General features: G+C 45.4%; 1 long non-coding RNA gene across 2 annotated transcripts; it reads left to right on the top strand.

The window, feature by feature from the left end:
• The first annotated feature begins 33,064 nt into the window (after positions 1 to 33,064).
• On the top strand, positions 33,065 to 67,822 carry LOC137637339 (uncharacterized). 2 transcript variants are annotated; one of them, XR_011043570.1, is made up of 5 exons: positions 33,065 to 33,204; positions 51,440 to 51,650; positions 55,118 to 55,241; positions 57,376 to 57,481; positions 66,979 to 67,822. It is a non-coding gene; the product is annotated as an uncharacterized lncRNA (long non-coding RNA). The 2 variants fall into 2 exon arrangements; XR_011043572.1 differs by lacking the exon at positions 57,376 to 57,481.
• Positions 67,823 to 72,089: the final 4,267 nt, after the last annotated feature.

The following is a 72,089-nucleotide window of genomic DNA, read 5'->3' as shown; positions in this document are numbered from 1 at the left end:
TTGTAACTCTGTATATGGCTTTTGCTGAAATAAAGATTATTATTATTATTATTATTATTATATGCTCAAGGGCTCCAATAGGGAAAAATATCCCGGTGAGGAAATAAGGAAATAAGCGATGAGGAAAAATTAACAATAAATTATTCTAAAAACAGTAACATCAAAACAGATATGTGATATATAAACTATAAAAAGACTCATGTCAGCCTGGTCAACATAAAAACATTTGCTCCAACTTTGAACCTTCGAAATTCTGATTCAACTACCCGATTAGGAAGATCATTCCACAACTTGGTCACAGCTGGAATAAAACTTCTAGAATACTGTGTAGTACTGAGCCTCATGATGGAAAAGGCCAGACTATTAGAATTAACTGCCTGCCTAGTATTACGAACAGGATGGAACTGTCCGGGAGATCTGAATGTAAAGGATGGTCAGAATTATGAAAAATCTTATGCAACATGCATAATGAACTAATTGAACAACAGTGCCAAAAATTAACATCTAGATCAGGAATATGACAAATTTGTAGATATTTTGTATTTTTCCTAACTATACAAACCTTAGCTTTTTAATAGGGGTATTACTTTCAGCATAGCTGAAATGTCGAGCCATTAAAATTTAACGAGGGTTTACTACCCCCACCGCTAGTTAGCGGGGGTAGAGGAGGGTAGCTTGCTACCCCACCCCCCTCACACACACCTGTGCTTGAGCTCACTTTGCTTGGAGGTAGGACTTCAAGGGGGATAGGGCTGGCGGGCAAGTTTGATTAAATAGCAAAGGTTTGTATAGTTAGGAAAAATACAAATTATCTACGAATTTGTCATTTGTTCCGTAACTGACATACAAAACACGCTATTTAATATGGGTGACTCACCCGTTAGGAAGGGTGGAAAGTCCCAACCAGTACTGGCTTTTGGCTTTGCCCAGGGACTCAGTATCTGAGTGTGTCAGCACTGAAGAATAAGGAGTCCCTGCACCTTGCTACAAAAGGCCTGCAGCCTACATAAGCTGTGTGTAAAGGTATGAAGTGTGACTCGTTCTAGGAAGTTGACCTGTAGTCCTTTAGATGGAAACTTTAGGCTAGGACTCTCCCAATACCACCTCGTAAGGGTATGGGAACGTGACAGTATTAGCTTAATACTAGGAACACAAGGAAACATGGTTTACCTGAAGTGGTTTGAGGTCAGCTATGCAGAGAACCCAGGATGCTGCTTTCCCCAAGAGAAGGGATGATGAAGAAAAGAATAAGGGCCAGTCAAACCTTTTCATTTATGCAGACTAAAACCGGGTTACAATGCCCTTAACCTTCTGCTACTTGTCCAATAAGGAGCTTGAGGTTTTAAACCAGCTGTTGTGCAGCCACCACAGGACCGATAGAGAACATATCGAACCTCTTGTGGGTCACGTCTTGCAGGTAGTGGGATGTGAAAGTTGTCTGACGCTTCCACACCCCAGCTTGAAGAACCTGCGTCACTGAAAATTTTCTTTTGAAGGCCAGGGATATAGCTATGCCCCTGACATCATGTGCTCTAGGGCAACGTGACGGAGGAGGATCTGGATTCAAAGCCAGATGTATCACCCTACGAATCCATGCCGAGATGGTGTTCTTGGTGACTCCTCTTAGTCCTCCCTGTGCTGAAGAATAATGCTGGCACAGGAGGATGGACTGCAGCTGTTCTTTCAAGATATAGCCTCAAACTCCTTACTGGGCATAGTAAGAGATGGTCTGGGTCATCTGTTACAGAACGGAGACTAGAAATCCGGAAAGAGTCGAATCGAGGAACCGCTACTCCAGGATTCTGAGTCTTAGCAATAAACGCAGGGACGAAGCTGAACGTTACCTCCTCCCATCCCCTTGAATGGGCGATGTCATACGAGAGACCATGAAGTTCGCTAACACGCTTGGCAGAAGCCAAAGCTAGTAGGAACACCGTCTTCCAGGTTAGGTGGCGATCTGATGCCTGGCAAAATGGTTCATAGGGAGGTCTCTTAGAGACCTGAGAACTCGAACCACGTTCCATGGAGGAGGTCTCACTTTCAACTGAGGGCAGGTAAGTTCATAACTACGTATGAGTAGAGAAAGTTCCAGCGATGAAGAAATGTCCATTCCTTTCAGCCTAAAGGCTAGAATTAAGGCTGAGCGATAGCCTTTTCACTGCCGAGACTGAAAGGCACATTTCTTCTCGCAAATACACGAGGAACTCCGCTATTGTTAGAATAGTGGCATCAAGTGGAGAGATACCCCTTCCACGACACCAACCACAGAAGACTTCCCACTTTGCCTGGTAAACTGCTGCGGAAGACTTTCGCAGATGTCCGGACATCCTCTCTCAACGAGGAGATGCTGGATAATCTCCAGGCATGAAGTCGTAGCGGAGCTACGGCTTTGTGGAAGATGTTGGCATGTGGTTGTCTGAGCAGGTCTTGCCGTGGAGGGAGTTCTCTTGATAGTTCCGTTAGGAGTTGCAGAAGGTCCAGAAACCATTCCGCGTGATGCCATAGCAGAGCTATGAGGGTCATTGAGAGATTGACCGATGTTCTGGTCTTGTTGAGTACCCTCCTCATCAGACAGAACGGGGGGAAAGGCGTAAACGTCGATGTTGTCCCCCCGTTGTTGGAAAGCATCTTGCCAGAGAGCCTTAGGGTCTGGGACTGGGCTGCAGTACAGCGGAAGTTTGAAGTTCAGGGCTGTTGCGAACAGATCCACAGTCGGAGAACCCCACAAAGTCAGGACTTTGTTGGCTACTAAATGATCCAAAGACCACTCGGTACTCACTATCTGCGAGCACATTCCTTTTGTCTGGAATGAAGCGTGCAGATAGTGGAATCGAGTGGGCTTCGGCCCATCTCAGTATCTCTACTGCAAGATGGGATAGCTGCTTCGAAAAGGTACCTCCTTGTTTGTTGATGTAAGCCATTACTGTGGTATTGCCGCTCATCACCACCACAGAGTGACCCGCCAGGAATTGTTGGAACTGTTGAAGGGCCAGGAAGACGGCCTTCATCTCTGGGAGATTTATATGGAGGTACTTTTCTGATTCTGAGCACAGGCCTGAGGTCGTGTGGTGCAGTACGTGGGCTCCCCACCCTTTCTTTGAAGCGTCCAAAAACAGCATCAAATCTGGGGAAGGGACGAGAAGATCCACTCCTCCTCGTAGGTTCTCGTCTGTCGCCCACCACTGGAGGTCCGTCCGTTCCGCAGGTCCCATAGGGATCAGGACGTCCGGGGAATCGTAACCTAGATTCCACCGGGACTTGAGTCGCCACTGGAGGGATCTCATTCTGAGGCGACCGTTGGGAACTAGACGAGCCAATGATGAAAGGTGACCGAGGAGACGTAACCACAATTGGACTGGAAGTTCTTCTCGTCTGAGAAAAGGGCTTGCGACCTTCCTGAGCCTTGCTATCCAGTCGTCTGATGGGAAGGCTTTGTGGAGATTGGTGCCTATAATCATGCCTAGATATACCAGTCTTTTGAGTGGGAAGCAGAGTGGACTTTTCGAGATTTACCATGATCCCCAGATCTTGGCAAAGTCTCAGAAGTTTGTCCCGGTGTTGAAGAAGGGTTGACATCGAGTCTGCTAGGATCAACCAGTCGTCCAGATAACGAACGAGACGGATGCCGATCCTGTGTGCCCACGAAGAGATCAGGGTGAACAATCTGGTGAAAACCTGTGGTGCTGTGGAGAGACCGAAGCTCAGCACCTTGAACTGGTACTCTTTGTTGTCTAGGCTGAATCTTAAGTACTCCCTTGAAGACGGATGGACTGGGATCTGGAAGTAGGCGTCCTTTAGATCCAGTGTACACATGAAGTCTTGTGGTCTCACTACTAGTCTGACCATGTCTGCCATCTCCATGCTGAACGGAGTTTGTTTGAAAAACTTGTTCAGGGCTGAGAGGTCGATGACTGGTCTCCAGCCTCCTTCTTTACAAGAAAGAGTCGACTGAAGAAGCCTGGAGACCCATCGAGGACCTCTTGGAGAGCGCCCTTCTTCAACAGGGTCTGGACTTCTGCCCGAAGGGCTTGCCCCCTTGCCGCTCCCATGGCAAATGGAGCTCAATGACACTGGATTCGTCGTCAGGGGAGGTAGATATGTTGTGAACGGGTTGCGATATCCCTGACTGATTACGGAAATTGTCCAGGAATCCTCGAGTTGCTGCCATCTGTCTGCGCAACTTTGTAGGCATCCCCCCACTGGTGGACATGCAGGGGGACTGCCAATCCTAGCGTTTGCGGCCTCGGCTGCTCCCTCTGGAGGACTTTTTGCCTTTTGTATCCTTGACAGGAAAGGGCTTAGACACCACTGTCTTCGCTGCTGCCGTTGGTTTCGTGGTCTTGGTCGGACGGGACTGCTGGGGTGCTGGAGGCTTATAGGGCTTCGATGTCAAAGCCCTATGAAGGAGGGAGTTTTGGTGGGACTTCCTCCATATCTCAGTGGCCTGTTCCACATCCTTAGGCTCAAACAGGTTTGTTCCTTCTAAGGAAGAATGTCTGAGCCTATTGATCTCGGTGCTAGGGACCTTCTGATGGAACCTATCAGCCACCGCGTCCCGACGTTTCAGGATGGTGTTTGCCCACAAGTTCGAGACTTGGTGGGCCAGAAACTCGATCGTGCGAGTGCCTGAGAGGAGGAACGTCTCCATAACTTTCCTGGTACGTTCTTTGGAGAAATCCTCTGAGCGTATCAGGATACCTAAGGTCCCTAACTAGATGTCCAGCCACGAAGTGGCTTGCATAGCACACTTCGCAACCTTCTCCTGAGAACAAGACCTGCTGGTTGGAGTCTCTCTCAAGAGGGACTCCCCTGGTAAGCTCTTCCAACGAATGGTGCAGAGGAAGAGCTAAACAAGGCTCCTCCAATATCTCATCCTCCTCTGCTGTACGCGAGGAGGTGGGAGAAGCTTGTTGCCAGCACTGGAACGGTTGGAGGAGGACAACTCGGAGAGCTGTACAGCGATCTTGTCCCTGGTACTCTTAACCCCCGGAGACCAGGGCAGAGCCGCACTGGCCTTGGAAGGTTTTTGAGTGCCAAATACGCGGTCCAAGACCATGTCCTTGCCCTCTCAAGGAAGGATCTCTGGGTCGGCAAACCCATTGAAAGCCCTCAGAGTCAGAACTTGCCAAAACGCATGCTCTGACTCTTGTAGTTCTCCTCCTGACGATGGGCTTGCAGCAAAGTGTCCTGTCCCCAAAGGCTCTTCTTGGGGAGATTCGCAGACGTCCTCCGAGTGGCTAGTTGGCTCAGTCTTAGGTCTTGTAGAGGACTTTGGTACCGTCTTCGAGTCGACTCCTTCCTGGGAAGGATGATGGACTCCAACATAGACGGTGGGAAGTTCTTTCCAGCCCCTACTCGGGAAGACTTCTCAGCGCGAGGTGGGGTTTCCTCCATGGGTGCGATGGGGGAACGTCTCACCTCACGTGATTCCCCTGAGGACGGGAAGTACTCGTCTGACAGGGAAGGAGAAAAAGTCTGAGGGGGTGAAGGAACCTGCCTCGAAGGCCTGCGTGGAGTCAACTTAGCTCTCGGAGAAGCTACCGCGTCCGGAACTCCTCTTTTTCTCTTCAGAGGAGTAGAGGATCTGTGACATAATTCAGAGAGAACAGGCTTGAAAGCCTGCGTAACCGCTGTGATTAGTGCACCGAACCATGGTTGTTGACTGAGTCGCCCTTTCAGACACTCCCTCTGGAGGGACAGGGATCGACGGATCCCTGGGAGGAGTTCCCAAAGGTGGGTTTGCCTGAAAAGAAAGAGGGATCCTGGACCTTTCTGGATGTTTCCCTTCCGCCGCAATGCGCGCTGTTATGCGTTTGTAGGGAAGGGAATGCAGCAATGGCGACCTTGCCGTGCGTTGTCCAGCAGCCTCGCGCGCACGAGGGTATTGACGCTCGTGTGGGGGCGCGTAATGGTGCTCGCGCCATGGAGAATACCCGGGGGAGATTGCTGATGCGCGTGTGATTGCAAGGGCGCGCAGGAGAATGATGGCGCGTAGGAGCGAGTGCGGGTGACTGTGGGTGCACAGGAGAGTGCACAGGAGACTGATGGCGAGCGTGGGCGAATGTTCCGCACAGGATCAGGGCGTTGAACACTCGGGCGAGAGTTCGCGCACCCCAGCAGATGTCGTAGGGCGCGCACACGCAGGAGAGATATCCCTGGTGCACGGTTGAAGCTTGTGCGTGCATCTTGTGGACGCGCGTCAGCATGGTGGCTGTCAACTACAAGAGAAAATGGGCGCGTGCACGTATCCTCCTGGGCGCCAGAAGGAGACTGCGCGTTGGCGCGCTGGAGACAGCTGTTGGCGCATAGGAGAAGTCACCTTCGACTTCCCAACAACACCCAGATCCGAAGATCATGGGCGCGCAGGAGAAAAGATCGCTGTGCGTGGGTGCTGGCGAGCGGGAGAGCGCTGGCACGCAGGAGATTGCTGTCGTATAGGAGAGCGCTGGCGCGCTGGAGAGCGCTGATGCGCTGGCGTGCAGGAGAGCGCTGGCGCGCTGGAGAGCGCTGATGCGCTGGCGTGCAGGAGGTTGATGGCGCGCAGGTGAGCACTGGCGCGCTAGCTTAGGCAAAGCCTGGCGCGCATGCCCATCATCAGCATGGCGCGTGAGGAACGTATGCGCGCAATGGCGCATACGCCCTTGATGCCCCGTATTAGAGTTCGATGCCTGACGAGCATGTAAGTCAGGTTTCGTAGGCGCGTAGCGCGCATCAGCCCTCAGGAACGGCGACGGCAGGTCAGCAGGTCTGTCGGGTGGAAGGTCGACGTGTCCTTTGAAAGGACGACCTTCCACCGAAGGGGATCGCGAACGATCCGCTGAGAGGTCCAGGACCAGAGCAGGAACAGTCGGTGATCGCTGACGAGGCTCCTCTGCGGCGGACTGTAGCGAAGATGATGAACCAAATAGGCGCCTCCTCACCGCAGGTGAAGGAAGGCCTCTCTGGCGAAGGGAAAGGTGAGCCTTGCGACGAATACGCCCTCTGGGGGCCGTTGGATCAGCAAGCTGACCTTCTGCAGTCCTCCGAAGAGGAGTCTCTGTAAGTGAACTCCCCCGAGAGAGAGAAACACTAGCAGGAGAGACTGTTGGACTTAGTTTCTCCCTCGTTGGTTGAGCAGGAACGGGAGAAACTAAGCCTTCAGCTACTGCGGGATGTGAAGAGGCAGAGGTATTAGGAGATACCGCATTGGATACCTCTGACACCACAACGTCGACAATCGACAGAGGATCAACCTCTGCCAGAGTCGGCGATTGCTTGACAGCGGCACCCAATCGGATGTAGTCAAGTACTATAATGCTTCCTTGGAGGGCGAACCCTCGAGCCCCAAGGAAGACCAAAGCTGCAAAAGATTTGTTAGTGCCACATCCTCCCCCGGGGGGGGAGAGGTGGAGCTGCCTCGCTAGGGGAGGCAACGCCATCTCTCGAACCCCGAGCTTGGAAAACAGTACCATGGTCTACGCTACCACTCGACGGTCTCTCGAAAGAGACCGAACGAGTGGGAGCTTCGGAGGAGGTTTGGGCATCTGAAGAAGAGTCCTTGGGTTTTTCTTTTTTCAAAAAAACCTTCGAAGGAGAAATATCCCGCCTGGACTTCTTCTTACGTCGCTGCGAAAACCTCTCCCACTGGGAGGTAGACCACGCCCTACACTCACCACACTTATTATCGCAGAGGCCAACTTCACACACAAACCTGTCACGAAGAGAAAGCAAAAAAAGCATTAAAGGCTGCCAATGAGCGGCAAGAATGAGAGCAGACACGTCCAACTACCATCCGAGCCGAGAGCAAAGTGAGCTCAAGCACAGGTGTGTGTGGGTGTGGGGGGGGGGTGTTAGCAAGCTACCCTCCCCTACCCACGCTAACTAGCGGTGGGGTAGTAAACCCTCGTTAAATTTTAATGGCTCGTCATTTCAGCTACGCCGAAAGTAATACCCCTATTAAATAGCGTGGTTTGTATTTCAGTTACGGAACAAAAGAAATTTAATAGATCGTAAGTTTCTGTCCAACAAGTTAAGATGAGAATCGGCAGCAGAAGACCAGACAGAAGAAAAATACTTGAAACAAGGTAGAATGAAAGAATTAAAAAACATTTTTTAGAATAGATTGATCACCGAAAAGACACAGACCTAGTGTGTTTCTCAAAAGTAAATTTGCTGTCAAGAATCACACCTAAAATCTTAAAAGTCATTCAAAGTTAAAGAAACTTTATCAATACTGAAATCTGGATGTTGAGGAGCCACCGTCCTTGACCTACTTACAATCATACTTTGAGCTTTGTTAGGATTCAACTTCATTCCCCATAATTTACACCATGCAATAATTTTAGCTAGATCTCTATTAAGGGATTCCACCCACCCAGATCTACATTCAGGAAATAGAATTGATGCAAAGAGAGTAGCATCATCTGCATATGCAACAAGCTTGTTTTCTAGGCCAAACCACATGTCATGTATATATAGTATGAAAAGCAATGGGCCAAGAGCACTACCCTGTGGAACACCATATATCACATTCCTATACTTACTATGGTGCCCATCAATAATAACTCCTTAACCCTTTAACCCCCAAGCTATTTGGAAATTTCCAACCCTTAACCCCCAGGGTTTCTTTTCAAGCACATTTTGCAATATATATTTTTTAAATTGCTCTAACGGCCTAAATTTTCCTCATAGAGAGGTCAGGTTGGTCTCTTTCTCTTGGAAAATGTCTGAAGTTTCTCAAAAAATTATCAAAAATATGCAAAAAAAAAAAATGTAAACAGCAGTTTTTTGCAAGGACGTACAGGTACGTCCATGGGGGTAAAGGGATGAGTTTTGTGAAATGTACCAGTACGTCCTTTGGGGGTAAAAGGATTAATACAATACAAGGGATCTATGGTCGTGGTTCAATCACGCCCCAGTTTTCTATACCGACACTCAAAGAGTGAGCGAGCTCTTCTCATCTTGTGACAATATATCATTAAGGTTTTTTTCTCTTCTTTCATCCTACATCCTTCATGGACTTCATGACATCGTACACGCCGTCTGTCTCATATGTCTTGAGCCGCGGTGAAAACCATGTGGGCCAAGTGTGTGTGCGTGGCCGTTGCAAAGCCACGACCACCCAAAACAATATACCCAGCTACTGGCATTCTGTCGTTTCCGCCACCCTTCTTCATCTCTTTCTCAGGAGGCTGATGGCTAACGACAGAACCCAATACTCGGACACGAGTGGGCGCCGACGACGACGACGACACGCCGGGAACCTGAAATGAAGCTGTGAATTAGAACCGATACAATTTTGTAAGCTTTAAACTACTTAAACCAAATTATTAAATAAGAACCTCAAAAAGAAAAAATATACAAATATCACTATTAGTCAATCTTTTTTAGCGAGGCAGATTTGCACCGACTCGCAGCGCTGCCTCTTTAGCTCGGAAAAGTTTCCTGATCGCTGATTGGTTGGATAAGATCATTCTAACCAATCACCGATCGAGAAACTTTTCCGAGCTAAAAGGGCACCGCTGCGAGTCGGTGCAAATCTGCCTCGCTTAAAAAAAATTGACTATAGATATTTCTACCCTAATGCAATGCTCACGGAATTCTAATCATAATCATCCATATTTCTTATACTAATATCATCATTATAGATATTAATACATACATACACACATACATATACCAAGGCGCTTCCCCCAATTTTGAGGGTAGCTGACATCAACAAATGAAACAAAACAAAAAGGGGACCTCTACTCTCTACGTTCCTCCCAGACTGACAAGGGACTCAACTGAGTTCAGCTGGTACTGCTAGGGTGCCACAGCCCACCCTCCCACATTATCCACCACAGATGAAGCTTCATAACGATGAATCCCCTACTGCTGCTACCTCCGCGTCATCCAAGGTCCTTCCTATTTCTAGCATGCTCTCTTGCCTCTCTCACATCTATCCTATCACCCAAAGCTTTCTTCACTCCATCCATCCAACCAAACCTTGGCCTTTCTCTTGTACTTCTCCCATCAACTTTTGCATTCATCACCTTCTTTAGCAGACAGCCATTTTCCATTCTCTCAACATGGCCAAACCACCTCAACACATCCACTCTAGCTGCTAACTCATTTCTTACACCCGTTCTCACCCTCACCACTTCGTTCCCAACCCTATCTACTCGAGATACACCAGCCATACTCCTTAGACACTTCATCTCAAACACATTCAATTTCAGTCTCTCCATCACTTTCATTCCCCACAACTCCGATCCATACATCACAGTTGGTACAATCACTTTCTCATATAGAACTCTCTTTACATTCATCCCCAACCCTCTATTTTTTACTACTCCCTTAACTGCCCCCAACACTTTGCAACCTTCATTCACTCTCTGACGTACATCTGCTTCCACTCCACCATTTGCTGCAACAATAGACCCCAAGTACTTAAACTGATCCACCTCCTCAAGTAACTCTCCATTCAACATGACATTCAACCTTTTACCACCTTCCCTTCTCGTACATCTCATAACCTTACTCTTACCCACATTAACTCTCAACTTCCTTCTCTCACACACACTTCCAAATTCTGTTACTAATTGGCAAAGCTTCTCTTCTGTGTCTGCAACCAGTACAGTATCATCCGCAAACAAAGTTATTAATAATGTCATTATTATTATCAATAAACAATATGATCGTCAAATATTTCCACAATGGACATTAGGCATTCCAGAGGCCAGTCCTAAGGGATCCAAGCAATATCAAAAGAAGATGAAAAGCTTATTGGAAAGTAACCAAAATAGCAAAGGGACGGAAAGCCGTGCAGCTTGAGAAAAGTCACCATGAAAAAACCCCACTCGAGTGACATCTACATTTGTAAACGGCAGTAACCTATCACCCGAACTCGTTTGAGTCACTCGTCTTCTGGGAGGAACGTAGAGAGGAAATGTCCCCCTTTTTTTTCATTTGTTTGATGTCGGCTACACCCCAAAATTGGGGAAGTGCCTTGGTATATGTATGTATGTACTTCCAGCCGAACAGACATGCAAGAAACGCTATCAATTTGTCTTCGATGGAAATGCAATTTTAATCCAAGATTATGAAAAAATGCTTTTTTCATAAAAACTAAACAGAGTTTGAGCCACTAAAAGACATATGTATAAAACTCAACACACACGGAACCAAGGATTTTCAGTGTCTAGCATAACACCAACTCTATCCTTTCAGTCTTTGTTTTTTTCCCCTCACTCATTTCTTCCTGTCCTGACTTTTTTCAAACATATTTGTACCTTTCTTAACTCAATGATAATAGAAGCAACTAAATAATGCTATGAACTTTAGTGTAAAACAGGATATAAAGGATCTTTTACACAGATTTAAGATCAGCAAAATGATTACATGGTAGTAATAAATGTAGTATACAATCATTCAAATTATATTAAAAAATAAAAGATTCTCAAATGGAACCTCATTTTTACTACTTTATAATAATCATTGCCATCATCTCCTACGCCTATTGACGTAAAGGGCCTCGGTTAGATTTCGCCAGTCGTCTCTATCTTGAGCTTTTGAATCAACATTTCTCCATTCTTTGCAATCTATAACTTAAAAATCTAATAGTGATGCTAAGAATAGATCCACTTACTTCTCAGTCAACTCATAATAAAGAAAGTGTCTCTTGTGGATTAGTGTACAGCAGACAATTGATTTACAAAATTTTCTCAGCCTTTCTTAATGAACTTTTACCCCTTACTTTTGTATTCCATCACTGGAAGGGCCAATTCCTATTGTGTCGTCATCATAGACAACAGGTTTTCTTGCTTGCTATAATTGAAACTGCCGGGATTTTGCTGAAGCCTCTTGGGGGACTGCTTTGCCGATTCATTTTGCTGGCAATTCTTATAGTTGAAACCTGAAATGAAAGAAAAATCTCAAGTCACATGCCACTCCATAACTAATTTTCATGTTGGGTCAGGATTCATGATTGAAACAAATTTACATGCTTATTGAATATACTAGATTACTGAAGAAGATCGGTACTATGTAGTTTCTAATAGAACTAGGTTTTTTCGGTGCTCTTCCAAAATGAGATCAGCCAATCTATGACACTCATCTGCTATTTATGGCAAAAGCAATTTGAGGAACATAATAAACATAATATAAATTATAGGTAATTAAGATAATTTAATACTGATCCATGCGACTGGCGAGCGCAACACATTCACATACCACAGTGAGTATACGTTTATTTGCGAGAGAAGCAAGCCACGGCCAAGGAAAAAATATTAGAATGACGGCAAATAATGATGTTTATGATTGGATCATGTTAAATGAGTAGACAATAAAACTGGGAGTGTTAACAAGCTCATTTCTCAAGTATAATGATTAAAAAATGACAATTTGGAAAAATGTTATTTTTATTAGTAAAATAAATTTTTGAATATACTTACCCGATAATCATGTAGCTGTCAACTCCGTTGCCCGACAGAATTCTATGGAGGGATACGCCAGCTATCACAATACTAGAAGGGGGTGTACTTACAGCGCCACCTGTGGCCAGGTACTATAGTACTTCTTGTTGCCACCTCCTCAATTTTTCCTCGGTCCACTGGTTCTCTATGGGGAGGAAGGGAGGGTCAATTAAATCATGATTATCGGGTAAGTATATTCAAAAATTTATTTTACTAATAAAAATAACATTTTTCAATATTAAACTTACCCGATAATCATGTAGCTGATTCACACCCAGGGGGGTGGGTGAAAACCAGTGTACAAGATTAAAGGATAGCTAAGTATCCCATATTTCATATAACAGTTATCTCAAATAACAATGAAATAATAAGTACCTGGTAAGGAAGTCGAATTGAACCGTTACTCTGCCTCTTTTTTAAGTTCGTCTTCCTTACTGAGCGCAGCGTTCCTCTTGGAGGCTGAATCAACTCAAAGGTGCTAAAGTATATAGGGCTGCAACCCCTACTAAAGGACCTCTACACAACCTCTAACCCAGGCGCTTCTCAAGAATGAATTGACCACCCGCCAAATCAAAAAGGATGCGGAAGGCTTCTTAGCCTACCGTAACAACCATAAAAACAACAATAAAAGCATTCAAGAGAAAGGTTAAAAAAGGTTATGGGATTAAGGGAATGTAGTGGCTGAGCCCTCACCTACTACTGCACTCGCTGCTACGAATGGTCCCAGGGTGTAGCAGTTCTCGTAAAGAGACTGGACATCTTTAAGATAAAATGATGCAAACACTGACTTGCTCCTCCAATAGGTTGCATCCATTATGCTCTGCAGAGAACGGTTTTTATTAAAGGCCATCGAAGTAGCTACGGCTCTTACTTCGTGGGTCCTTACCTTCAGCAACGCAAGGTCTTCCTCCTTTAAGTGAGAATGGGCTTCTCTAATCAGAAGCCTTATATAATACGAAACCCCGTTTTTGGACATGGGCCTCGAAGGTTTCTTGATGGCACACCATAAGGCTTCTGACTGTCCTCGAATAGGTTTAGACCTATTAAGATAATACTTGAGAGCTCTGACAGGGCAAAGAACTCTCTCTAGCTCGTTACCTACCATGTTGGAGAGGCTAGGTATTTCGAACGATCTAGGCCAAGGACGTGAAGGAAGTTCATTCTTAGCTAAGAATCCGAGCTGAAAAGAACATGTTGCAGATTCGGTCGTGAAACCAATGTTCTTGCTGAAGGCGTGAACCTCACTGACTCTCTTAGCTGTTGCAAGGCAGACGAGAAAAAGAGTCTTGAGGGTAAGGTCCTTGAAGGAAGCTGACTGGAGAGGTTCGAACCTAGGTGACATAAGGAACCTTAAGACTACGTCTAGGTTCCAGCCTGGAGTGGATAGACGACGCTCTTTAGAAGTCTCAAAAGACTTAAGGATGTCTTGAAGGTCCTTGTTGGAAGAAAGGTCCAAACCTCTGTGGCGGAGAACTGAAGCCAACATACTCCTGTACCCTTTAATCGTAGGGGCTGAAAGGGATCTCTCATTCCTAAGATGTAATAGGAAGTCAGCTAATTGGGTCACAGAGGTATTGGTAGAGGATACTGCATTGGCTCTACACCAGCTCCGGAAGACTTCCCACTTAGATTGGTAGACTCTACGAGTGGAAACCCTTCTTGCTCTGGCAATCGCGCTGGCTGCCTCCTTCGAAAAGCCTCTAGCTCTAGCGAATCTTTCGACAGTCTGAAGGCAGTCAGCCGAAGAGCGTGGAGGTTTGGGTGCAACCTGTCTACGTGAGGTTGACGTAGAAGGTCCACTCTTAGAGGGAGAGTCCTGGGGACGTCGACTAGCCATTGAAGTACCTCTGTGAACCATTCTCTTGCAGGCCAAAGGGGAGCAACCAGCGTCAGCCGTGTCCCTTCGTGCGAGATGAACTTCTGAAGGACTTTGTTTATTATCTTGAACGGTGGAAATGCGTAAAGGTCGAGATGGGACCAGTTCAGCAGAAAAGCATCCACATGAACTGCTGCTGGGTCTGGAACTGGGGAACAGTACAGCGGAAGTCTCTTGGTCATGGAGGTGGCAAACAGATCTATGGTAGGCTGACCCCACAAGGTCCAAAGTCTGTTGCACACACTCTTGTGGAGGGTCCATTCCGTGGGAATGACCTGATCCCTTCTGCTTAGGCGATCTGCTGAGACGTTCATGTTGCCCTGAATGAACCTCGTGACTAAAGTGAGGTTTTGACTTCTTGACCAAATGAGGAGGTCCCTTGCGATCTCGTATAGGCTCCTCGAATGGGTCCCTCCTTGCTTGGAGATGTAAGCCAAGGCTGTGGTGTTGTCTGAGTTCACCTCCACCACCTTGCCTAGCAGGAGGGACTTGAAGTTCAGCAGGGCTAAATGAACTGCTAGTAGCTCCTTGCAGTTGATGTGGAGTGTTCCCTGTTCCTCGTTCCACGTTCCCGAGCATTCCTGTCCGTTCAAGGTCGCACCCCAGCCCGAGTCCGATGCATCTGAGAAGAGATGAAGGTTGGGGGTCTGAATAGCCAACGATAGGCCCTCCCTGAGAAGGAGATTGGTCTTCCACCACAAGAGAGTGGTCTTCATCTCTTGGGTGACTGGGATAGAGACTGCTTCGAGAGACAAACCCTTGTCCCAATGAGCTGCAAGATGGAATTGAAGAGGGCGGAGGTGGAGTCTCCCTAGCTCGACAAACAGGGCCAGCGATGAAAGGGTCCCTGTGAGACTCATCCACTGTCTCACCGAGCAACTGCTCCTCTTCAGCATGCTCATGATGCAATTTAGGGCTTGGCTTATCCTTGGGGCCGATGGAAAAGCCCGAAAATCCTGACTCCGAATCTCCATTCCCAGGTACACAATGGATTGGGAGGGAATGATCTGAGACTTTTCTATGTTGACTAAAAGACCCAGTTCTTTGATTAAGTCCAAAGTCCAGTTGAGATTCTCCAGACAGCGACGACTCGTGGAGGCTCTCAACAGCCAGTCGTCTAAGTAAAGGGAGGCTCTGATGTCCGATAAGTGAAGGAATTTTGCTACATTCCTCATCAGATGCGTGAACACCATAGGAGCTGTGCTTAGGCCAAAACACAGGGCTTGGAATTGGTAGACAACCTTTCCAAAAACGAATCTCAGGAAAGGTTGGGAGTCTGGATGAATAGGAACGTGAAAGTATGCATCTTTCAGGTCCAACGAGACCATCCAGTCCTCCTGCCTGACCGCTGCTAGGACCGACTTCGTCGTCTCCATCGTGAACGTCTGCTTGGTGACATACGCATTGAGCGCGCTGACGTCCAGCACCGGTCTCCAACCTCCTGTCTTCTTGGCCACCAGAAAGAGACGGTTGTAGAAGCCCGGGGATTGATGGTCCCGGACTATAACCACTGCCTTCTTCTGTACAAGGAGCGACACCTCCTGGTGCAACGCTAGCCTCTTGTCCTCTTCTTTGTAGTTGGGAGAGAGGTTGATGGGAGAAGTGGTCAGAGGGGGTTTGCGGCAGAATGGTATCCTGTAACCCTCCCTCAGCCAACTGACAGACTGGGTGTCTGCACCTCTCTTTTCCCAGGCTTGCCAGAAGATCTTGAGTCTGGCTCCTACTGCTGTCTGGAGATGCGGAGAGTCAGTGTTTTCCTTTAGAGGCCTTGGAACCTTTCCTAGACTTGCTCCTGGAAGAGTCTGGACGGGAGCTTCCTCGGCTGGGGGCTCTACCACGAAAGGGCGGTATGAACCTCGTAGCAGGAGTATCAGCCACTGGGGTGCGATAAGTCCTGGGGACTGAGGTAGCAACCTTAGTCTTACGAGCCGATGAGGCCACAAGATCATGTGTGTCCTTTTGTATCAGGGCAGCAGACAAGTCCTTAACAAGCTCTTCGGGAAAAAGGAACTTCGAGAGCGGAGCGAAAAGGAGTTGAGACCTTTGACAAGGTGTGATGCTGGAGGAGAGGAAGGTACAAAGCTGCTCCCTTTTCTTAAGAACCCCTGACACAAACATCGAAGCAAGCTCGCCAGAACCATCTCTAATGGCCTTATCCATGCAGGACATTAAGAGCATGGCAGAATCCTTGTCCGCAGGGGAGGTCTTCTTGCTGAGGGCCCCCAGGCACCAGTCTAGGAAGTTGAACATCTCAAATGCTCTAAATACACCCTTCAGGAAATGATCAAGGTCTGAGAGGGTCCAGCAAACCTTTGAGCGCCTCATTGCTGTTCTACGAGGAGAGTCTACCAGACTTGAGAAGTCAGCCTGGGCAGAGGCAGGTACTCCCAAGCCTGGTTCCTCTCCTGTGGCATACCAAACACCCGCTTTAGAAGTGAGCTTAGTCGAAGGAAACATGAACGACGTCTTTCCAAGTTGTTGCTTAGACTGCAACCACTCCCCTAAAATCCTAAACGCTCTCTTAGAGGACCTTGCTAAGACGAGCTTAGTATAAGAGGACTTAGCTGGTTGCAAGCCCAGCGAAAACTCAGATGGCGGAGATCGGGGGAGAGCAGTGACAAAGTGGTCTGGGTAAACCTCCCTAAAAAGAGCCAAGACCTTACGAAAGTCAATAGAAGGTGGAGAAGACTTGGATTCATCCACGTCTGATGAGGGATCCAGGTGTGCAGCCTCATCATCAGACGCCTCATCACCAGAGTGTAGCGAAGAGATAGGTAAGGTATGCTGAACAGCAGAGTCAGCATGAGCTGGAACAGTAACAATAGTGGTTTCCTCTTCAAGAGTCTGTTGAGGGGACACCTGAGGCACAGTCTGCAAAGGCTGAACAAAAGAAGCAGAAGGAAGGCGCATGGGTGGAGGAGGCTGACTCCTGGCATGAGTGGCAGAACTCAAGGGTTGCGCTTGCTGAGTGGTTGGCGGAAGCGGAGTAGCAAGTTCCTGAGGAACGAGTTGAGGTTCCTGCGGTGTGAGCTGAGAGCGATGAGGTAGTGGCTGCGCAGAATGCAGTAAATGTCTCGCGAGTTGAGGCTCCTGTGGCGCAAGGCTAAGGTGTTGTGCTTGCCTTGAGGAGGGTTGAGCTCGCTGCAGCGAGAGCTGAGGAGACTGACTCATGGATGGGAGAGGTTGTTGTACCTCAACCGAGTGTTGCCTCACTGGTGGAACAGCAAGTGGAAGCGGAGGAAGAGAGGTATAAGCCTCCTGTTCCCATTGCTGAGGTTGCCTTAAGGAAGGCGGAGGGAGCTGCACACCACTGGGAACAGAAAACTCAGAACGAGGCTCAACATCGTACGCCTGGCAGGTGGTGCTGCGGTCAGGCGGAGCGAGCGCAGGCGGAGCGAGTGCAGGCGGAGCGAGCGCAGGCGGAGCGAGCGCAGGCGGAGCGAGCGCAGGCGGAGCGAGCGCAGGCGGAGCGAGCGCAGGCAAAGCGAGCGCAGGCGGAGCGAGCGCAGGCGGAGCGAGCGCAGGCGGAGCGAGCGCAGGCGGAGGCGCAACCTTCTCAGTCTGACACTCACGCATCAAGACCGAAAGTTGTGACTGCATGGACTGCAGTAGAGTCAACTTAGGGTCGGCAGACACTAAGGTCTGCTGAGGTAAAGCCTTAACAGCAGAGATCTGTTGCGGCAGAACCTTACTCCTCTTAGGCGGAGTGCAGTCGGATGACTGAGGCGAGTCGGAGCTGAGCCAATGACTGCAGCCCGGTTGAGTACTTGCGGACTGGACTCTGCGTTTGAGTGGTCTTGAGACCTGAGTCCAGCGTTTCTTCCCTGACAATTGATCAGCAGACGAGTAAAAGACGGGCTCAATCGTCTGCAGGTGGGAGTGACGGTCTCTGGAAGACACGCCCGCAACCACCGAGGATACTTCCGTGCGCCGATCAAGGCCTGCCGAACCCTTTTGCCCTTCGACATTGCTTCTCCCCTGGGCTTGGGAGCTTGCAAGAGGTCCCGGACTGGGAGGACGACTGGCACGCACAGAAGTATCCTCACGCACCACACTGACACTGACACTAGCACTTGGCACTGCACTGACACTAGCACTCGTCACAGCACTGGCACTAATACCACCCACTGCACTCTTGACCTTAAGTTCCTTGACTTCGGCCATAAGAGACTTATGATCGCTAACCACTGACTCTACTTTATCGCCTAAGGCCTGAATAGCACGCAAAACAACAGACATATCAGGCTGAGGGCAAACAGTAGGTTCGGGGGTAGCCACTACAGGGGTAGGAAAAGGTAGGGGATCATGAGGTGAGGAAAAAAGTGATGAGTGAGAAGAACTCCTCCTAACTCTCCCTCTCTCTAACTTGGTTGAATACTTCAGAAGACGGACAAAATCAAGTTCCGAAAGTCCGGCGCATTCCTCACATCGATTTTCTAACTGACAGGGCCTATCCCTACAGTCAGAACAAGCGGTGTGAGGATCTACCGAGGCCTTCGGAATATGACAAATTCGAAGATAATTTGTATTTTTCCTAACCATACAAACCTTAGCTATTTACAAAGGGTTATTACTTTTAGCGTAGCTGAAATGGCGAGCCATTAGAATTTAACGAGGGTGTATTACCCCCGCGCTAGTTAGCGGGGGGGTAGGGGAGTGGTAGCTAGCTACCCCTCCTCCCCCTCACACACAGGTGAATACTCACTTTCACTTAGAGGTAGGACTTGTCTTGGGGGACAGGGCTGGCGGGCAAATATGTGTAAATAGCTAAGGTTTGTATGGTTAGGAAAAATACAAATTATCTTCGAATTTGTCATTTGTTCCGTAACCGAAATACAAACCACGCTATTTACAAAGGGTGACTTATCCCTTAGGAAGGGTGGAAAGTCCCCAGCCATACTGGCTTTGGCTTTACCCGGGGACTCAGAATCCGAGTGAGTCGCACTCGAGAAAAGGAGTCCCTGCACCTCACAAGTTCCTTGCACCGCAAGGAACCATGTGGCCTACGTAAGCTTGTGTGTGAAGGAAGAAGTGTGACCCGTCTTAGGCAGTTGACCTGGAGTTCCAGAAGGAACTCTGGGTTAGGACGTTCCCAATACCACCTCGTCAGGGTATGGGGGACGCGACAGTATTGACTCAATACTCGGAACACAAGGAAGCATGGTTTACCTGCAGAGGTTCGAGGTCAGCTATGCAGAGACCAGGATGCTGCTTCCCCGTAGAGGGGATGATGAAGAAAGAAGTAAGGGCCAGACATACTTCTTTCGTTCATGCAGACTAAAACCTGATAACAATGCCCTCAACCTTCTGCTACCTGTCCAAAAAGGAGCCTGAGGTTAGACCAGCTGTTGTGTAGCCACCACAGAGCGATAGAAAACGTATCGAGACTCCTGTGGGTCACGCCCTGCAGGAAGCGGGCTGCGAAGGTCATCAGACGCTTCCAGACTCCAGCTTGTAGCACCTGCGTCACAGAGTAGTATTACTCGAAGGCGAGGGACGTTGCGATGTATCCAACATCGTGCTGTAGGGCGACGTGACGGGGGAGGGTCTGAAGACAGGTCGAGATGAATGTCCTTGAGTCCGGGCTGAAGAGGTATACTGGTGACTCTCCCCCCATGTCCTCCTTGTGTTCCCAAATCGGCTGCAACTGAGGCCAAACTGCAGCTGTTCCCAGCGCTAACCTCTCGATTCCTGTACTGGCAAGAAAGAGAAGGTCTTGGGACATCAGACACAGAATGGAGACTCAAAATCTTGAATGAATCGGACCGAAGGGTCGGGACCCTCAGATTCTGAGTCTAGCCAACAACTCAGGAGCGAGCCTGAATGTTGCCTTCCCCTCTTCCTTAGAAAGGGGGGGAGTAGTAAGAGACCAAGAAGATTGCTTACACACTGGCCGTGGCCAGAGTGAGCAGAAGACCCAAGGCGGAATACAATCCGAGGCCTGTCGTAAAAGGGTCTTGAGAAGATCTCTTAAAGGACTAAAAGTCCGAGCCATGCTCCAAGTTGGAGGTCTTCCTCCGACTAGGGCAGGGACGATCGTAGCTTCGCATGAGCGAGGATAGATCCAGCGGGCAGGAAAAAGTTATTCCTTTAAGCCTGAAGGTCAGGGAAAGGCTGAGCGACAGGCTTCATTGCCAAGAGCGGAAAGGAGTTTCCTCCCGCCGAAAGGCAATAAGACCGTTATTGCTGGAGAAGAGGCCTCACGGGAAGAGGTATATCTCCCACGGCACCAACCACCTTAGACTCTTCACTTTGCCTGGGAGACCCCTGTGGATGACTATCGCAGATGACGCGACCTCCGTACCGCGACTGTAGCGGGTTGTCTCTTCTAGAGGAGGAAGCGTAGTGTCTCCAGGCATGAAGCCGAAGCGACGCCCCGGTTCGGGAGAGATGTCGCAGTGTGGTTGCTTGAGTAGTCTGCGCCGTGGGAGAAGCTCTCCCGGGAGTTCCGTCAGGGGAAGCAGAGGGTCCAGAAACCGTTCTGCGCATAGTCCCAGTGGAGCTCTCCCATTGAAAGGTTGACAGACAACCTGGTTTTGTTGAGACCCATTGTCCGCAGACAAAAAGGAGGGAAGACGCAGGCGTCGAAGTTGTCCCACCATCACCGGAATGCATCTTGCCAGAGTCTCGGGGTCTGAGACTGGGGGGAAAACTAGCGGAAGCTTGAGGTTCCAAGCTGTCGCGATCAGGTCCCCCAGACCAGCACTTGCTGGTTACCCAAGGTCAAAGACCCCTAGGTACACTCTCTCTATGAGGCTCTGCTCGAATAGTCTGAGAGAAACATTCCCCTGCCTGGAATGAGAGAGCCGATGGTGGAATTGAGAGAATCTCAATCATCCCGGTATCTCTACTGCAAGATGTGAAGGTGTGAAAATGCGTCCCCTGCTGGTTAGCATGAAGTCGACACGCAACGGGGCGACTTGGCAGGAGCGGTAGGATCTGAAGAGGGGCCAGACTAAGGCCCTTAAGCCTGCCTGAATGATGGAGGTATCCTTCAGGTCTTGACCATAGGCCTGGACCGGAACATGCCCCCCCCCCTTTCCTTTGACGAGTCCGAGAACCGCATCAAGAATGTGGGGAAAGGACGAGAATATCCACTACCATCAAGAGGCTCCATAGGTCAACACCCATTGCAGGTTTAATAGTTCCGCTGGTCCCATAGGGCCAGGGAGTCCGGTTAAACATTGCCTGAAGCCACCGGAACTTGGATCGCCCCACATGGAACTTATCCTGAGGCGACCGTTCGGACTATAAACGGGTCAATGAGGAAAGAAGAACTAGGAAACGTTCCAAGGTAGGGCTGAAAACTCTGCTTGACTGAGAACAGGTACTGCGACTCTCCTCAGTCTTGCCACAGTCAACCGAAAGGAAGGCTCGGAGGATGTGGTAACAGAATCTGGCGTCCCCAGGTGGTCACCCATCCAAGTACCGACGTTGCTTAACCTCGCTGGACGGACGAGAAGCGGGGTTTCCAACGTGGTAAGGCGGTTGACTCAATATCATGGCCAGATACTCCAGATGTTGAGGCAGAGGAAGAGAAGGCTCCAAGCAAAATACCATGAGCCCACACTCATGGTCAGCATTCGGAAGCTTTTCCCGGCGCTGAAGAAGGTCGAAACCCGAGCCTACCGGAGTTGACCAGCCCTCCAAACAGCAGAGGAGGCGGAAGTCTGCACCTGAGCGGCCAAGAGGAAGGCAGGGAGAGTTCTCTGGGGAAACAAACCTGCTATGCCACGGCGGGATAGCCACACTGCATCATAAGCAGGAATACTTGCAGTTTAGGCTGAATTCGACGAGCACCCTGGAAGATGGATGGAATGGAAACTGAAAGTACCCGTCCTTCCGATCCAGGGTTAAAGGAGTCCTGTCGCCTCGTTACCAGTCTGATCGATTCTGCTGGTCTACGCTGGCCGAAGTTTGTTCGACAAACTTGATCAGGGCTGAGAGGTCGACTATGGACATCCCCTCTCAGATCCTTCCTTACAAGAAAGGATCGACTGAGGGGGCCGGGGGTGAAGCCGTCGATGATCCTAAGGAAGACCTTCGCCTAAGGTATGGATCATTCTGCCCAACCGGGCAACTCTGCTGATGCTATGGCATAGAGGTTCAGAGACACTGAATTCGCTGACAGAGACGGCAGGCGCGATATCCTTGGCTACTCACAGAGATTGTGCGGGAATGGGCATCGGGAAGCTGTCATTCGGATGAGTAACCTTAAGCATCCTCCCAGCGAAAAAACCTGCAATCCTAGAGTTCGTGAACTCCTTTTAGGACTATGCCCCCCCCGGGGGAGTCTCCCGTGCCATCTGTTCCTGACAGGAGGAAACTGCAATTGGACACCTTGTCCCAGTTGTCGTAGCCGATAACTTAGGCCGACGTGGTTGAAAGAAAAGGGAGCTGGAGCCCTGCAGAGTCTGGAAGAAAGCGCCTTGGAGGAGTGAAACCGGAAGTCGATTTACTCCGCACAGCAGATGTTTAAGTCTCTGTCCTTGGGCAAAGACAAAACTCTTCTCAAGGATGGAAGGGTGTCTGAGGTCGTTGACCTCCACAGATGAGACACCCGAAGGAAGCCTTCAGTCAGTGCGTCCAGATGGTACAACATCGAGCTTGTCCGCAAGTAGATACTTAACGACGAAAGGCCAAGGTGCCTGAGCTCGAGAGGAGGAAAGTACCCTTGATCTTCCTGTAGCTTCCTTGAACCAAACCTCGGGCCGTAACCGAGGAGGGAAAGAACCTGGTAAGCTCCCAGAGGAAGAGGTAAGCAGTCACCCCTTGTCCGATGGAGAAATCTTCAACGGAAAGCCCCCCCCCCGCCAAAAATCCTTCCAGGGCGGGAGAAGGAGAGAGTACTCGTGCAGGAGAGGGGACCCTCGAGACCGACCTCTTGGGAACCAACTTCGCCCTGGGGGAAGTCACCACGAAGTCCACTCCTCTCTTTCTCTTCAGCGTAGGAGAGACAGCCGCTGGTTTGTTACCCTGGCCGGTGAGTGCTGGTTTCATAACCCTCATTAACGCCCGTGCCAGCGGATCAAACCATGTCTGCTGCTCCAAGGACACAGAGTCCGAAATCCTCGCTAAGGTGAAAGGGATCGGGCGATCCTTTGGAGAGGACACGACGGTTCCTGCCTGAAAAGAAGGTGGGAAGAATGCTGTACTGACCTGTCTTCGTCCTGCACTACCAACCTGTGCTTGGATGGAGGTGATCCCGAGTGCCGCCTAGGAGCACGCGTCCCTGCTGCTACCACCGGCTGTGGAATTCGCCGCGAACTATGGTCGCGCGAGGGCGAACGGTCGCGCAAAGGCGAATGGTCGCGCGGGTGCACAGGCGAGTGGTCGCGCGGGCGCGCAGGCGAGCGGTCGCGAGGGCGCGCAGGCGAGCGATCGCGCGGGCGCGCAGGCGAGCGATCGCGCGGGCGCGCAGGCGAATGGGCGTGACGGCGAGGGATCGTGCTGCCGCGTAGGTGAAGAAGATCGCTGGCGGTAAGCGATGGCGAGCAGCATGTGTAGGTGAATGATCGCGTGATAGGGTGCGATGGTGATCAGCATCCGCAAGAGGGCGAGCGTTCAGGGTTGTGCGATGAGGAGCAGCATGCGTAAGCGGGCAATCGTGCAGGGTTGTGCGATGGCGAGCAGCATGCGCAGGTGAATGATCGCGTAAAAGGGTGCGATGGTGATCAGCATCTGCAGGAGGGCGATCGTTCAGGGTGGTGCGATGAGGAGCAGCATGCGTAAGCGGGCAATCGTTCAGGGTTGTGCGATGGCGAGCAGCATGCGCAGGTGAATGATCGCGTGAAAGGGTGCGATGGTGATCAGCATCCGCAAGAGGGCGATCGTTCAGGGTTGTGCGATGAGGAGCAGCATGCGTAAGCGGGCAATCGTTCAGGGTTGTGCGATGGCGAGCAGCATGCGCAGGTGAATGATCGCGTGAAAGGGTGCGATGGTGATCAGCATCTGCAGGAGGGCGATCGTTCAGGGTGGTGCGATGAGGAGCAGCATGCGTAAGCGGGCAATCGTTCAGGGTTGTGCGATGGCGAGCAGCATGCGCAGGTAAATGAGGGTCGCGCGATGGCGGTCAGCATCCGCAGTTGAGGGTCGCGCGATGGCGATCAGCATCCGCAGTTGAGGGTCGCGCGATGGCGATCAGCATCCGCAGTTGAGGGTCGCGCGATGGCGATCAGCATCCGCAGTTGAGGGTCGCGCGATGGCGATCAGCATCCGCAGTTGAGGGTCGCGCGATGGCGATCAGCATCTGCAGTTGAGGGTCGCGCGATGGCGATCAGCATCTGCAGTTGAGGGTCGCGCGATGGCGATCAGCATCCGCAGTTGAGCTAGTAGCTGGCGAACCATGTTCCTTCAGAAGTGTAGGAGAACGTTGGCGTGCCAGCTGTAACACACGTGGGCGATCCGGAGATCGCTGGCGAGCTGATGATCGCTGACGAGCTGACGATCGCTGGCGAGCAGATGATCGCTGACGAGCTGATGATCGCTGACGAGCTGATGATCGCTGACGAGCAGAAGGCTACGCGTGGAAGCCTGCGCAAAGAAGAAGAGTCCTTGACCCCGACCTGAACCGAAGTTCTAGATCGCGAGGGCGAACGTGGGCGCACAGGGCACGTAACAGGAACCGCAGGGAAGATCATCTTGAAAGCGCTGACGAACAGGAGAGCGCTGACGAACAGAAGGGCGCGCAGGGAAACCCTGACACGCAAGGGAAGAACCCCCGTGGGGGCAACCCTTTGCCCCGAAGGGATCGTTGTCCGCCGGGAGACTGATGTCCGTCGGAATACCGCTGTCCGTCGGGAAGACCGTTGTCCGTCGGGAAGACCGTTGCCCGTCGGAAGACGAGATTAGACTGCTGTCCATCTGCACCAAGACGGAAGATCGAGAAAAAGAAGTTGTAGGCTGCAAACGGAGATTCAAAAAAGGCGCCTCAAGCACCCTTATAGGGAGATGAGAGGCCCTTACGACGAGGCGGACGGAGGGCCTTACGGCGAGGGAGGCCAACAGCAACAGCAACAGAAGAAACCTCCGAAGAGGAGTCTCTATGAGTGTACTCTCTCGCGAACGAAAGAGAAACACTTCGTGGAAGAGACTGGTCAGCCAGTGACCTAAAAGGGGCAATCCTCCGAAGAGGAGCTCCTGCAGTTGCCCAGCCCCTTGAGCGAAACTGCAGGTGCGACCGCTCAGCACCAAGAGCATAGTCGCACGAAAAAAAGGCAAGAGAAGAACCCCCCAAAAGAGGAAAAGCTCAAGCCTGGACAGGAAAAAACTTCCCTCGGAAGGAAAGTTATCCGCCCAAGGAGGCAAGCCTCCTGACTGTTCTAAAATGAACTGGAGAGCTGTCCGTCGACACGGGAGTACTACCAGTAGAAGGAGACACGCCCCTGACGACAATACAAGGGGGGAGGCAGCAACAGCCGAATCCCCAGGACTCAACCAGACAGCTCACACCGTTGCTATATTACAGAAACGAACTAGATCGGTAACTGTAAAAAAATAAAACAAATAATATTAGTACACATTCATTCCCCCGGGAAGGCTCCGAAGAGGAATCCCGAGGAAAAGGAACAAGAATTACACAACAGGCACGTGCCCTCACAACCACTTACACTCGCGGAAGGAGAGCTGTAACCAAAACAGAATTATAACAATTATAATTATGTAACTATGTAATTATGTAATTTAAAAATGAATGAACACTAAAGAAAAAAACGAAAACCCCGAAAGGAATCGTTCTACAAGCTGAAAAATTAACAACTACAATTAGATTCATAAACTAATTGAGACAAAATGTACGGCGTAGCAACCCCACCCACACGGGAAGGAAGCTACAAGGGCGTAGTAAAACATAGTAAAAGGGTGAACGACCTCAAGAGAGAGAGAGAGAGAAAGACCGAAGTCAAACTCGATCGCAACCCATAAAATTAGGCCGTGGTGGCCTAACTGCCGAGGCCTCCACGTAGATATCGTACACTACACACACACATCTGAAAAGGAAACTTACTTATTTCTATACTCAAATATATATACAAACATGAAAACATGTTTACATATATATTGAGTAAAAGAAAAGTAAGCGATTAAGTAAAGACAAAACAGACAATGGCTGCCAAGCGAGGACCAAGACAGAGACGTCTGTCACAGTCCGAGCCAAAAGTGAAAGTGAGTATTCACCTGTGTGTGAGGGGGAGGAGGGGTAGCTAGCTACCACTCCCCTACCCCCCCGCTAACTAGCGCGGGGGTAATACACCCTCGTTAAATTCTAATGGCTCGCCATTTCAGCTACGCTAAAAGTAATAACCCTTTGTAAATAGCGTGGTTTGTATTTCGGTTACGGAACAAACGCCTATTACAAGACCTACATCGTCTATGGGTGGGGGCTTGTGAAATGTCAGACATCTTGAATCCAAAGAGTTAGCCAAGTGGGGTTTCAAAATCAAGCAAAAGATCGTTAACCGTTAATCAGGACTAAATAAAAGCTATCTAAGCTAATATAAGAAGGTTTCCAGTAAAGCGACAGCCGAAATCTGAGAGAATACTTCACCAAAAGCCGTGAAAATACTCGAAGATCATAAGCGTATCCCAGAACGTCTTGCCGGAAGCACGACAGAGGAAAAATTGAAGAGGTGTCAACAAGAAGTACTATAGTACCTGGCCACAGGTGGCGCTGTAAGTACAGCCCTTTCTAGTATTGTGATAGCTGGCGTATCCCTCCATAGAATTCTGTCGGGCAACGGAGTTGACAGCTACATGATTATCGGGTAAGTTTAATATTGAAAAAATAAGACAATGTATTTTATGGTCTTTTGAATGGCTTTAATAATGATTTCTGGCAAAAACTCCAGTTTTTCTGCAATAATGGGTTGACCACCATAATTTTCTACCCGAACCTATCATTTATAACACCATGAATAAAAGAAGAGCTTTAATTACACTCTACAATGTTAGTCAATATTGAAAAAAAATAATTATGATGTTTAGAATATAAAATGTTGGGTCATTTATTCTATACAAAGAAGTAACCTGGTGTATATAAGAAGACAGCCATGCTACCTAACTACTTTATTTTCAGCCTTATCGCTAAGATTACAGCCGTCTTAGGGGAGTCACATAGGGGCATTAGACCCCATTAGGTATATAAATAATGGAACTACTTGTAGGTTAAATTAGGTAAGGAAGTATTCTAGGTATGCGTTCCTGTCCATCATTATACAAAGGCTCCCATAAACTTACAACTGAAGCCCCACTTATCAGGTTATGTGTGTAGAACGTTGGAAAAGTTTAGGTTAGTCAATGTCCATTTTTAAAGAACACGTGAGGAACAGGCGAGTATTTAGGTGGACAAAAATTTTGGGGAGGGTGTATGTATGATACCGGCCACCTGTATGTTTGATTACGGCTATGTAAGGGGGGTAGCAGTGGGGCATTAGCGCCCCTGTTAGTTAAGTAGGTAAGGACATGGCTTGTAGGTTAGGTTAAGAGGGAAAGTTTAGGTTAGTTGATGTCCATTTTTAATCCGCACATACTGCCGTATTCTAAGTTAGCCATAATACATACAGGTGGCCGCTATCGTACATAAACCCCGACAAAACCCTACACCATAAATAGCATCACTAACTCCCTGTATGTCATTCATGCTTCACTGTACGATGAAAAAGAACACAATATTAAGTTATTAACCTTGTATAGGTAAATGGAGGGATTTAGAAGCCCTTGGGCAAATTCCATAAGCAAGGACGATGTCTAAGGTTGGGTCAATGTGAAAATTTTTGATTTACGAAATTGTATATAAAAAACGATATAAAACTTAAAATTATGAGCAGGCAAACTCCCAAATAATTTAAATATAATTAAATACAATATTTAATCAGATATCAGTATTTATTTTACCCGTAAAGTGTAGAAATCTAACAACGCTACCGTAAGCTACAGGTGACTGCACTAAAGTACATGAAATTAGTTATTTCCCGTATTAATTACACTTAAAACCCGATCTTAACACTGAAAGTAAGTTAATACAATCTATTAATTACTATAAATCATGGTGTACTTACTGTAATATGTAGATATTATCCTATTTTTGAGTAATTTCCGTCACGCACTTCCACAAAGATTGGGCGGGTAAACACAGTGTTGCCAGCGGTGGGTTAATGTAAAATTCCCTAAAACTCTTGATAAAAAATCCCCATTTCCAGAAATATATTTTCTTCTAATACAGAAATTACTCGCTATACTTCATGTAATTATAAATAAACTAATTGCAACAATATAGAGGTTTACTCATCTCTGTTTCTTCATAGATACATGTATAGAATATAGTCGTTGGTCATCCAAAATCCCCAAACCTAAGGATAAATTCCCAAAATGTAGGGATAAGTCTCCAAATCTAGGGTATAAATCCCCATATCTGGCAACCCTGGGCCTTGTAAACAACGTGGTGGTAGTAGTAGTGGCTGGAAGAGGTTTTACTTATGCAACGGCTCTCCTTTAATTTTCCAGTTCATAGAAAGACATGAATTAAATGTCTATTATTGCTTTAAAATAGATTAAAAAATTGATAAAAATGATAATTATTGTTCTCTTCATCTTATTTCATAGAAAGACATGAATTAAATGTCTACAAAACTTTAAAATAGATGAAAAAGTTGATAAAAATTATCATTATTGTTCTCTTCATCTTATTTTATGTTTTACATATATTTAATGTACCTATTTAATGTACTATTTTCCAGGAGACAGAGTTCTCACCATTTATTTCCTTATTTCCTTTCCTCACTGGGCTATTTTTTTCCCCTATTGGAGCCCTTGGGCTTATAGCATCTTGCTTTTCCAATTAGGTTTATAGCTTGGCTAATAATAATAATAATAATAATAATAATAATAATAATAATAATAATAGTCTTAAATGTCAGCATATGCTTTATTATTATTATTATTATTATTATTATTTATTATTATTATTATTATTATTATTATTATTATTATTATTATTATTATTATTATTATTATTATTATTATTATTTGTGTCGACAAAATGTCATTTCATTGTCTATCTTTAAATGTAGCTTTTGAAATTATTAACATGATATTCATATATATATATATATATATATATATATATATATATATATATATATATATATATATATATATATATATATATATATATATATATATATATATATATATATATGTATATATATATATATATATATATATATATATATATATATATATATATATATATATATATATATATATATATATATATATATATATATATATATTTCCATGGCCTTTCTAATATTGTAATTGATCAGTGGCTACTTTCCACTTGGTAAGGGTAGAAGAGACTCTAGCCATAGCAAGTCTCCTAGAAGGACACTCCAAAATCAAACTTTTGTTTTCTGGTCGTGGGTAGTGCCATAGCCTTTGTACCATGGTCTTCCACTGTTTTGGGTTGGAGTTCTCTTGCTTGAGGATACAATCAAGCACACGATTCTATTATGTTTCCTTATTTTCTTTCCTCATTAGGCTATTTGCTTTAAAACCTCACAATCAAATTTCACATTTAAATTCCATTTTCAGTTTTCACGTTTAAACCTTACTTTCAAACTTAACGTTCAAACTTCACTTTCATACCACTTCCAAACCTCGCTATCAAACTTCACGTTCAAACCTCACTATCAAACTTTGCATTCAAACCTCATGTTCCAAACTTCACATTCAAATCTCAGATTCAGACTACTTCCAAAGTTTACATTCAAACCTCTCTTTCAACTTGCAAGTTCAAACCTCACATTCAAACTTCATTTCAAAAATTCATATTCAAACCTCACTTTCAAACTACATTTCCAAACATAATCTAACCTCACTTTTAACTTTGTGCTCAAACCCCACTTTCTAACTTCACGTTCAAACCTCACTTTCAAACGCTGTGTTCAAACCACACTCAAACTTCACATTCAAATCTCATTTTCAAACTGCTCATAAAATTCTCACTTTAAAACTTCATTTCCAACATTCACATTCAAAACTCACTTTCAAGATTCGTGTTCAAACCTCACTTTGAAACTTCATATTCAAACCTCACTTTCAAACTTCTTATTCAAACCTCACTTCCAAACCATGTTCAAACCTCACTTTCAAACTCCATGTTCAAACCTCACTTTCAAACTTCATATTCAAACCTCACCAATTTCATATTCAAACCTCGCTTCAAAATTGTGTTCAAACCTCACTTTCAAACTTCATTTCCAAACATCATATTCAAACCTCACTCAAATTGCTTCTAAACTTTATGTTCAAACCACACTCTCAAACTTTATGTTCAAACCTCACCTTCAAATTTCAGGTTCAAATCTCACTTTTAAGCTACCTAAACTTCACATTTAATCCTCACTTTCAAACTTCAAGTTCAAACCTCACATCCACGTTCAAACCTCACATTCACGTTCAAACCTTACATTCAAACTACCTAAACTTCCCGATTAAAACCTTCTTTCAAACTTCACATTCAAACCTCGCTTACAAACTTCAAACCTCACTTTCAAACTTCATGTTCAACCTTGCTCAAAATACCCAAACTTCACATTTAAACCCCACTTTCTAACTTCACATTCAAACATCACTTTCAAACTTCACACTTAAACCCCATTTTTAAGCCTCCCTTTTAAACCACACGTTTGAACTGTTCAAACCCACTCCAAACTTCATGTTTATATCTTTCAAACTTTACGTTTAAACCTCGCTTTAAAAACTTCACTTCCTCAAGTTTATATTCAAACCTTTTTCAAACTTGATGTTCAAACCTTGCTTAAAAACTTCACTTCCAAATTTTATATTCAAACCTTTTTCAATCTTTACGTTCAAACCTTTTTCAAATTTACGTTCAAACTTCACTTTCAAGCGATACTTTCATACTTCAGGTATGAACCTTTTTCAAACTTCACTTCCAAGCTTTTCTCTCAAACCTCATTATCAATCTTCATTTTCGTAATCCATGTTCAAACTTCACATTTAAACTTCCCTTTGAGATGTTACATTTCAAACTTAAATGTGAAGTTTGATAATCATGGACTGCTCTTGTTGGATTCTGATAAACTGGGTTCCTTTCCTTGTCCTTCTCAGTGCAACTATGGGGTTTTCCTCGTTTTATACATGTGCGTGTTTTAATTTACCTTATCGTCCAAAATTAAAACACAATTTCTTTATATTATACTCGTGACTTTAATTCTAAATTGCACAAAAGAACTTGTAAGTGATTAATATATATTTCAATGTCTAACAACACAAAATTAAGTCGTTTTATGTATTAAAATCGTTATAAATTGGATAAAAAGTACAAAATTATAAAATTTTTAGCTATATTGAGATTATGATATATGTACTCAAACATAACATATATGGTTTTAGTTTATATAACTATAATATTATGCCATTTCTTGGCTTTAAAACACTATAAGTTGCCTAAAAACATCTAAATCATTTAATTTTACTTCTATTGAGAATATAATATATTCATAACAACATCACACGAATGTATTTACATAATTTAACAGGGATATATTTATCCTAAAAAACATCACACGAATGTATTTAGATAATTTAACAGGTATATATTTATCCTAAACAACATCACATGAATGTATTTAGATAATTTAACAGGGATATATTTATCCTAAACAACATCACATGAATGTATTTAGATAATTTAACAGGGATATATTTATCCTAAACAACATCACTCGAATGTATTTAGATAATTTAACAGGGATATATTTATCCTAAACAACATCACACGAATGTATTTAGATAATTTAACAGGGATATATTTATCCTAAACAACATCACATGAATGTATTTAGATAATTTAACAGGTATATATTTATCCTAAACAACATCACACGAATGTATTTAGATAATTTAACAGGGATATATTTATCCTAAACAACATCACATGAATGTATTTAGATAATTTAACAGGGATATATTTATCCTAAACAACATCACACGAATGTATTTACACAATTTAACAGGTATATATTTATCTTAAACACCATCACTCGAATCAGGGATATATTTATCCTAAACAACATCACACGATTGTATTTAGATAATTTAACAGGGATATATTTATCCTAAACAACATCACACGAATGTATTTAGATAATTTAACAGGGATATATTTATCCTAAACAACATCACATGAATGTATTTAGATAATTTAACAGGTATATATTTATCCTAAACAACATCACACGAATGTATTTACACAATTTAACAGGTATATATTTATCTTAAACACCATCACTCGAATCAGGGATATATTTATCCTAAACAACATCACACGATTGTATTTAGATAATTTAACAGGTATATATTTATCCTAAACAACATCACACGAATGTATTTAGATAATTTAACAGGTATATATTTATCCTAAACAACATCACACGAATGTATTTACATAATTTAACAGGTATATATTTATCCTAAACAACATCACACAAATGTATTTACATAATATAACAGGTATATATTCATCCTAAACAACATCACACGAATGTATTTACATAATTTAAAAGGGATATATTTATCCTATCAACTGGTCATGACGTCGTTGAAGAAGTATGAAGAAGAAGAATCAACTGCCGGTTTTGTTTACATGTATAGACGACTGAATCTTGAAGTATAATGGATCATAAGTCTCGCTTTAAGGGATTTAATAGCCTTCAAATTGACACTTTTGATCCATTATATTTCAAGATTCAGTCGTCTATAGTCCTCTCTCTCGAGAGAGTCCCAAGTTCTCCTGTCGTCAAATCATAAATGTTTTCATATTTTGAAGTGTAGAGAAATATGTCGAGTTCAGATTGCAAGAAACAGAAGACAGTAAGTGTTGAATATGGTTTATTTTGACGTTATTTAGCCGGGAATTATGTTATTTAACCGATAAAGCAGGAATTTGTCGGCGTATCATTTGGGGTTTTTGAGTAGAGGTCACGTACCATATTTATGTATCTAATTAATTTTATTTCTTATTTTATTGATTATTTTCACCATTTTAATTTATATTTATAATAAAACCAGGGTTTTTGGCCTTTATTTCGGCACTGTTTGGCCGGTAAAATCGTAGGTTATGGGCGTTGATTGGAGTTTCAAAACTTGGATTTTTCAGTTAGTAAATTTAATCTAATATTTGAAATAACTGTTTTGTTACGGAAATATGTCGTGTTTTGTTCCATTTTCGCCCCACTTTTGACAGGGTTGTAGGCTAGACCCTAGCCCACCTATGGTGGATAGGTAAAACTTTGTTGCTTTTGTAGTTTGTTGGGAGAGGTTTGGGATAACTAGAAAATAGAGTAAAAGATGTCAGAAATTGGCTGTTTATTCACTGGAATTATAACCATATGAAGCCTTTGTATATCAGCGGCCAGTTCCTCCCATGTGGAATAAAAATTTACATCAACTAACTAAACTTCCCCCCCCCCCTAACCTAACTTACAACCCCTGTCCTTACCTACTTACCTAATGAAGGGGGGGGGGATGCTGACGCCCCCTGCGAACCCCCCTTACACTGCTGTATTCTAAGTCAGACATAATAATACATACAGGTGGCCGCTATCATACATACACCTCACTGGAATTATAACCGAATGAGATATCAATGAATTCACTAGTTTTGTGAAGGCTTGTCTCAACAATCTACATACTAGGACCACTTTGCGCATGAATGTCGGAAACGTGAGAATAGCCAACAAGAAACGTGTTGGAACACCGAAAAAATCCCTAATAAAACCCTAATTTTGTGCTTGGCATTTCATACGATGTCAAATAACTGAAATTTCACTCGTTTGTCCCAGCGTTCTACATACTGTACTAAGAACACTCGACGGACACAGGTGGGAACCTTGGGGTTTGGGTGTGGTTAAATAGGACTAAACGTGATTATTTAACCCTTGTTACAACCCCTAGGCGGTGCAAGCCCCCGGATCCCCTTCCTAGGTCGCAACCCCTAGCCAGATTTGTAAAAAGCCACCTAACCTAACCTAGTAGTTCCAGGTCACAACCCCTAGCCAGATTTGTAAAAGGTTATAGAACCTCACAAAGCCACCTAACTTAACCTAATAGTTCCCAGGGCATAACCCCTAGCCGGGGGCAAGCCCCAGACTCCCTCCAGGTCAGAAACTAAAACGGAATAAAAAATAAATCCTTACATTATGTTAAAGTGAATCACAAATAAATCTCTCTCCTACACAATAAAACGGTGGGCAGCACTCTAAATTATATCTTAACCACGCTAATAAAAATATTACTTGGGATTACCTTTATGTGCATTTTTTACGGCAATTGTGGTTCCTGCATCTCCTATTATACACGATCGTCCTCAAAGTATCAAGCTGACCGATATGAGTAATAAATTCAACCACATCGCTCAAAGAAAAACTACAGTATAGGATATGCGTCTGTCCATCTTGGAGGTTAGCGCTGGAAAGGCCGACCTCGCTCAGGTCAATCTTGGGTCGCGGGTGGGTTAAAAAGTTTGAAAAACACACGGCCAACAAAAGCAAGCCTACAAGTGCATGGAAAAGAAAGGTTAGTTTGGGTAGGCTGATTGACACTGGCTTAATCCTCCTAAACATCTTAACTAGATGTTGCCTACCCTAACCTTTGGTTGTATATATAACAAATTAGTTTGTTCCGTAACTGAAATACAAACCACGCTATTTAATAGGGGTATTACTTTCGGCGTAGCTGAAATGACGAGCCATTAATTTTTAACGAAGGTTTACTACCCACACAGCTAGTTAGCGGGGGTAGGGGAGGATGTCTTGCTACCCCCCCTCACACACCTGTGCTTGAGCTCACTTTGCTCTTGGCTCGGATGGTGGTCGGACGTGTCCGCTCTCATCCTCGCCGTCATATTGGCAGCCATTAACACTTTTTGTTCTTTCTTTTTCTAGTTACTGTGTACTTGAAGTTGGCCTCTGCGACCATGCGCACCTACCCTGGTTTTCCCGACCGCCCTTGTGGAACGTTCATGTCGGCGGTCGAGACTGATCCTCACGCCCTTTGTCCTTCTTTTAGGGGCCAGCTGTGTGATAATGTCAACAAGTGTAGGGAGTGCTCTGCCTCCCATTGGGAGAGGTTTTCGCGACGGCGGAAGACGGAGTCCAAGCGGGACATTTCTCCTTCGAAGGTTACTTCAAAGGAAGAAAAACCCAAGGCCTCTTCTTTCGTTGCCCAAACCTCTTCCGAAGCTCCCACTCGGTCGGTCTCTTTCAAGAGACCGTCGAGTGGTAGCATAGATCGAATTATTTCTAACCAACCTCGGGTCTCGAGAGATGACGTTGCTTCCCCTAGCGAAGCAGCTCCACCTCTCCCCCCAGAGCAGGACATGTCACTAACTTCCCTATTTCAGCTTTGGTCCTCCTTGGGGCTTACGGGTTTGCCCTCCAAGGAGGTTTTGCTTGATTATATCCGCTTGGGTGCTGCTGTCAAGCAATCGTCGTCACCGTCAGAGGTTGATCCCCTGTCTCTTGTCGACGTTGTGGTGTCAGAGGTATCCCGTGCAGTTTCACCCATCTCCTCTTCCACTCCAGACTCTACGGTTGCTGACGACTTAGTTTCCCCCGTTCCTGACCATCCTACGAGGGGGAACTAAGTCTATCGTCATTCTCTCCTGCTAGTGTTTCTTCCCCTCGGGGAAGTTCACTTACAGAGACTCGTCTTCTGAGGACTGCAGAAGGTCAGCCTGCTGATCCAACGACCCCCAGAGGGCGCATCTGTCGGAAGGCTCGCCTTCTTCTTCGCCATAGAGCCCTTCCTTCACCTGCGATGAGGAGGCACCTCTTTGGTTCAACGTCTTCTATGCAGTCCCCCGCAGAGGAGCTTCTAGACCGATCTTCCTTCACTGCACCTGCATTGGTCCTGGACCTTTCTGCAGATCGTTCGCAATCTCCTTCGGTGGAAGGTCGTCCTTTTAAAGGACATGTCGACCTTCCACCTGTCAGACCTGCCGTTGTCGTTCCTGCATTGGCCTAACAAGGCTCCACCTGAACGCGCTATTGCGTGCCAACAGTCCACGCGACCAGCGCTCATCAGTAGCTCGTCAGGAGACATTACTACAATCGCGCTGCTCATCCTGCTCGCACTAACACGGGGCATCATCCTAAAGTGCATATGCGCCAACAAGAGTAGAGCTCCACCATGCGCGCGCACATGCGCCAACGATCTCCTGCGTGCCCTGCGCCCATTGCGCTCACGTGCCCTGCGCTCACGTGCCCTGCGCCCACTGCGCTCACGTGCCCTGCGCCCACCGCGCTCACGTGCCCTGCGCCCACCGCGCTCACGTGCCCTGCGCCCACCGCGCTCACGTGCCCTGCGCCCACCGCGCTCACGTGCCCTGCGCCCACTGCGCTCACGTGCCCTGCGCCTACGCGCCAACGATCTCCTTTGCGCCAGCGCCCACCTGCGAGCCAACTCTCATATGCGCGCCCTACATCACGCTCTCATGAGTTCCATGTTGCGTGCCATCCTACGTGCCAGGTAAAACCTGCGCGCCAACTTTCTCCTGCAAGCAAGTTTGTAGATGAGACAGCTATGCTGCCCTCACCCACGCGCCAGCCTTCTCCTGCGAGCACTCACAAAGATACGCGTGCGCGCCATCCATCTCCCAGGGATGCGCGCCCATCATGAATCTACTGCGCGCTAAGGGACATTCTCCTGCGCGCGCGCCCTAAGGCTTTGACAGATGCGCGCAAACACTCTCCCGCGCGTTCATCGTGATTCTCCTGCGCGCCCGTGCGCGCGCCATCAGTTTCCCGCACGCGAGCTTCAATTTCCTCCCTCCTGCGAGCACCATTATTCTCCCTCGCGCGAGCGTCAATATTCCCCTACGCGCGAGCCTGCGCATCACAAGGAACGACGTCCGGCAAGGTCGCCATTGCCTCATTCCCCTCCCCGCAAGCGCATACTACCGCGCATTGTGGGAGAAGGGAAACTTCCAGAGGAGGTTCAGGATCCCAAAGCTACCAAAGGCGAACCCACCTATTCCAGTGACTCCTCCCAGGGATTCCTCAGTCCCTTTCCCTTCGGGGGGGTATGTCTGATAGTGCGTCTGTCGGCCAACAGCCCTGGTTCAGTGCCCTGATCAGAGCCGTAACTCAGGGTTTCAAGCCTGTCTTCTCTGATCTAGGACACAGAACCGTGGGTTTCTCTACCCCTCTGAAGAGGAAAAGAGATCTGGATGCGGTCACTTCCCCAAGGGCGAAACTGACTCCACGCAGACCTTCAAGGCAAGTTCCTCCTATTCCTCGGACCGACTCTCCTTCCCTTTCAGACGAAGATCTCCCGTCACCAAGGGAATCACGCGAAGAGAGATTTAACCCCATTGCACCAATGGAGGAAGCCTCTCTTCACACCGAGAGTTCCACACAGTCCGGGATTAGAAGGAACATGCCACCCTCTTCAATGTTGGAGTCTTACATCCTTCCCAGGAAGGAATCCAAAGACTTCAAAACATTGCCTAAGTCCTCCACTAGGGCATGGATGGATTCAGCCAGCCACTCAGGGAATGTTTGCGATTCTCCCCAAGAAGAGTCTTTGGGGGATAGGAGGAGACTTTGCTGCAAGTCCTACAACAGGAGGAGACCAGCAGGAGTCAGTACACGCGTTTTGGCAGGTTCTGACTCTAATGAGGGCTCTCAACGGGTTTTCCAACCCAGAGATCCCTCCTTGAGAGGGCAAACCACGTCTTTGGTACTCAGCAGCCCTCTAAGACCATTGCAGCCCTGCCCTGGTCTCAAGGGGTAAAGAGTACCAGGTACAAGATCGCCCAGCAGCTCTCCGAGATGTCCTCCTCCAACCGTTCCAGTACCACCAAGCTCCTCCCACCTCCTCGCGTACTTTGAGATCCTGGAGGAGCCATGTTTAGCTCTCCCACTTCACCACTTGCTGGAAGAGCTAGCCAGGGGAGTCCCTCTTGAGAGAAACTCCAACCAGCAGGTCTCGTTCTCGGCCGCCGAGATCCTCAACCAGGAGAAGGTCGTGAAGTTGCTATGCAAGCCACTTCGTGGCTCGATATCTGGTTGGGGACCTCAGGTATCCTGACAAGTTCTGAGGATTTCTCCAAGGAACGTACCAGTAAAGCTATGGAAACCTTCCTCCTCTCAGGTACTCGCACGATCGAGTTTCTGGCCCACCAAGTCTCGAACTTGTGGGCAAATACCATCCTAAAACGTCGGGATGCAGTAGCTGAGAGATTCCACCAAAAGGTCCCTAGCGCCGAGATCAAGAGCTCAGACTTTCCTCCATGGAGGGGTCTGTTCTATTCAAGCCTAAGGATGTGGAACATGCTGCTGAGAGGTGGAGGAAGTCACATCAAGACTCTTCCCTCCATAGGGCTTTAACATCTAAGCCCTATAAGCCTCCAGCACCACAGCAGTCCCGTCCAGTCAAGACCACTACGACGACAACAGCAGCGAAGACCTTGGTGTGTAAGGCCTTTCCTATCAAAGAAAGGAAAGGCAAAAAGTCCTCCAGGAGAGGCAAGAATCTTAGAGGGAGCAGCCGAGGCCGCAAACGGTAGGATAGGCAGTCCCCCTGCATTTCCACCAGTGGGGGGATGCCTACAAAGTTGCTCAAACAGGTGGAAGCAACTCGGGGCTGATTCCTGGACAATCTCCGTGATCATTCTAGGATATCGCGTCCCGTTCATAACATCTCTACCTCCCCTGACGACGAATCCAGTGTCATTGAATTCCCTTGCCATGGGATCGGCAAGGGGGCAAGCCCTTCGGGCAGAAGTCCTGATCCTGTTGGAGAAGGAAGCTCTCCAAGAGGTCCTTGACGGATCCCTAGGCTTCTTCAGTCGACTCTTTCTTGTAAAGAAGGCGTCTGGAGGCCAGTCATCGAACTCTCAGCTCTGAACAAGTTTGTCAAACAAACTCCGTTCAGCATGGAGACGGCAGACATGGTCAGACTAGCAGTAAGACCGCAAGACATGTGCACACTGGACCTAAAGGACGCATACTTCCAGATCCCAGTCCATCCGTCTTCAAGGAAGTACTGTACTTCAGATTCAGCCTGGACAACCGAAAATACCAGTTCAAGGTGCTGTGCTTCGGTCTTTCCACAGCACCACAAGTCTTCACCAGAGTGTTCACCCTAGTATCATCTTGGGCACACAGGATTGGCATCCGTCTCCTCCGTTATATGGACGACTGGATAATCCTAGCAGACTCGGTGTCAACCCTTCTTCAACACCGAGACAAACTTCTGGGACTTTGCCTGGATCTGGGGATCATGGTAAATCTCGAGAAGTCCTCTCTGCTTCCCACTCAAAGACTGGTATACCTAGGCATGATTATAGACACCAATCTCCACAAAGCCTTCCCATCAGATGACAGGATAGCAAGGCTGAGGAAGGTCGCAAGCCCTTTTCTCAGACGAGAAGAACTTCCAGCCCAATCGTGGTTACGTCTCCTCGGTCACCTCTCATCTTTGGCTCGTCTAGTTCCCAACGGTCGCCTCAGAATGAGATCCCTCCAGTGGCGACTCAAAAGTCCCAGTGGAATTAAGCACACGACTCCTCGGACGTCATGATCTCCATGGGACCTGCAGAACTGATGGATCTCCAGTGGTGGGTGGCAGACAAGAACCTACGAAAAGGAGTGGATCTTCTTGTCCTCCCCCCGGATTTGATTCTGTTTTCGGACGCCTCAAAGAAAGGGTGGGGAGCCCACGTTCTACACCACAGGACCTCAGGCCGGTGGTCAAAATCAGAAAAGTGCCTCCATATAAATCTTTTAGAGATGAAGGCCGTTTTCTTGGCCCTTCAGCAGTTCCAACAATACCTGGCGGGTCACACTGTGGTGGTGATGAGCGACAACATCACAGTAGTGGCTTACATCAACAAGCAAGGAGGTACCTTTTCAAAGCAGCTATCCCATCTTACAGTAGAGATATTGAGATGGACCGAAGTCCACTCAATTTCACTCGGCACGTTTCATTCCAGGCAAGAGGAATGTGCTCGTCGACAATCTGAGCAGAGCGTCTCAAATAGTGAGTACCGAGTGGTCTTTGGATCATCTAGTAGCCAACAAAGTCCTGACTTTGTGGGGTTCCTCGACTGTGGATCTGTTCGCGACAGCGTTGAACTTCAAGCTTCCACTATACTGCTCCCCAGTCCCGGACCCCAAGGCACTCTGGCAAGATGCCTTCCAACAACGGTGGGACAACATCGACGTGTACGCCTTTCCCCCGTTCTGTCTGATGAGGAGGGTGCTCAACAAGACCAGAATATCGGTCAATCTTTCAATGACCCTCATAGCTCCGCTATGGTTTCCGGACCTTCTGCAACTCCTAATGGAACTTCCGAGAGAACTCCCTCCACGACACGATCTACTCAGACAACCACATGCCAACATCTTCCACAAAGCCATAGTTTCGCTACGACTATCCAGCATCTCCTCTCTGAGAAAGGATTTTCGCAGCAAGTTGCTATTAGGATGTCTGGACATCTGCAAAAATCATCTGCATCTGTCTACCAGGCAAAGTGGAAAGTCTTCTTTGGTTGGTGTCGTGGAAGGGGTGTCTCTCCACTTGATGCCACTATTCCAACAATAGCAGAGTTCCTCGTGTATTTGCGGGAAGAAATGCGCCTTTCAGTCTCGGCGGTGAAAGGCTATCGCTCAACCTTAAGTATAGCCTTCAGGCTCAAAAGAGTGGATATTTCTCCCTCGCTGGAACTTTCCCTACTCGGACGAAGATATGATCTTACCTGCCCTCTGTCAGAAGTGAGACCTCCTCCATGGAACGTGGTTAGAGTTCTCAGGTCTCTTTAGAGACCTCCCTATGAACCATTACGCCAGGCTTCAGATCGCCACCTAAATTGGAAGACGGTGTTCCTACTAGGTTTGGCATCGGTCAAGCGAGTCAGTGAACTTCATTGTCTCTCATATGACATTGCCCATTCAAGGGGATGGGGGGAGGTAACGTTCAAATTCGTCCCTGAGTTTATTGCTAAGACTCAGAATCCGGGGGTGCTGGACCTTCGGTTCGACTCCTTCCAGATTTCGAGTCTTCGTTCTGTAACAGATGACCCAGACCATCTCCTACTGTGCCCAGTAAGGAGTCTGAGGCTATATCTCAAAAGAACGGCTGCAGTCCGTCCTCAGGTGCAAGTATTGTTTGTTAGCACTGGGAGGACTAAGAGGAGGGTCACCAAGAACATCATCTCGGCATGGATTCGTAGGGTGATCCATCTATCCCTGAATCCAGACCCTCCTCCGTCACGTCGCCCTAGAGAACATGATGTCAGGGGCGTAGCTACGTCCCTGGCCTTCAAGAAAAATTTCTCAGTGACGCAGGTTCTTCAGGCTGGTGTGTGGAAGCGTCAGACGACCTTCACAGCCCACTACCTGTAAGACGTGACCCACAGGAGGCTCGATACATTCTCTATGGGCCATGTGGTGGCTGCACAACAGCTGGTTTAGAACCTCAGGCTCCTTAGTGGACAAGTAGCAGAAGGTTGAGGGCATTGTTACCCGTTTTTAGTCTGCATGAATGAAAAGGTTTGACTGGCCCCTATTCTTTTCTTCATCCTCCCCTCTCTTGGGGAAAGCAGCATCCTGGGTTTTCTGCATAGCTGACCATCTAAAAAACTTCAGAACGATTTTCTAGGATGAGTCACACTTCATACCTTCACACAGCTTGTGTAGGCTGCAGACCTTGCGTAGCAAGGTTTTAGCGAGGTGCAGACACTCCTTATTTCTTGAGGGCTGACACACTCAAATAAGGAGCCCCGGGCAAAGCCAAAAGCCAGACTGGCTGGGACGTCCACCCTTCCTAATGGGTGAGTCACCCGTATTAAATAGCGTGGTTTGTATTCCAGTTACGGAATAAATGACAATTTTCCTAACTATACAAACCTTAGCTATTTAATCAAACTTGCCTGCCAGCCCTATCCCCCTTGAAGTCCTACCTCCAAGCAAAGTGAGTTCAAGCACAGGTGTGTGGGCGGGGATGGGTAGCAAGCTACCCTCCCCTATCCCCGCTAACTAGCGGTGTGGGTTGTAAACCCTCGTTAAATTTTAATTGCTCGTCATTTCAGCTACGCCGAAAGTAATACCCCTATTAAAAAGCTAAGGTTTGTATAGTTAGGAAAAATACAAATTATCTACGATTTTGTCATTTTCAAACTTCATTTTCAAACCACGTGCAACCGTCACTTTCGAACCACTTCCAAATATTCAAACTTTACATCCAAGCCTCACTTTCAAACATTATATTCAAACCTCTCATTCAAACATTATGTTCAAACCTCACGTTCAAACATTACGTTCAAACCTCACTTTCAAACTACGTTCAACGCTCACCTTCAAACTTTATGTTCAACCCTCACTTTCAAACTTTATGTTCAAGCCTAACTTTCAAACGTTAAATTCAAACATTACGTTCAAACCTCACTTTCAAACTTAATGTTCAACCATCACTTTTAAACATTATGTTCAAGGTGAACATTCGAACCTCACTTTCAAATCTTATGTTCAATCCTCCCTTTCAAACATTATTTTGAAGCCTAACTTTCAAACTTTACATTCAAACGTCTTTCAAACTTTACCTTTAAACCCAACTTTCAAATTTTATAATGAAACTTCCTTTTCAAACTTTGTTCAAACCTCACTTACATCTCAGCTCTCAGTCCAGGAGGTTCCCAAGATAGCGCACGGGTTCACCTGGACTCTCCAACGCACCAGCGCGCAGTCCAGGAGGAACCTCACAGGTTCCCGTGGACTCTGTTCCAGCGGTGCGTAATAATCCAACGGCGCACAATGTTCCAGCTTCGTCTGCGTGCCCAGTTCCAGTTGCGCTATATGCGCGCCAAGTTCCAGCTGCGCAAGTTGCGCGCCAAAATCAGCAGCGAACGCCCACGCGTTCGATTCCTGCTGCACGCCCTGCGTGCCCACCACAACAGCGCACACCTGTGCGCCCACATCCTGATGGGCGCCATGCGCGCCCACGATCACCAAGGGCACCTGCGCAAATTGTTCGCTTGGCCATCTCATGATCGCCGAAGGCAACTGCGCAACCTGCGCGCCGTTCACCTGCGTGCCAACGCGCAATCTCACCAGCGCACCAATCCCTGAATGCGCTTTCACGCCCATGCCCTGTCTTTACAGACACGCGCCAGCGCTCATCAGCAGCTCATCAACCCACTGACTCTCGCATCCATCCTTTAATCCCTTGTAAGCCAGCTCCTGCGCGCCACACGCCCTCGCCATCTCCTACGCGCGCCCGCGCCCAAGTGCCCACACCATCGGCTGCGCGCCCACGCCCTTAACCTCGCACGCCCACGCGCGTGCGCGCGAGCGCTAATACCCTGCTGCGCGCGAATTATTCACACGCGATCCAGAACAGGGATCTTCACGGCGCCCTGATCCCCAACACGATCATGTACTAGTCACAGGGCTACAGGCGGAAAGGTCATCATCGCGTTCCCCTCCCCGCAAGCGCACAACAGCGCGCCTGTCGGAGGAGGGGAGGTTTCCAGACAGGTCTAAGGACTCTTCTGTTTCTTCCGCAGCTTTTCAACAGACGAACCCTCGTTTGTCGACTCCTCCAAGGGATCGAACGATTCCTTTCCCTCCAGACGGAGTGTCTGACAGTGCAACTGTCAGTCAGCAGCCCAGGTTTGGTGCCGTGTTCAGAGCCCTTATGCAGGCTATAAAGCCTGTGCTCTCTGACCAAGGCCACAAATCAGTGGCAGCTTCCACCCCCCTGAAGAGAAAGAGAGGAGTCCCCTCTGTGGTAACTTCTCCAAGGACTATCTTGTCTCCTCAAAAGCCCTTGCGTAAGGTTACTCCCCCTCTGCAGACTTTCTCTCCCACCCCTGAGGATGAGTATTACCCATCCTCAGGAGAGTCGGAAGAGCCGGTGCGTTCCCCCATCGTACCAGTGGGGGAAACTCCTCCTCTTCCTGAGAAGTCTTATCGCGCGGAGGTAGGGAAAACCTTACACCCATCGTTGCTGGAGTCCTGTATCCCTCCTTGGAGGGAACCGAAGGACTCGAAGACTTTACTAAAGTCTTCCGCAAGGCCTAGACAAGAACCAGAAAGACCCTTGGAGAACGTCCGCGAATCTCCCAAGGAAGAGCCTCTGGGGACGGGAGACTTCGCTGCCAGTCCATCGGGAGGAAAGCATCAAGAGTCAGAACATGCGTTCTGGCAAGTCCTAACCCTCATGAGGAACCTCAATGAGATCCCAGACCCAGAGATTCCTCCTCGTGAAGGGAGGATACGGTCCTGGACCGAATCTACGGCACCCAGAAACTCTCTAGGGCCAGTGGAGCTTTGCCCTGGTCTCGGGATAAAGAGCGCCAGAGACAAGGTCAAGGGCCAGCTCTCTGAGCTTGCCTCCTTCAATAGATCCAGTGCTTGTAACAAGCTCCTCCCTCCTCCCTGAGTAGGGATCGGTAAAGGGACAGGCCCTCCGGGCAGAAGTCCAGACCATGTTGAAGAAGGACTCTCTCCAAGAGGTTGTAGACTGGTCCCCAGGCTTCTCAATCGACTCCTTTCTGTGAGGAAGGCGTCTGGAGTTTGGAGACCAGTCACCGTCCTCTCGACACTGAACGAGTTTGTCAAACAGTCTCCGTTCAGTATGGAGACGGCAGACACAGTCAGGCTTGCAGTGAGACCACAAGACTTCATGTGTACCCTGGACCTGAAGGACGCGTACTTCCAAATCCCAGTCCACCTGTCTTCAAGGAAGTACTTTAGATTTTGCCTAGAATACAAGATATTCCAGTTCGAGGTGCTGTACTTCGGTCTCTCCACAGCACCTCAAGTGTTCACCAAGGTGTTCATCAGGGGCTCACAGGATCGGCATCCGTCTCCTCCGTTATCTGGACGACTGGCTGATCCTAGCAGACTCGAAGGCAACCCTTCGTCACCATCGAGACAAGCTTCTCGAACTTTGCCAAGATCTAGGGATCATAGTAGACCTCGAGAAGTCCTCTCTACAGCCCTCTCAGAGACTGGTATACCTAGGCATGGTCATAGGCACCAATCTCCACAGAGCCTTCCCTTCAGACGACAGGATAGCAAGGATGAGGAAGGTCGCGAGACCTTTCCTCACACGAGAAGAACTTCCAGCCAACGTGGTTACGTCTCCTCGGCCATCTCTCCTCCCTGGCCCGTCTGGTCCTCAACAGTCGCCTCAGAATGAGATCTCTCCAGTGGCGACTCAAGTCGCGGTGGAATCAGGGACACGATTCCCCGGACACCTTGATCCCTATGGGACAACCAGAACAGACGGATCTCCAGTGGTGGGTAGCAGACGAGAACCTACGAAAGGGAGTGGATCTTTGGCTGGGTCTTCTTGCCCTTCCCTTATCAAGGTGGTTCCCTTGGAGCAGCTACCGGTATCCAGTCCTTTACAGGAGGACGTCGCTCCCTCAGCAAGTGAGGGACATAGGGAAGAGCATGCAAGACCTTCACTCCTGGAGGAATTCTTTCTGCCCCGTAAGGAGTCGAAGTGTGCCCAGACTGTCACCAAGTCTTCGGCAAGGACTTCAAGACCTTTGCAGGAAGGATCCAAATGATGTTCTCCAAACCCTGTAGGGTCGTCATCATTGTTCGAGGGGCGACGTCAACTCACCTCGAGAGGAGATCTAGTGGGTGGATGACTTAACGACGATGACGACCATCTCCCAAGACCTGCTAGTATAAAGCTATCATAGGCAGAGCAGGAGGAGTTGGAGTACGCCTTCTAGCAGATCTTGGCCTGTATGAGGATCATTAATGGGTTATCTGATCCAGCGGTGGCCCCTCAGCAGTGCCTGTCGTAAGGCGTTCTCACAGATCACCTGCCCCTCCTTTAAACATCTTCGGCCTCCTTTTGTGCAGCAGAGGAAGTATCACGAGGTCTCCAACGAGCCCCTTCCTCCCCTGCCTCTCGTTCACTCCATAGAGGCCCTTACCAGAGGGATCTCCCTCGAGAGACTATCAGGACTTCAAGTCTCGTTCTCGGCATTGAAGATTCTTAACCAGGAGAAAGTAACGAAGTACGCCATGCATGCTACTTCGTGGCTGGACTTCTGGTTAGGATCAGTGGGACACCTCATAAGGACCGAGGACAGGTGCAAGACCTCGAGGAAGGTGATGTAGACCTTTCTATTATCAGGAAATTGAACCATTGAGTTCCTTTCCCACCAAGTTGTGAACTTTTGGGCAAATACGATCCTTCGGCAAAGGGACTCCCATAGAATGAAGTAATGAGACTGAGAAACTCTACTCTGAATGGTTCCTCTGCTCAGGCTGGAAAGTCAAGCAGGCTTCAGAGAGGTGAAGAAAGTCCAACCAGGATGCTCTCCTCCATAGGGCTCGAACATCTCGTCCTATAGACCACTTCCTCTGTAGAAGAAACAAGAGCAACAGCTAAAACCGCTAACGAATAAACGAATAGGATAGCAGCTACGACGACAACAAGGTGTAGAAGCCTTTCCCAGCCAAAGAGTGAAAAGGTTCCAAGTCCTCATGTGGAGGTAAGAGTTCTAGAGAAGGTGGCTGAGACTGCACCCGCTAGGATGGGCCATCCTCCCACTTATCCACCAGTGGTGGTTGCCTGCATTGCCGCTGGCAAAGGTGACTACAGCTCAAGGTCAAACCCTGGACAGCCTCTGTGATTCATTCAGAGTATTGTGTTACATTCACTCAATCTCTCCCTCCACTGACCAAGGATCCAGTTCCATCGAGCTTCTATGCGAAGGGATCCTCAATAGAGCTGGCTCTCCGGGCCGAAGTCCAGCCCATATTGAAGGAGGGTGCTCTCCAGGAGGTCCTCGGCAACTCCCCAGGCTTCTTCAGTCGACTCTTTCTTGTGAAAAGGGGTTATCAACACCTCAGCTCTGAATAATTTGTCAAACAAACTCCGTTCAGCATGGAGACAGCAGACACAGTCAGACAAGCGGTAAGACCACAGGACTTCATGTGCAAACTGGACCTAAAAGACGCATACTTCCAGATCTCAATCCACCCGTCTTCAAGGAAGTATCTAAGGATCATTCTAGACAACAAGAAATACCAGTTCAAGGTGCTGTGCTTCGGTCTTTCCACAGCACCTCAGGTCTTCACTAGAATATTCGCCCTAGTGTCATTCTGGGCTCACAGAATTGGCATATGTATCCTGAGATATCTGGACAACTGGCTGATTCTAGCAGACTCGGGGGCAACCCTTCTTCAACTCTGAGACAAACTTCATGAGTTTTGATAAGATCTCGGAATCATGGAAAATCTCAAGAAGTCGTCACTATTTCCCTTTCAACGACTGGTATACTTAGATATAATCATCGACACTGATCAACAGAAGGTCATCCCATCAGACGACAGGGTAGTGAGGCTGACGAAGGTAGTAAGACCATTCCTCAGACGAGAAGAACTCCCAGCCCAGAGGTGGTTATATCTCCTAGGGCTCATAGCAGCCTTGGTTCATCTAGTTCCCAATGGCTGTCTCAGTATCTGATCTCTCCAATGGAGGCTAAAGTTTAGCTGGAATCAATCTAAGAATTTCACGGACATTCGAGTTCCTATAGGACTAGAAGAGCAGACAGACCTCAGATGGTGGGTGCATAATGAGACTCCGCAGAGGTGTCAACCTTCTCGTCTCCTAAGACTTGATGCTCTTCTCAGATGCATCAAAAGAAAGGTGGGGGCCAACATGCTGCACCGCACAGCCTCAGGCCTATGGTCAGAGTCCAAAAAGTACCAGCACATAAATCTCTTAGAAATGAAGACAGCCTTCTTAACCCTCCAACAGTTCCAGCAGTTCCTGGCAGGCCACTCGGTGGTGTTGATGAGCGACAACACCACGGTAGTGGCTTACATCAACAAACAAGCCGGTACGTTTTTGCAGCTACTATCCCATCTAGCATTAGAGATTCTGAGATGGGCAGAAGACAACTCGGTGACCCTATCAGCATGCTTCATTCCAGGCAAAAGGAATGTGCCCGCAGACAACCTGACCAGAGTGACTCAGATATTGGGCTCCGAGTGGTCTTTAAATCATCTAGCAGCTAACAAAGTCCTGACTTTGTGGGGTTCCCCGACTATGGACTTGTTCGCAACATCCCCAAATTTCAGGCTCCCGCTTTACTGCTACCCGGTCCCAAATCCCCAGGCTATCTGGCAAGATGCATTCCAGCAATGGTGGGACAACATCGACGTTTGGGTCTTTCCCTGTTCTGTCTGATGAGAAGAGTTCTCAACAAGACCAGAGCATCCACCAATCTCTCGATAACCCTCATAGCTTTGCTATTGCATCCCGCAGAATGGCTCCCGGACCTTCTGCAGCTCCTAACAAAGCTCCCAAGAGAACTCCCTCCACGACATGATCTACCCAAGCAGCCCGATGGGAACATCTTCCACAATGCCGTAGCTTTGCTACGACTTGACGCCTGGAGACTATCCAGAACCTCCTCACTCTGAGAGGATTTTTTCAACAAGTTGCGAACCTGATGGCTGGACACCTTCGACACTCATCAGCTTCGGTCTACCAAGCTAAGTGGACTGTCTTCTGTGGTTGGTGTCGTGGAAGGGGTATCTCTCCTGTCGATGCTACTATTCCAGGAATAGCAGAGTTCCTTTTACACCTTCGGGAGAAAATACTCCTCTCAGTTTTGGCGGTATAAGGTTACCACTCAGCCTTGAGTCTAGTATTTAAGCTGAAAGTTGTAGATATTTCTTCTTCGTTAGAACTTTCTCGCCTCATAGAAGTTATGAGTTTACTGTCCCCAGTTGAAAGTTAGAACTCCTCCTTGGAACGTGGTTTGGGTCCTTCAGTCTCCCCTATGAACCATTACGCCAGGTAACAGATCGCCACCTCACTCTGAAGAGGGTGTTCCTACTCGCTTTGGCTTTGGCCATAAGAGTTTGTGAACTTCATGGTCTTTCTTAAGACATCGCCCATTCAAAGGAATGGGGAGAGGATATCCTCAGCTTCATCCCTGAGTTCATTGCAAGGTCTCAAAATCCAGGGGTAGCAGATCCTAGATTCGATTCCTTCCGGATTAAAAGTCTCCCTACTGTAACCGATGACCCTGATCAACTGTTGCTATGTCCAGTAAGGAGGTTTGAGGTATTACGTCAAAAGAACATCTGCAGCTGGCCCCCAAGTGTCAGCACTCTTCGTCAGCACGAGGAAGGTCAAGAGGAGGATCACGAAGAACACTGTGCATGGATTCATAAGGTCATCCTTCTCCAACACAAACCAGAGCTCATGACATCAGGGGCATTGCAACATTCTTTTTGTTCATACGAAACTACTCTGTGGCGCAGGTACTAGAAGCGGGCATGTGGAAGCATCAGACGACCTTCACTACCCACTACCTGCAAAATGTAACCCACAGGAACATGGAAACTTTTTCCATTGGTCCTGTGGTGGCTGCCCAACAAGTTGTTTAACACCTCAAGCTCCTTGATGCACAAGTAGCAGAGGGTTGAGGGCATAAGTTATCCTGGATTAGTCTGGGGTGATTGTTCAAGTAGCAGAGGGTTGAGGGCATAAGTTATCCTGGATTAGTCTGAGGTGATTGTTCAAGAATGGCTGGCTCTTTCTTTTCTTCATCTTTCCCTCTTGAGGAATCAGCATTCAGGGTCCTCTGCAAAGCTGACCTCAACTATCTGCAGGTAAACCATTTCCTCTTGTGTAACCTAGTATTGCTTCAATACTTGTTCCGTCCCCATACCCTAACGATGGGGTATTAGGTAATGTCTTTGTAACATCTGAAAATACCTATGGCTCACAAGAACTCTTAGCTAGACAGTCACATTGTTAGTATCACGAGCACGCAGCATGTGTAGGCCGCTGACCATGCATAGTACGGTTTTAGTGAGGTGTAGGGTTTCCGCCAATTATGTGCAGAACACATAAAGGGGAAAACCCCTGGGTCAAAGCCAAAAAGCCAATTGGCACAGACTTCCACCTTTCTCAAGGGTAAGTCATCCCATATACTATAGCTTTGGTTTGTTATTAAGTGAAGGAACAAAGGACAAATTTGGAAGTAATTTGTGTTTTTCATAACGGTACAATCCTGTAGCTATTTATATAAATTTGCCCGCCAGTACCTGTCCCTCTTAAAGTCCTACTTCCTAGCAAATTAGGTTAATAGCTCAGGTATGTGAGTGAGCAGGGTAGCTACTACTCCCACCCCCCACCCTGCTAATAAGCGGATGGGTGCTTAACCCTCGTTAAAAGTCTTCTCACCTATCCTTCTTAGATTCCTAAACTGGGGTTAAGTCTGTTAGGGGTACGATATCTATGGTTATCTACGGATACGTCCCTGATTACACACGATATCTTAGGATAGTCGTTCGGGGGGTTAGAACCCCGTGATACCTGACGGTAATTCTCTCGTAATATCAATCGCAGAAATATTATACAGTAGGAAGCTGCCGGAAGGACCTTCCACCAGGACGACATGGCTATCTCACCCAGAAATAGATTTTTCCTACTTCAAAATCCGTTTTCTTTCAGCTTCGCATAAAGTAATATCCATGTATAAATAGCTAAAGGTTTGTGTCGTTAGGAAAATTACAAAGTACTTTCAAATTTGACATGTTAGGCCGATATACGTGACCTTGCGACGAGCTCTGCAACAAAAAAAGCAATTCTATTCATGAAATTAAAAAATACAGTACATACTTATCTCTGATAATGGTATAATGGTATTATACGTAGCATAATGAGAAAATATAAGTACAGAAGCGTGATGAATGAAAACATAAGCTATGTTTTGACAACTCTATTTGCATCTCAAAGCTGTCCTGTACTGTGTACAGGTTGAAGCCTGTAGCTCTATCCCGACTGAAGCTATGTCGTTTTTGTTACAAATAGTCACTAAGGTCGTACAAATATTTTGTGAATGGATAACAGCATGATAGCCTATTGCTTAATTTATAAAATAATGGAATTGTTTATATATTTTATGTACTATGTAAATTTTGAATGAAGTCTTGGTGCCTAGCAATGAATTTCTCTGAAGTTAGATCAAATTTTAGCATTTTTCAAGTGACACTATTAGGGAAAGGGCTTTTTTATGATGATTTATTTTAATTGAGCGATATTCCAGGTAAGGTTGCTGTCACCCCAAGATGAAAGTGGCTTTTAATCATGACGCCGATGCGATGGAAATAGCCAGATCTTTTCTGGCTGCCCCAGCGGACTCTAAAGACTTGTCAAGAAAAGTATGCGTCTCGTGACTCACCGACCCATTCTTTAAAGTTCCCTTAGGAACTCGTAAAACATCGCATCTGTTTGTACTGGATGGAAATCCTTTATAAGTAAGTTGCTTTTAGTTTTTGATTATCTGGAAAGTGGTTTTCTTTTCACAAATTGAAATGTGCTATTGGCTAGGAAAACAAGTAACCTTATAGGTTACTTTGAATCACTGTACTGTATAGGCTATTGTGTTGAGGGTAGGGTCAAATCATCTTTGTTCCGACGCTAAATGCAAACCCTTTCGCTCTTTATTAGGGATATACTTCCAGCGAAACTGGAAGACTAGACATAAGACGTCTAGAGAGGGGTAACTCCCCCGCTGCTACTTAGCGGCGGGTAGGGGAGGTAGCCGGCTACCCCTCTCACACACACGCACACATACACACGCATACAGACACACCAGTGTTGTCTCATCACTTTTGATTTAAGACAGGAATATGAGGGGGATAGGTGATGGCAGGCCAAATTTGTATAAAGAGCTCTAGGTTTGTGTTAAGAAAAATACAAATTACTTTCAAATTTGTCATTTTTATTATTGTTAAAGAATGGTCAGTAGTGGAAGAATGATATTAAAAGTGTCATATTTGTCAAGCTTTTTATTTGTATTCATTAATAGATATTTTGTTTGGTAGTTCATCCTTCTTAAAATGTTTATACATAATCCAGAGTGAGTTGGCAATTTACTTACTACAGTTTTCTTTTGTACGCAAAGACTTACTCTGCTGGAGAATTTTTATTTAAATGTAAAGATTAAAGATTTTTATAGTAATTATGAATGAATTTGTTTCGGTTGAAGTTATCAGTGATAAATTCTGAATAGAAAGCAGATAATTTGGATTGAGTCCTCCTTTCTCAAATATTTTAGATGAAATATGACTTTAAGAATAACATTTGTATAATTAAAATCAAAACAAGAAAGAAAGAATACTTGTTTGGCACATGCAAAAGACTGTCCTCTTTTCTTATGAAAATGGCGTAGATACAAGATGAGTCAGATTGCAATTTCACAATAAACTCATTAAAAAAAATGTCTTTTCCAATATTTTCATATACTGTATATTTACAGCTTATGATATACACGTTTTATAATTCATGGTACCTGTAGTTTCAAAAACAGCCCATATATGTACAGTTTCTTCCCTGCAAACTTGAAACTAATACGGTTAGTTATAGATAATGAAAAATGGGCTAATTTTTTACCCTTGGGCCTCTGACTCGATGCCGTCGATACCCTAGTTGAATATTTAAAGAGTTCTTGTGATTGTACAGGCAATAACCTTTCCAATGATTCCTAATTTGCACCTGTGATTAGTTTCTTTCTATATGAAAAGGTCCTTTCTATTGTCCCTACCCATAACTTTTGCATCCTAAGAAAAATAGAAAAAAAAAATAGAGGTCTTACTGTCTTTGAAAACCTCCAGTATTTTTAACCCTTTTACCCCCAGGCTCTGGAAATTTCCAACCCTTAACCCCCAAGGGGTTATTTTTTCCCCAGTACATTTTGCAGTATATTTTTTTTAAATTGCTCTAACAGCCTTAATTTTTGTCATAGAGAGGTCAGGCTGGTCTCATTCTCTTGGAAAATGCCTGATTTTTCTCAAAAAATTATAAGAATTATGAAAAAAAAATTTTTATAGCATTTTTTTTGCAAGGACGTACCGGTACGTCCATGGGGTTAAGGGATGAGTTTTGTGAAACGTACCAGTACGTCCATTGGGGGTAAAAGGGTTAATACTTTACCTTAGTTAAAGCTGCTTCAAGTCTTCCACTGAATGATATTTTTGAAAACATAGGCAGCAAGTTGCATGTTTTCTTTCAGCTTCTCGTACATTTGACAGGAGATGCAGATTCATTATTTTGAAATCTAAAAGTATTGGTTGAATTAATCACAATCCAAGACAAACTGCTTTTTGGACTCATAAGAAAAGAGGACAGTCTTTGGCATACATACATACACATACCAAAGGCACTTCCCCCAATTTTGGGGGGCAGCCGACATCAACAACGAAACAAAACAAAAAGGGGACCTCTACTCTCTACGTTCCTCCAGCCTAACCAGGGACTCAGCCGAGTTCAGCTGGTACTGCTAGGGTGCCACAGCCCACCCTCCCCCGTTATCCACCACAGATGAAGCTTCATAATGCTGACTCCCCTACTGCTGCTACCTCCGCGGTCATCTAAGGCACCGGAGGAAACAGCAGGGCCTACCGGTACTGCGTCACAATCGCTCGCCATTCATTCCTATTTCTAGCACGCTCTCTTGCCTCTCTCACATCTATCCTCCTATCGCCCAGAGCTTTCTTCACACCATCCATCCACCCAAACCTTGGCCTTCCTCTTGTACTTCTCCCATCAACTCTTGCATTCTTCACCTTCTTTAGCAGACAGCCATTTTCCAGTCTTTTGCAGATGCCAAACAAGTATTTTTGTAATGATAAAAAGGCTTTACATATTCCAAAGATTCCTGGAATAAAGTCAAGTAACATTCCTTTGGTTCTTTATCTTCCAATCATTCCAGTAACTAATTGATTTGAATATATATTACATGCAGATCCCAGTGATACAAGTTAACCCTTTTACCCCCAAAGGACGTACTGGTACGTTTCACAAAACTCATCCCTTTACCCCCATGGACGTACCGCTACGTCCTTGCAGAAAAATGCTATATAATTTTTTTTTTCATATTTTTGATAATTTTTTGAGAAAATTCAGGCATTTTCCAAGAGAATGAGACCAACCTGACTTCTCTATGACAAAAATTAAGGCTGTTAGAGCAATTTAAAAGAAATATATTGCAAAATGTGCTGGGGAAAAAATAACCCCTTGGGGGTTAAGGGTGGGAAATTTCCAAAGAGCCTGTGGGTAAAAGGGTTAATATAATGCACAGACTCACAACTGATTATAATTGAAGCTTCATGATGACTCCCAAAACTGTTCATACTTTGATATAATCATAATTGTTGCAATGTTCTTCATAATCACCATCCTGGCTATACTGTTCTTCATCAATGTTCTCATGACACTGTTCCATATCTGTAGTTTTCTCAACTGTATCTATCAGGTCTGGGGGAAGTACTGGCCCGCATGACCACACTGGCTCCAAACACCCACATCATTTCTTTCACAAACTTGTCCAGGGTCATGTGTCTTTGGAGACCAGAAGATTGGAATATCCGCTCGCTTGTGGATAGCAAGGGGATGGTTCACACAACCAATGTGCGGAATGAGGTTGTCTCGGAAAGATGGCCATGGGAGGGTCAGTCTTAGATTTCGTTGTCAGTCGCTCCTCTTTTCCAACCATCTTCTTAACAGGATTCTACATGATGTCAATAGATTTCTCCAACTAGGTTTATAGCTTAAATAGTAATAATAATAATAATAATAATAATAATACATACATATACCAAGGCACTTCCCCCAATTTTGGGTGGTAGCTGATAATAATAATAATAATAATAATAATAATAATAATAACCAGATAAAAATGATAATGCTTGGATAGCTTAATTCCTTTTCTATTGTATTACAGGATGGTGTGTAAGGGAAGAACAATAGTACACCGCAAGTTAGAGGTCTATGACGACTGTTGCAGCGAACAACAAGGACAGAGCTCAAGAAGTGTATTTCTCACTACTGCCACTGACCCTGTATAGGTAAGTTCTCACCAACAGCCGTTTTTACACTAAGTCCTCGACTTAAGACTTAATAGGTTCCTAAAAACTGTATGCGAGTCATATTTTTAAACTTGGGCCTAGGGTAAGCGTCATTTAACTTGCGTGCCTACTATTTTCAGAAGCAAAGGTCATCAAATAGTCACATGTCGTCTTGCTTACTGTATTGAATTACATATTGTTTGATTACTGTACTTCATTATGAGGTTTTGATACAATAACTGAGATTTTATGATTTCATTTTAGATTTGAGGATAGATGTGAGAGAGGCAAGAGAGTGTGCTAGAAATAGGAATGAATGGCGAGTGATTGTGACGCAGTTCCGGTAGGCCCTGCTGCTTCCTCCGGTTCCTCAGATGACCGCGGAGGTAGCAGCAGCATTATGAAGCTTCATCTGTGGTGGATAATGTGGGAGGGTGGGCTGTGGCACCCTAGCAGTACCAGCTAAACTCGGTTGAGTCCCTTGTCAGGCTGGGAGGAACGTAGAGAGTAGAGGTCCCCTTTTTGTTTTGTTTCATTTGTTGATGTCGGCTACCCCCCAAAATTGGGGGAAGTGCCTTGGTATATATATGTATGTATTTTGGATTTGTTTGTATCACCAGATGTCTTTGAGGACGTTCTGTAAGTCCCTGTTCTTCAGTAGCTAATTTTCATCATTATTATCTGGAAAGTTTTTTATTCTAAATTCAATCTTGGTAATAATTAAAACTAGTAATTAAGCCTTTAGGCTTTCTAGAAATTTTTTAAAACTATTCTTCTTTGCTCAGTGGGTTAACTACTGCACTGTATTTGTTCAGTGGCTACTTTCCTCTTGATAAGGGTAGAAGAGACTTTAGCCGTGGTAAGCAGCTCTTCTAGGAAAAGGACACTCCAAAATCAAACCATTTTTCTCTAGTCTTGAGTATTGCCATAGCGTCTGTACCAAGGCCTTCCACTATCCTAGGTTGGAGTTCTCTTGCTTGAGGGTACACTTGGGCACACTATTCTATCGTATTTCTCTTCCTCTTTTTTTTTTTTTTTTAGTTTTTGTAGTTTTTATATGAAAGATTTATTTTGATGTTGATACTGTTCTTAAGATATCTTATTTTAATTGTTAATTATTACTCTTGTAGTTTATTTATTTCCTTCTTTCTTTTCTGCACTGGGCTGTTATCCCTATCGGAGCCCTTGGGCTTATAAGTTAACATCTTGCTTATCCAACTAGGGTTGTAGCTTAGCAAGTAATAATAATAATAGATTTCAGTAAGAGAGGAGTGAGATTCCAGTTATCCTATAGTCAATTTCTTTTAACGAGGCAGATTTGCACCGACTCGTAGCGGTGCCCTTTTAGCTCGGAAAAGTTTCCTGATCGGTGATTGGTTAGAATTATCTCGTCCAACCAATCAGCGATCAGGAAACTTTTCCGAGCCAAAAGGGCACCCCTTCGACTCGGTGCAAATCTGTCTCGCTAAAAGAAATTGACTATAGTTCGTTGATAAGATTTCCTTCACCAAGAATGAATTTGAAATGTGCCTGCAAAAATATTTGATTGTGTCGATATATTTTTTTTCATTTTCATTAATGTCCCCTTGTCAATATATTTACTATTTCTGGACCTCCATGGATGTCAAAATTGTTTAATTTCTGCCTGTTGCTATTTTTTATATTATCCTAAATATCAATAATTTAATCAATAGATATTCTATACTTGGTAGTTCTGCTGTTCAGAATTTTTATACATAATTCAGTGAATTGGTTATTTCCAGAGTTCTAGTTTTATTTGCTTTTAGAATTACTCTGAGAATTTTTCTTTATAAATTAAATTACAGTAGAGCAAAAAGATAATTATACATACATACATACATATACCAAGGCACTTCCCCCAATTTTGGGGGTTAGCCGACATCAACAAATGAAAAAAAAAAAAAAAAAAGGGGGGACCTCTACTCTCTACGTTCCTCCCAGCCTAACAAGGGACTCGACTGAGTTCAGCTGGTACTGCTAGGGTGCCAGAGCCTCTTATGGTGGTATTTCATTAATGATTTTAAATTGGTTGAAGCGAGTTTGATATTCAGTTTGTTTTCTTTTTTTAATTCCTTCAACCACTCGCTTTGTCTAAGATTGCTTATACTTTCAGATGTCAAACATCGGTATCTGCCTCAAAACTAAAATCAACAAGAAGGTTTTATAAATTGGTATGGCACACTGAACCTATAGTGGAACTTCAAACTGTGTTAACTAAGGTAAAATAGGTTTTCTTCACTGTTTATATGATATATTATTTTAACATTTATTGATTTTAAGAAATTCTTATTTTTCACTATTCTCATACATAGCTTACTTCCTTTCCTCACTGGGTTATTTCCCCTGTTGCAGCCCTTGGAAACATCTTACTTTTCAAATTATGGTTGTAGCTTACATACATACATATACCAAGGAACTTCCCCCAATTTTGGGGGGTTAGCTGACATCAAACAAATGAAACAAAAAAGGGGACCTCTCCTCTCTACGTTCCTCCCAGCCTAACAAGGGACTCAACCGAGTTCAGCTGGTACTGCTAGGGTGCCACAGCCCACCCTCCCCCTCCCCTGTTATCCACCACAGATGAAGCTTCATAATGCTGAATCCCCTACTGCTGCTACCTCCGCGGTCATCTAAGGCACCGGAGGAAGCAGCTTAGCTATTAATAATAATATTACAGAATTCATATCAGAACTGGCACTGGAATTACTCCGATGACGAATGAAAAGGAGACTGTTGTTTCTCTCAAAATTTTCATGGTAGTGACTTCTGTCTTTATATTTCATTCATGTATCCTTTTCATATCACTATTCCCCACTAGTCTTTCCCTTCAGTACACTATCTGATAATTATTAAGGACTATGAGATTGGCTTTAATGGAAAGTCTATTTCGTCCTTGATCTGTTTAGTTAGCTGGACTTACCTCTAGTACTGCATAATACTAGGCAAGCAGTTCATTCTAATAGTCAGGCCTTCTCCCACATGAAGCTCAATACTACACAGTATTCTAGAAGTTTTATTCCAGCTGTGACCAAGTTGTGGAATGATCATTATTGAGTAGTTGAATTGGTAGAACTTCAAAAATTCAAACTTGCAAAAAATTTTTCATGTTGAACAGGCTGACATAAGTCTTTTTATAGTTTATATATTATTTTTTAAAAGTTAAATTTTTAAAATATTTTATTTTAATTGTTCATTACTTTTTATATGGTTTATTTATTGCCTTATTTCCTTTCTTCACTGGGCAATTTTTCCCTGTTGGAGCCCTTGGGCTTATAGGATTTTGCTTTTCCAACTAGGGTTGTAGCTTAGCTTGTAATAATAATAATAAGTTACTTTGTTTTGCATATCCGAGGAAACTTAATCAATCTGAGTCCAAACTTTGCCTATACTGTAATGCATATGTCTTTAGTGGACAAACGTCTTGATGTTAGTCAACTCTGTTACAATATCACCTCTGAGTTCGACAGAGGTGACCTGATGGGGGAATCTTACATTGTATAATGTACAGTATTGCTATTAGTATTTTGAAGTATCAATTGCCTCCGGGTCTTGTAAGAAGTCAGTGTGCTTATCACTTGTAGGTTAACCCTTTTTCCCCCAAAGGACGTACTGGTACGTTTCACAAAAGCCATCCCTTTACCCCCATAGACGTACCGGTACGTCCTTGCAAAAAAATGCTATAAAAATTTATTTTTTCAATATTAATCTTACCCGATAATCATGTAGCTGTCAACTCCGTTGCCCGACAGAATTCTACGGAAGGGATACGCCAGCGATCACTATACAAGAAGGGGGTGTACTCACCAGCGCCACCTGTGGCCAGGTACTGCAGTACTTCTTGTTGACACCACCTCAATTTTTCCTCTGTCGTGCTTCCGGCAAGACCTACATGGATACGCTTATAATTTTGGAGTCTTGTTCACGGTTTTTGGTGAAGTATTGCACTAAGATTTCAGCTTTCGCTATACAGGAAACTTGTCTCTTAGCTTAGATAGCTTTTAGATTGATTTGATTAATGGTTAACGATATTTTGCTTTAATTGGAATTCCCCCTTGACTGTTCTTTGATTCAAGATGTCCGACCTTTCTCAAGCTCCTCCCCAAAGACGATGTAGGACTTGTATTAGGCGTATTCCGAAGGCCTCGGTTGATCCTCACACCGTTTGTTCCGACTGTAGGGGAAAATCCTGTCAGTTGGAAGATCGATGTGAGGAATGCGCCGGACTTTCGGAACTTGATTTTGTTCGATTCCTCAAGTATACCACTAAGTTAGAGAGAGAGAGAGTTAGGAGGAGTTCGGCTCGCTCTTCGCTTTATTCCTCACCCCATGATCCTCAACCTTTTCCTCCCCCTGTAGTGGCTACCCCCGATCCTACTATTTGTGCTCAGCCTGATATGTCTGATGTTTTACGTGCCATTCAGGCTTTAGGTGATAAAGTGGAGTCGGTAGTGAGTGACCACAAGTTCCTCTTGGCAGACGTCAAGGAACTTAAAGTGAAAAGTGCAGTGGGAAGTGGTAGTGCCAGTGCTGTGCCGAGTGCTAGTGTCAGTGTCAGTGTTGTGCGTGAGGGTACTTCTGTGCGTGCCAGTCGTCATCCCAGTCCGGGACCTCTTGCAAGCTCCCAAGCCCAGGGGAGAAGCAATGTCGAAGGGCAAAAGGGTTCGGCAGGCCTTGATCGGCGCACAGCAGTATCCTCGGTGGTTGCGGGCGTATCTTACAGAGATCGTCACTTCCACTCTCAGACGATTGAGCCCTTATTTTCCTCGTCTGCAGAAGAATTTTCGGGGAGAAAACGCTGGACTCAGGTCTCAAGACCTCTTAAGCGTAAAGTCCAGACCGCACAAGTTCTACAGCCCGGATGTAGTCATTGGGCTAGCTCTGACTCGCCGCAGTCATCAGGTGACTGCACGCCTCCTAAGAGAGGTAAGGCGATGCCTCAACAGACCTCAACTTCTGTTAAGGCTCTGCCTCAACAGACCTCAACGTCTGTTGATCCCAAGATGGCTTTGCTGCAGTCTATGCAGTCGCAGCTTGCGGTATTGATGCGTGAGTTTCAGGCAGAGAAGGTTACACCTCCTCCTGCGAGCGCTCCTCCTCCTCTACGCAGTCCAGTCTGCCAGACGTACGAAGTTGAGGTTCCTCAAGCTACCTCCATGCGTGAGCTACCGCGTTGGAAGTTGCCAGATACCAGCGTTGTGCAGCAACCTCCACCTTCCTTGAGGCAGGAACCTCTTACCACGCGGCAACCTCCTCAACAATGGGGACAGGAGTCTTATGCCTTACAACCTCCTCTACCTTTGAGGCAAGAGTTTCTTGCAGTAAGACCACCCTCGAGGCAGCAACCTCTTGAGGTACGACAACCTCTGCCATCCTTGAGGCAGCCACCTCAGCTCTCGCAGCTGATACCTCCACTTTCCTCGAGGCGAGAACCTCAACTCTCGAGGCAAGCACCTCAAGAACCTCAACTCGTGAGACAGGAGCCTCTTTCTGCGCAGCCGCCACCTCAACTCTCGCAGCACCCACCTCAAGAACCTCAACTCGTGAGACAGGAACCTCTTACTGCGCAGCCACCTCAACCCTTGAAGCAAGCGCAACTCTTGAGACATGAACCTCATGCAATGAGTCAGCCACCTCAACGCATGCATCTACCTCTTTCTCCTCAGCTTGAGCAGTCTTTGCAGCCTGAACCTCAGGTTTTACTACAGTCGCCTCTCACCACGCTTGCTCCCCAGACTCCCGCAGAGCCTCCTTCTTCCCAGCCTCATGACTTTGTCATTACCAGCCCTCATCCTCTTCAACAGAGACTTGAGGATGAATCCGCAAGTGTATATGCACCCGCTTGTCAGGATTCTGCCATTCAGCATACCGCTGTAACTTTACCTCTCGCTTCTCAACCCTCAGGTGATGAGGTTTCTGAGGAGGAAGCTGCGCACCTGGATGATCCCTCTTCTGACGTGGAGGAACCCAAGTCGTTACCACCCTCCATTGACTTTCGCAAGGTCCTGGCTCTTTTCAGAGAAGTTTACCCGGATCACTTTGTTTCTGCTACCCCTCGCTCTCCTCCATCAGAGTTTTCTCTAGGCATGCAACCTGTTAAGTCTGCCTACACTAAGCTCGTCTTCGCTAGATCTTCTAAGAGAGCTTTGAGAATGTTAGGGGATTGGTTGCAGTCCAAGCAGCAACTAGGGAAGACGTCATTCATGTTTCCACCTACTAAGCTGACTTCTAAGGCGGGCGTATGGTATGCCACAGGAGAGGAACCAGGCTTGGGAATCCCTGCCTCTGCCCAGGCTGACTTCTCAAGTTTGGTTGACTCTCCACGAAGGTCGGCTATGAGGCGCTCTAAGGTCTGCTGGACCTTTTCTGACTTAGACCACTTCTTAAAGGGAGTCTTTCGCGCCTTTGAGATTTTTAATTTTCTCGACTGGTGCCTGGGGGCCTTGAGCAAGAAGACTGCCCCATCTGACAAGGACTCGGCCATGCTTATAATGTCCTGTATGGATAAAGCAATTCGCGATGGTTCCGGCGAACTTGCCTCCATGTTTGTTTCGGGAGTACTCAAGAAAAGGGAACAACTTTGCACCTTCCTTTCCACTGGTATCACCTCTTGTCAAAGGTCTCAGTTACTTTTTGCTCCGCTTTCTAAGTTCCTGTTTCCTGAGGACCTTATCAAGGAATTGTCTGCGGCTCTTATTCAGAAGGACACTCATGACCTTGTGGCCTCTTCAGCACGTAAGGCTAAGGTTGCTCCTTCGGTTCCTAGAACTTACCGCACCCCAGTGGCCGATACTCCTGCTACAAGATTTATTCCGCCCTTTCGTGGCAGAGCCCCCAGCCGAGGAAGTACCCGTCCAGACGGTTTCAGGGGCAGGTCCAAGAAAGGTCCCAAGCCTTCGAAAGGCAAACATTGACTCTCCTCCTCTCCAGACAGCAGTAGGAGCCAGACTCAAGATCTTCTGGCAAGCTTGGGAAAGAAGAGGTGCAGACGCCCAGTCTGTCAAGTGGCTAAGGGAGGGTTACAGGATACCATTCTGCCGCAATCCCCCTCTGACCACTTCTCCCATCAACCTCTCTCCCAACTACAAGGAAAAGGACAAGAGGCTAGCGTTACACCAAGAGGTGTCGCTCCTGTTACAGAAGGAGGCAGTGGTGATAGTCCGGGACCATCAATCCCCGGGCTTCTACAACCGTCTCTTTCTGGTGGCCAAGAAGACAGGAGGTTGGAGACCGGTGCTGGACGTCAGTGCGCTCAATGCTTATGTCACCAAGCAGACGTTCACTATGGAGACGACGAAGTCGGTCCTAGCAGCGGTCAGGCAGGAGGACTGGATGGTCTCGTTGGATCTGAAAGACGCTTACTTTCACGTTCCTATTCATCCAGACTCCCAACCTTTCCTGAGATTCGTTTTTGGAAAGGTTGTGTACCAATTCCAAGCCCTGTGTTTTGGCCTAAGCACGGCGCCTATGGTGTTTACGCGACTGATGAGGAATATTGCGAAATTCCTCCACTTGGCGGACATCAGAGCCTCCCTTTATTTAGACGACTGGCTGTTAAGAGCCCCCACAAGTCGTCGCTGTCTGGAGAGTCTCAACTGGACTTTGGACTTGATCAAGGAACTGGGTCTTTTGGTCAACTTAGAAAAGTCCCAGCTTATTCCTTCCCAAACCATCGTTTACCTGGGAATGGAGATTCGGAGTCAAGCTTTTCGGGCTTTTCCGTCGGCCCCAAGAATCAGCCAAGCCCTAGAGTGCATTCTGAGCATGCTGAAGAGGAACAGATGCTCGGTGAGACAGTGGATGAGTCTAACAGGGACCCTGTCATCGTTAGCCCTGTTCACCGAGTTAGGGAGACTCAACCTCCGCCCCCTTCAATTCCATCTAGCAGCTCACTGGGACAAGAATATGACGCTCGAAGCGGTCTCTATTCCTGTTACCAAAGAGATGAAGACTTCTCTCATGTGGTGGAAGACCAACATCCTTCTCAAGGAGGGTCTATCGTTAGCGGTTCAGACCCCCAATCTTCATCTCTATTCGGACGCATCAGACTCGGGCTGGGGCGCGACCTTGGACGGACAGGAATGCTCGGGAACATGGAACAAGGAACAGGAAACGCTTCACATCAACTGCAAGGAGTTGCTGGCAGTTCATCTGGCTTTAATGAACTTCAAGTCCCTCCTGCTAAACAAGGTGGTGGAGGTGAACTCCGACAACACCACAGCCTTGGCATACATCTCCAAGCAGGGAGGGACCCATTCGAGGAAGCTGTACGAGATAGCAAGGGACCTCCTCATTTGGTCAAGAAGTCTAAACCTCTCACTGGTAACGAGGTTCATTCAGGGCAATATGAACGTCTCGGCAGATCGCCTCAGCAGGAAAGATCAAGTCATCCCCACGGAATGGACCCTTCACAAGAGCGTGTGCAACAGACTTTGGACCTTGTGGGGTCAGCCAACGATAGATCTGTTTGCCACCTCCATGACCAAGAGGCTCCCTTTGTACTGTTCCCCAGTTCCAGACCCAGCAGCAGTTCACGTGGATGCTTTTCTGCTGGATTGGTCCCATCTCGAGCTATATGCATTCCCGCCGTTCAAGATCATCAACAGAGTCATTCAGAAGTTCGTCTCTCACGAAGGGACACGGCTGACGCTGGTTGCTCCCCTTTGGCCTGCAAGAGAATGGTTCACAGAGGTACTACAATGGCTGGTCGACGTTCCCAGGACTCTCCCTCTAAGAGTGGACCTTCTACGTCAACCTCACGTAAAGAAGGTACACCCAAACCTCCACGCTCTTCGTCTGACTGCCTTCAGACTGTCGAAAGACTCGCTAGAGCTAGAGGCTTTTCGAAGGAGGCAGCCAGAGCGATTGCCAGAGCAAGGAGGATATCCACTCGTAGAGTCTATCAATCCAAGTGGGAAGTCTTCCGAAGCTGGTGCAGAGCCAATGCAGTTTCCTCTACCAATACCTCTGTAACCCAAGTTGCTGACTTCCTGTTACATCTTAGGAATGTTAGATCTCTTTCGGCTCCTACGATCAAAGGGTACAGAAGTATGTTGGCTTCAGTTCTCCGCCACAGAGGTTTGGATCTTTCCTCCAACAAGGATCTACAAGACATCCTTAAATCTTTCGAGACTTCTAAAGAACGTCGATTGTCCACTCCAGGCTGGAATCTAGACGTAGTCTTAAGGTTCCTTATGTCTCCTAGGTTTGAACCTCTCCAGTCAGCTTCTTTCAAAGACCTTACTCTCAAAACTCTTTTCCTCGTCTGCCTTGCAACAGCCAAAAGAGTTAGTGAGGTTCACGCCTTCAGCAGGAACATAGGATTCACATCCGAATCAGCAACATGTTCCTTACAGCTCGGATTTTTAGCAAAAAATGAACTTCCTTCACGTCCTTGGCCTAGATCGTTCGAAATTCCTAGCCTTTCCAACATGGTGGGTAACGAGCTAGAGAGAGTTCTTTGCCCTGTCAGAGCTCTAAAATACTATCTTAAAAGGTCAAAACCTATACGAGGACAATCAGAGGCCTTATGGTGTGCCATCAAGAAACCTTCGATGCCTATGTCCAAAAACGCAGTTTCGTATTATATAAGGCTTCTGATTAGAGAAGCTCATTCTCACATGAAGGATGAAGACCTTGCTTTGCTGAAGGTAAGGACCCACGAAGTGAGAGCTGTAGCCACTTCGATGGCCTTTAAACAGAACCGTTCTCTGCAGAGTATTATGGATGCAACTTTTTGGAGGAGCAAGTCAGTGTTTGCATCATTTTATCTCAAAGATGTCCAGTCTCTTTACGAGAACTGCTACACCCTGGGACCATTCGTAGCAGCGAGTGCAGTAGTAGGTGAGGGCTCAGCCACTACATTCCCTTAATCCCATAACCTTTTTTAACCTTTCTCTTGAATGCTTTTATTGTTGTTTTTTGGGTTGTTACGGTAGGCTAGAAGCCTTCCGCATCCTAGTTGATTTGGCGGGTGGTCAATTCGTTCTTGAGAAGCGCCTAGGTTAGAGGTTGTGTAGAGGTCCTTTAGTATGGGTTGCAGCCCTTTATACTTCAGCACCTTAGGGTTGTTCAGCCTCCTAAGAGGAACGCTGCGCTCAGTAAGGAAGACGAACTTATTAAAGGCAGAGTAATGGTTCAAGTCGACTTCCTTACCAGGTACTTATAATTTCATTGTTATTTTGAATAACTGATAATATGAAATACGGGATACTTAGCTTCTTGATATACATGTGCACTGGTTTTCACCCACCTCCCTGGGTGTGAATCAACTACATGATTATCGGGTAAGATTAATATTGAAAAATGTTATTTTCATTAGTAAAATAAATTTTTGAATATACTTACCCGATAATCATGATTTAATTGACCCACCCTTCCTCCCCATAGAGAACCAGTGGACCGAGGAAAAATTGAGGTGGTGTCAACAAGAAGTACTGCAGTACCTGGCCACAGGTGGCGCTGGTGAGTACACCCCCTTCTTGTATAGTGATCGCTGGCGTATCCCTTCCGTAGAATTCTGTCGGGCAACGGAGTTGACAGCTACATGATTATCGGGTAAGTATATTCAAAAATTTATTTTACTAATGAAAATAACATTTTTCATATTTTTTATATTTTTTTGAGAAAATTCAGGCATTTTCCAAGAGAATGAGACCAACCTGACCTTTCTATGACAAAAATTAAGGCTGTTAGAGCAATTTAAAAAATATATACTGCAAAATGTGCTTGGAAAAAAATAACCCCTTGTGGGTTAAGGGTTGGAAATTTCCAAATAGCCTGGGGGTTAAAGGGTTAATAAGGTATGATTTTATTCGAATAGTAGTCTGAAATTGAGAGTATTAAAGATCTTGAAACTACCATGATTTTATTTCTGTCAGCTAACATCTTCATTTTCACCATATTAATTCTGTACTGATGATTGCTCTTGAAGATTTTCTTTCTTTTGCCTCTTTGTTAGTTACCCCTTCATTAGAAGATCAGCTGTTGCTGTCTTTTGAAATAAATGATCTATTGCTTGAGGGTACACTTGAGCACACTATTCTGTTATTTCTCTTCCTCCTGTTTTTTTGAAGTTTTTATAGTTTACATATGAAAGATCTATTTTAATATTGTTACTGTTTTTGAAATATTTTATTTAATTGTTCATTACTTTTGTAGTTTATTGATTTCCTTGTTTGCTTTCCTCACTGTGCTATTTTTTTCCCTGTTGGACCCCTTGTGCTTATAGCATCCTGCTTTTCCAACTTGGATTGTACCTTAGCTATTAATGATTTTAATTGTCACTTGTACAACTCACAGACCTTTTTTTTTGTATAGTTCTGCTTACTAGGTTTCAATGAATTAATTTTGAGGTTGTTCTTGTTGATAGAGCCTTTGGATTTCACAGTACAGTACAGATATAAGAATAGATGACACTGTCAGTGTTAGAAAACTTGAAGAGCCTGGCAAGAGACCATAGGGGAATATTTAGGAATATGGTTAAATTGTAAAGCAATTTTGGGATTTCTTTTTAATGAATGATTAGGAATTTATCAGATTCAAATATATATATTAATTTTGCAGATTTTAAACCTTTAAATTATAAGCTGAATTAATATTTCATGAAAAATATTAAACCTTCAAATTACTAAGTGAGATTAATCGTCAGTCATTTCTGCAGTGAAAGCTTTCATAGATTGTTTAGACTACAGGACTAATTCTGAGACTTCTATTTCAGGCAAGCAATACGCTGAAGTCATCTGGCCCCGGTAAAGTTGAAGCGTGTGGAAAGAGCTGCATATAAAGACGCCGTCCTGTTGCTTACGTCCTTGTCTGCTGATTGCCAGACGGGGGTTCGAGTCCCGGTCAAACTCGTTAGTTTCTACGATCGCTGCAACCTCACCATCCTTGTGAGGGAAAGATGGGGCCTTTGGGGGACCCTATAGGTCTACCTGCTGAGTTATCAGCAGCCATTGCCTAGCCATCCTTGGTCCTAGTGTGGGTGCTGATCATATGTATATATGGTTAGCATCTACGGCAATGAAACTGTCCCTTGTCTCTGCTATTCATGAGCAGCCTTTAAACCTTAAACCTTTAAATGGAAAGTGTGAAGAACTATTTTGAAATAATTTAAAGAGAGAACCAAAAATTAGCATTTGAAGGATTCTGGTCCATCATTATATACATTTTACATTCAAAGAATTTCTTTCACCGATGTTTTTTAGGTTTCTATTTTTTGCATTTTAGGGTTATGTATAATAAGCAGCAATGTTCAAAAGTTTGATATTAAAGGGGTCATTGACTATCTCGATTGGTATAATTACTTGAAGAGGGAGAATCTTTTAACTAAACAGCTCTTTTATAGTATTTAAAACAAGTATGGATGTTTTTCAACTTGAGGTAGAATGTATTAAGCCCTGAGACCTTTATAGAAGAATATTCATTAGTAAGAATTATTTTGTCATGCCAGTCTTCTATTAAATGTAAGATATCAGTTATTGTGTAATATGAGTGTCTCTCACTGGGGAATTTTCCTTTGTGCTGAATTAATAACACTTCTTGAACAGATGTTTTATGCCTCGATCAACACTATCAAATTTATATATAAATTTTGTTTAAATTGAATAAGTGAATTTTATTTATTTCCATCCTAAATTAATGTAAATTTTAAGCATTTTCTCTTTTTTTATTTTTCCAAACTTCACCTGATGTTCACATATACTTCAAAATCTTGTTTGCTTCCTTACATTGATGCTTACCCCAAAAGCTGAAAAATTTCCCTGTTTTCTTTTAATAGGCTTAATAGCTTCCTGGCTAGTACAGTGGTAGCTAGTTTGCCTAGCATTCGCATGGCGGCAGATGGATCCCCGCCCGGGACCGCGAGTTTAAGCTGTTTGGAGAGGCCACTGCTGTGGTTGGGCACCACAGTTGGGGGTTAGGGCTTTCCTGCCTGACGTTCTGGTGAGCATCTATTCTGATAAATCTGGAACTGAAACCAGAGACCTTCAACCTTTAAGTCTCTAGTATAGTATTGAGACAATTAAGACGACGGGGGTTGGCCCACTATCTTCTCTATCTGTCTGCGTCGATCTAAAGAAAACTTCTACTGACATATTCTGCAGATTATTTTTTTTCTTGTTATTAGCAATTATCACATGAATGGCAGTCCAGTCAAATCTCATGATTTTCATATAATATTGTTTAATCTAATGCAGAGGAAAATAGATGTTTAAAAAACTTTAACTGGTTTTATGCAGAGCGTATTGTTTGTTCTGGGAATATTATATCTTTTATACAGGATTTGTCAGCCATTCTCAGAGCATCTACCTGTTTGGATAAGATGATCAAGTTCGGAATGCATTAATTTTTGGAACTGAAGAATCTGGACATAAGGAAAGGTCAGAGATGGCGATTGATAGACATGTTTGTAACTTGGTGAGAAAGAAAATACCATCTATTTCTCTAGCCAAACATCCTCAAGTTGGTGCAGTGGATGGAATTTTTCAGTAATGGTGCAATATAAAAATGATACACCTATTTGCCAAGATTTATTTTGTAAAATCAATTCTCTCTACCAAGGCATATTCCCCAATTTTGTGAGTTAGCCTTACAAGGGACTTGGAGTTTGGTTGGTATTCTTAAGGTGCTACAGCCCACCCTTCCCTGTTTTCCATTGCAAATGTAGCTTCATATGCTGACTTCCGTACTGCCGCTACCTCAACGCCCACCAAGTTGACCCAAGATAGCAGCGTGGCCTATTGAAACTGTGGCACAATCTGTCGCCATTCATTTCTAGTAAAGAAATATTCCCCCATTAATTTGAACCTATAGAAAGAATCTCCTTTCAAACATTGACACACTTTATTTCGTTCTTAGCATCAGCTTAAAGAGTAGGTTAGTTTTACGTTGCCTCAGTCCCCGTGGTCTTCAATATAAGGGTATCATGATTCAACTGTTACTGGGTTTCAGAGCCAAAATTGTTCTCGAATAATGTTACCCTTTTTATATCTTCGTACTCCTGTGTCCTGAGATGCAATCAAAGGGAGGGATGGGATATTTTCAGTTAACCCATCTGATGCTTATTCTCATGTTCCACTTCACTAAGGTTCATGGAAATACCTCAAGTTTCTATGGTTTCTTAAGACAAAAGTTATTATTCTTAATTGACAAACTTTGCGGTAAAGTTGTCCCTTTAGTTTATTGGTAAATTATGTAATGTTAAAGTAGCGTAAACTATTTTTTATTCTGTTTTGCAAGAAATGCTTTTTATGTTATAGATGTATTTAATGCAAAGGTCCTTGCGTTAATAAAATGCTTTGTATATTTTGTTTGGATGTCTCTGTAAGGCCTAAACTAAGTGGGCATGGTCCTCTGTATTCTGATTTGACTACCAATCTTTGCTGTCTAATTCTTGTAATAAATTTCTTGACAACTGATTGCCAATAATTGGGAACATGTACATTTATATATAGCTAAGCTAGAACTCTAATTGTAAAAGCAGTATGCTATAGGCCCAAGGGCTCCAGCAAGAAAAATAGCCCAGTAAGGAAAGGAAATAAGGAAACATAGAATAGTATGCCTGGGTGTACCCTCAAGCAAGAGAACAATAACCCAAGACCATAGAAAACCATTGTACAAAGGCTATGGCACTCCCCAAGACTAGAGTACAATACAGCGGTTTAGTTTTAGAGTATCCTGAAGAACTGTTTACCATAGTTAAAGAGTCTCTTCTACCCTTACCAAAAGGAAAGTAGCCACTGAACAATTACAGTACAGTATTTAACCCCTTGAGTGAAGAAGAATTATTTGGTTATCTTAGTGTTGTCAGTTGTGTGATGAAAGAGGAGAATGTGTAAAGAATAGTCCAAACTATTTGGTGTTTGTGTAGGCAAAGAAAATTGAGCCATAACCAGGAAGGAATCTATTTTAACACTATCTGGCCAGTCAAAGGACCCAATAACTCTCCAACGGTAGTTTCTCAGTGGGTGGCTGGTGCCTTGGCTAGCCTACTACCTACAGGTACGCATATTTTCTTGTGCAAATAAAGCCTAGAGCAAGTTGCAAAAAGGCACCATAAAATTTTCTGGTGTTACATTGCCATCCTTCTGTAGTGCCAGTCAAGGCTTGCATTTGTTAGCATGGCTATTTAATTTAAACTATGTCATCTTCCTACGTAAAGTAAAGCATAGTAGTTTTTCACGTCATTAGGCATTTTCTTCAATGGTACCTATTGAAAACAACCCTGTCTTCGTAATGTGTTGGACTGGGGCCTTGAGACCAGCGCAACCTTGATAGTTTTTTGTAGTCTACAACCTCGCCAACCTTGTGAGCTAAGGGTAGGTGATTTGAGGGGAGTCTCTAGGTCTACATATTGTTATAAGCAGCCATTGTCTAGCCCTCCAATGTCCTAGCTTGGGTGGTGAGGGGACTTGAGCACTGATCATATGTATATAAGATCAGTCTCTAGGGCATTGTCACTGTCCCTTGCCTCTGCCATTCATGAGCGACCTTTAAAGAACGGTAGCCATCAGACCATCGTTCAATGCTGGTGTCTTGCAAAATTTTCTGTTATGATTCACACAAGCTTAGGTATAACGGTAAGTAGTTTCATCAACAGATGGTGGTTTCTTGTTCAATGCAAGGTACAGCCGTCAACCTTCCTAAATCATTCACATTTTTAATCATACAGGTATTTAGAAATGTCTAGGCCTACTGATATACATGAGGAGTTTGAAATTCTAAGTCTTTTGGGGGTGATGTTTAATGTCCAGTAGTTCACCTCTTCATGACAATGGATGTCATTTGTTCTTAGAATTCATTTTAAATGTCAAGAAAATACCAAAGTTAAGAGAGGCGGCAATGCGATTTACATGTTACCTGATGCATGTCCGTACCCTACGTATTTGGATGTCCTTTTTTAAAATTATTAAATCTATCATATTCAATCTTGTCTTCTTTATTATTACTACTTCCTTAGTGTTAAGTCCACCTATTAATAGTATTATTATTAGTTGCTATGCTACAACCCCAGTTGGAAAAGGCAGGATGCTATAACCCGAAGGGCTCCAACAAGGAAAATAGCCCAGTGAGGAAAGAAAACAAGAAAATAAATAAACTACAAGATAAGTAAGTAAGAATTAATATAGTATATTTTAAAAACAGTAACAAAATTAAAAAACATCTTTCATATATAAACTAGAAAAGCTGGAAAAAAAAACTAGAAGAGAAAGAAGATAATAGTTTGCCCGAGTGTATACTCAGGCAAGAGAATTTTGTAACCTCTTCTGCCATTAGGTTACTTAAGGCCTACTGTATTCATAATGTTCAAAATTGAAATTAACTATTCTAATGAAGTTTGAGGTTCATCTTGTGTTTGCCAGCTATCATTATCAAATGCTATATTCACAATTATAGCAATACGTCAATCTATATTTCAGTGACAGTTTTTATATTGGCATCATCTTTAAGCAGCTCTTCCAGGAGAAGAGCATTCTAAAGTAAAACCATTGTTCTCTAGTATTGGGTAGTGTCATAGCCTCTGTACCATGGTCTTCTTCCACTGGCTTGGGTTAGAGTTCTCTTGTTTGAGGGTACACTCTGGCACAGTATTCTATTTGTTTCCTTGTTTCCTCTCCTCACTAGGCTATTGTTCCTGTTGGAGCCCTGGGGGTTATAGTATATTGCTTTCCCAACTTGGGCTGTAGCTTAGCTAGTAAAAAAGATATTCAAATAGCAGTCTATTTTCAGAAGTATACAGTAGACCTACACCAAAACGCTCAACTATTAGATCTTTAAATTAATTTAAACATGAAATTAAGCAGCTGCTTTTAATGTAAAATATTGTGTATT

This window comes from Palaemon carinicauda, unplaced genomic scaffold (genome assembly GCF_036898095.1).
Source record: "Palaemon carinicauda isolate YSFRI2023 unplaced genomic scaffold, ASM3689809v2 scaffold67, whole genome shotgun sequence".
NCBI classification, from domain to species: domain Eukaryota; kingdom Metazoa; phylum Arthropoda; class Malacostraca; order Decapoda; family Palaemonidae; genus Palaemon; species Palaemon carinicauda.
The sequence above is the reverse complement of the archived record's forward strand: the minus strand, read 5'-3'. Positions and strand labels throughout refer to the sequence as shown.